Source organism: Perognathus longimembris, unplaced genomic scaffold (assembly GCF_023159225.1).
Source record: "Perognathus longimembris pacificus isolate PPM17 unplaced genomic scaffold, ASM2315922v1 HiC_scaffold_5660, whole genome shotgun sequence".
NCBI classification, from domain to species: domain Eukaryota; kingdom Metazoa; phylum Chordata; class Mammalia; order Rodentia; family Heteromyidae; genus Perognathus; species Perognathus longimembris.
This window is the reverse complement of record NW_025961112.1, coordinates 40910-111504: the sequence shown is the minus strand read 5'-3', so window position 1 is coordinate 111504 and position 70595 is coordinate 40910. Positions and strand designations below refer to the sequence as shown.

At 49.2% G+C, this 70595-nt stretch overlaps 2 protein-coding genes and 1 pseudogene across 2 annotated transcripts; 2 read left to right on the top strand and 1 right to left on the bottom strand.

Annotated features, from left to right (window-relative positions):
- The first annotated feature begins 20240 nt into the window (after positions 1-20240).
- Positions 20241-27249, top strand: LOC125345410 (general vesicular transport factor p115-like). Its single transcript, XM_048337584.1, has 4 exons — positions 20241-20245; positions 26376-26501; positions 26617-26798; positions 27134-27249. Exons 1-4 carry the CDS (start codon positions 20241-20243, stop codon positions 27247-27249), a joined length of 429 nt encoding a protein of 142 aa, XP_048193541.1.
- Positions 27250-34427: 7178 nt separating this feature from the next.
- On the bottom strand, positions 34428-35381 carry LOC125345409 (annotated as a pseudogene).
- A 4120-nt stretch (positions 35382-39501) lies between these two features.
- Positions 39502-60516, top strand: LOC125345407 (cytoplasmic FMR1-interacting protein 2-like). The gene is made up of 16 exons (XM_048337583.1): positions 39502-39510; positions 41654-41782; positions 42630-42734; positions 44351-44442; positions 46003-46120; positions 48099-48218; positions 48785-48910; positions 51252-51415; positions 52069-52216; positions 54058-54132; positions 55134-55287; positions 55932-56088; positions 56733-56880; positions 58165-58241; positions 59675-59783; positions 60451-60516. The coding sequence occupies exons 1-16, from the start codon at positions 39502-39504 to the stop codon at positions 60514-60516; spliced, it is 1797 nt and encodes a 598-aa protein (XP_048193540.1).
- The last annotated feature ends 10079 nt before the right edge of the window (positions 60517-70595 follow it).

The window sequence follows — 70595 nt, the reverse complement described above, 5'->3', positions numbered from 1 at the left end:
TTGAGTCCCACTTGGGGTACCTCCCCGAGACCCTGAAACAGTGATCACATCTGCCCTCCCACCCCTGGGATAAGCCCTGTCCACAGACCCAGCTATCAGGAGGACTTGAACCCAGAACCTGTAGCTCTGGTGCAAGCAATGAAGTAGCCTGAGAATCAATTAAGGGCAGACGAGGAAACTGAGGCTCAAACGGGGCAGAGTGAGGGTGAGCAAAGAGGCCCAGCCTGTCCTCAGGGACTCCCAGCAGGTGTCTGCAGGCCTCCAGGCAATACCCAGTTTCATTGGATTTACTTGAATTTTTTTGTTTGTTTTTTCTTTGGCCAGTCCTGGGCCTTGAACTCAGGGCCTGAGCACTGTCCCTGGCTTCCTTTTGCTCAAGGCTAGCACTGTGCCACTTGAGCCACAGCGCCACTTTTGGCCGTTTTCTGTATATGTGGTGCTGGGGAATCGAACCCTGGGCCTCATGTATACGAGGCAAGCTCTCTTGCCACTAGGCCATATCCCCAGCCCCGATTTACTTGAATTTTATCAGAGTGGCAGCCAGTGGTGTTTGTGATAAGCTGCTCTGAAACCGAGCCGGGGCCTCTGCGGTCGCCTTGAACCAGTGTGTCATGGTCTATCAGGACCTTACTCCCTGAATGGCCTTGGAAAATCTGGTAGCCTGGCATGCTGAGCCACCTCTGACCTGCAGAGATGGGCTCTGCCACCTGGAATGGGGCCAGACGTGAGGAGGGAGAGTGAGGTGTATTTGAATTCTCATTGGAAATCTGTTTCTGTTCAGACCACAAAATATAACTAATAAGCTAAGCACCTGGCTACTCAGGTAGCTAAGATCTAAGGAACATAGTTCAAAGCCAGTCTGGGCAGGAAAATCGGTGAGACTCTTATTTCCAATGAACGACACTCCCCCCCCCCCCCCACTCCAAAACAAACACACACAAACAAAAACCAGAAATAGAAGTGTGGCTCGAGTGGTCGAGCCACAGCTGGGCACTGGTGGCTCATGCCTGTCATCGTAGTGCTCAGTAAGCTGAGATCTGAGGATGCCAGTTCAAAGCCAGCCCAGGCAGGAAAGTCCATGAGACTCATTTTTTGGTTTTTGATCAGTCATGGGAGCTTGAACTCAAGGCCTGGCCACTGTCCCTGAGCTCTTTCTGCTCAAGGCTAGCACTCTACCACTTTGAGCCACAGCGTCACTTCTGTTTTTCTGGTGGTTAATTAGAGAAATGAATCTCATAGACTTTTCTATCTGGGCTGGCTTTGAACTGCCATCCTCAGATCTCAGCCTCCTGAGTATTGAGGATGACAGGCGTGAGCCACTGGTACCTGGCTCCATGAGACTCTTCTCTCCAATTAACTACTAAAAAGTCAGAAATGGAGTTGTGGCTCAAGTGGTAGAGTGCTAGCCATGAGCACAAAAGCTCAGAGTTCAAGCCCCAGGACCTGCACAAATAAACGAACAAAAAGGTTCAGGAACAGAGCTCTCGGGCCCTGAATTTAAGCTTCCAAACAGACAGATAGACAGACAGACAGACACCACACATGCATAGTAGGAGTTAATGCCTGGGCAGAACTTGTCTCCCAGTGGCTTTAAGCAACAGACCTGAACAGGCCTTATACCTGAGTTCATAGGTGAGTCCAGGTGCAGGCTGTCACCAAGGAGCAATGTCATCTCAAGGTCATCTCAGCAGGCTATGGCATCTTAGGCATCTTTGTAACGATTATGGATCCTTCCTCTGCCTAGAGCACAGAGTAGGCACGTCTCAGGTAAAGGAAATATTCCTATCGATAACCATTACAATCCACACTCTGCAAACTGTTATTTAATGACCAGGAGATTTCATTAAGCCAGATCACAGTAATCATTATAATAGCTGAGTACTTCCCACATGCCCTTCCTGGAGCAAAAGCTTTCCTTTCACAAACCTTGCTTGACGGTCTGACACTGAAAGCAGAGCTATTAGCCTGTGGCTAGGAGGAAGAAAGGACAGAGGGCTGGGGAAATGTGAGCTTCAGAAACCGTCTTGGCATTCCTGGGATGAATCCAAGGCCTTGCCAAACATCTTTGGGTCACCTGAGATGTGTTTGTGTACTAGCAGCACTAGATGCTGAGGACTGGGTACTTGGATGAGACAGGCTCAGTGGATTTATTGACCATGTGGTAACAAGATTACCGCTGGTGTGGGGTAGGTAGGTAGAAGGGGAATGCCAATTATACAAAGGAGTCAGGAACCAGTTCCATATCCTGGCTGGCTCATTTTGCCAAATACCTGTCATTGCTCTGGAGTAATGACTGACTACAGGCCAGTCTATTTTCTGGTTTGCTTTTGTTTTTGTTGTCTGTAACTGGTACTCCAACTCAGTATCTGACTCTTTCATTCATTGCCTGATGCTACCACCCAAGCCATGCCTCCAACCCTGAAAGGGTTCCTTCCTTCCTTCCTTCCTTCCTTCCTTCCTTCCTTCCTTCCTTCCTTCCTTCCTTCTTTACTTCGTTCCTTCCTTCCTTCTTTCCTTCTTTCTTTCCTTCTGCTCCCCCTCCTCTTTCTCTCTGACTCTCTCTCTCTCATTCTTTCTTTCCTCTTTTTGTTCAAAACCAGGAATGAAACTCTGGCATCTGACACTTTTGCTCACTGGCTGGTGCCCTAACACCCTAACCATACCACCAGCCCCTCAGTGCACTTTCTGGTTCAACAGTCAATCACCACCAACAATGAGCCCAAGAGGGACTTTTCCAGTTTTGGAGTCGAGTCTAGCCCAGAGACTAACACCTCATTCTAGTTCAGGTCTCATGCACCCACCACACCTCTAATACCATCTTGGAGGCTCTGCAATGACTTTATTAAGGAAACTATACCTCGTTTCCCAAATTCTTAGCAACCTGCACAATGATGCCCGTATCCTCAGACTAATAAGTCATTAAACGTTATCCACAAAAGTGCCTAAGACTGGGGGCTCTGAGCATTGATAATTTGGTCAAACTACCTGGCTTTTTATTCCCTTTGTGTGTGTGTGTGTGTGTGTGTGTGTGTGTGTGTGTGTGTGTGTTATTGCTTTATAATCACTTCTTCTTTATGAAAGAAGTCGCTATGCTTAAATGAATCGCTCGGTGAAAGATCCCTCTGTGTGTCTGTCTATGAATTCTTTCTTTGGTGAGCTGAAGGACTTGGTATCTATCTCCTCAAGACTATACACTTGGCAGCTTGAACTGGCTCACAGGTCAGATCTCAGAGTTTCTGTGGGTCAGGGGTCTGGGCATGGATTCACTGGGTCTTCTCTGAGGCTGCCATCGAGATGTCAGCCAGGGATGAGGTCTCATCTGAAGATTTAACTGAGGAAAGATCTATAGCCATGTGTGTTCTATTGAACCATTCCTTGTTCTCAGAGCAGCATGAAGTGATTAACACAAACCTAGATTGTACAGCTAGACCATGGGGAATATGTATATACATGTATATATATACATATATTTAAATATATTCACATATTACATATAAAAACACATTTCTCTTATATTTTATATATTATATAGATAAACATACTTATATATACCATATACATGTGTGTATATATAATCTATGTATAATATAACACACACGTGCACATACACACACACATATATTGTGTTCGCCTGCCGCTACGAGGATCTTGATGAATTAAATAACATGAGATTAAATCAAGCATAACAGTACACGAGGCAATTTAGAGACACGGTAAATGTGAGATACATGGGCTGTCGTTGGTGTTTCTTGGCATGTGGCTGTTTTTCAATTAGCATCAATTCGCTATGCAAGGGTGTTTCCTTTTAACTGTCTGCTTCCTTGTACAATGGCTCTTGATCAGATTCGGCCACTCCTTCACACACCTGCTCCTCTCCCCCTTCCTAAGGTGTCTCAGCACCCTCAGAGAGCTCTCAGCATGCACATAAAGTCCTTTGGCCATCTTCATCTTCTTCTGTCCTCTCTGTGAGCTGCCTACCTCCTACTAGCACTTAGACCCAGACAGAACGTGTTTCAACTTTCTAATAGTCATGTGTGTTAAAGTACGTGTTAAATGTTCAAAGAGGTTTGCCACGGTATCTCATACAGGCACATACCACGCATTAATCAGATTGTTTAGGTATAGATACACACATACATAGCTATACACATTTGTATGTATATATAACTATGTATACACACACATACATAGATATGATTCTAAATGTGTTTATGTCTATATTTATATTTTTGGTTTAGTATTCACATATGAGAGGAAACATGACCTTTGACCTTCTGAATTCAGCTTACTTCACTTAATAGGATAACTTGCAGATCCATCCATTTCCTTACAAACAAGATAATTCCCTTCTCCTTTGTGGCTTAATACTACCACTAATAAACAATATACAATTATGTACCATATAGCAATATAGTATATAATATTATAATACTTTGCAGTATAATAATTTATAACTGTACACTATATTAATATATTAACATATATATGAATTCTATAAGTACAAATAATATCTAAATATATAATTATATACAATTATAATAAATTATATAATTATATATGATCTATCATATAGTTATTATATGTAAATATTTCTAGAATTATGGATATTATACACATTACTAAATGTAATATACATAATATTTGATAATGTGATAATAGCAGCATTATGTATTGAATATATTATTATACATGCTATTATATATGTAATATAGATATTCCACATTTTTTAATGCATTCATCTGTTGTAGGGCATCTGGGCTATTTTAGTAGCTTGGCTATTATGAACAAACATTGCTACAATGAACATGGACATGTGGACACTTCTACTATGTCCTGATTTACATCCCTTCAGATATAGATCCATGAGTGATATTGCTGGGTCGGATGGTTATCCAATTTTCAGTTTCTTTGAGGAACCTCCATACTGATTTCCACAGTGAGTGCATTAGTTTCTATTTCCACCATGTCTATAACTTCCCTCCTCCTCTCCTGGAAAATCTTTGCTACTTACTGCTTGCATTCATGATTCTAGCCATCCTGACTGGAGTGAGAGGACATCTTAATCCTGCTTTGATTTGCATTTCCTTTATGACCAGGGATTGGAGCATTTCTTTATGTATTTATTGGCCATTTGCACTTCTCTTGACATGTCTCTGTTCCATTCGTTTGCCCATTTATTAATTGGGTTGCTGATTCTTTGAGACTTCAGTTCCTTGAGCTCCCTGTAGATTCTGTTATTAATCTCTTGTCAGATGTCTAACAGGCAAAGATTTTTATCCTATTTTGCAGCCTGTCTTTTCAGCCTCATGAGTATTTCCTTAGCTATGCAGAGTTTTAGCTCAATGTCAGTTAGGTCGGTGTCATATTTACAGAGCTACTGGAGTTGTATTTAGGAAGTTACCACCAATGCAGTTATGTTCTAGTGTTTTCCCTGTTCTTTCCTGTAGTAATCTCAAAGTTCAGACCTGACATAAGATCCTCAATCTCCTTGAATTGCAACATGTTCAAGTGAGGTTTTCCTGAAGAAGCTGTTTTCTCTCCATCACGCACTTTGGGTTCCTTGATCCAAAGTCAAATGACTGTACGTGCATGGTTTCATTTCTGGATCTTCTAATCTGTTCCACTGGTCTTTGAGTCTGGCTCCCGGTAACAATTCACTTTAATAAATAAAAGGAGGACACTGTCAAGTAATAAAAACCATTGTACAGCAAGTAATAAGTCATTATAGCATAGCAACTTATTATCTACTTGCTGTGACTGTAATATCATACCAGAGTCTGTGCAATTTACAATATAAAGATTTGCTTGGCTCCTGATTCCAGGAGTCTAAAGATTTAGACAACATGTGCCAGCACCCTTTAAGCTCCTGACCTCCCCAGCAGCATCACAACCTAGCAGAGAAATAGAAAGGAAATTGTCAAGTGCAGAAGGAGTGAAACACAGGCATTGGTCTACCTTGCTGGCAATCTGCTCTCTCAAGAAGGTGATTCGCTCCTGTGAGACTCAGTCCAACCAATGTGAAGCCATTCACGAAGGTGGAGTGTCTATGATCTTAATAGCCTTACCTCAGAACCAAACTTCTGTTTTGTTTTTGCTGTGCTAGTCCCAGGGCATGAACTCAGGGCCTAGGCGCTGTCCCTGAGCTTTCTGTGATCAAGGCTAGCACTCTACCACTTGAAACAGCTCCACTTCTGGCTTTTTAGATCATTCATTGCAGATAAGAGTCTCATGGACTTTCCTGCCTAGAAGTCTTCAAACCATGATCCGTAGATCTCAGCCTCCTGAGTAGCTAAGATTACAGGCATGAGCCACCAGCACCCAGTTCCACAGTGATTTCTGAGGTGAGGTCAAGGCTGAGAAGTATCGCTGTCCCCTAACTCCTCCAATGTAATAGAGCAGGAATTTGCAGCTTGGAAAGAAGATTTCCAAGGTATGATGGTGACTGCTTAGTCAAGCCAGGCTGATGGGGTGGGAGGCAGGAAGCGGAGAGACGCTGGAGGTGGGAATTCCTCCCACGATTAGCTCTCTGCCTCTCCAGGACTGGATTTCCCCATCGGTCCAATGGCAACTCTCCCATCCCACCTGGGTAAGTACCCACTCTATGTGCCACCCCTGCTGCCTACACTCTGGGCTGTATCTGCCTGGTGGACAGTCTTGAACTTGGCCTTTTCTAGAGCAGGTCACAAGTTCACTCCGCAGGAATTTGCTCAGGTGCCTTTCTTCTGGAAGACTTTCATTGAAATGGATGGAGATTACCCTCCCTGCCTCCCCTACCAGGAAGGCCCCTATTGCCATGGGTGCCCCTCTACAGCAGGAACAATGTACAGCCCTGTCGTTGCTCTGCGGGGGTCCTGAGCACACCCATCCTGTCATCAGGAGAAGTCAGGGCTATGGGAGATAGTGCTGCTCTGGGCTTCTGTGGACCAGGAACCCCCTCCCTCTTCACTCGGGGCTTCTGCACAAATGTATTCCTCCTCCCCCCTCCGGGACTCAGTGTCTTCAAATATAAAACAGACTTTTTTTGTTATCTGCTCTTGTTTTTGTTTTTTCCAATCCTGGGGCTTGAACTCATGGCCTAGGCACTGCCCCTGAACTATTGTGCTCAAGGTTATTGTGCTACCACTTGAGTCACTGCTCCATTTCTGGTGTTGGGATGGTTAATTGGGGAATAAGAGTCTCACAGATTTTCCTTGCTGGGCTGGATTTGAATTGTGATCCTTAAATCTCAGGCTCCTGGGTATCTAGGATTGTAACTTGAATCACTGGCGTCTATTTGTCATCTGAATTTTACTTTATTTTAATTTAATTTTTATTTTATTTCCAGTCGTGGGGCTTGAACTCAGGGCCTGGGTACTGTCGCCGAGCTTCTTTTGATCAAGGCTAGCACTCTGCCACTTGAGCCACGGCGCCCTTCCAGCTTTTCCTGTGTATGTGGAGCTGGGGAATCAAACTCAGGGCTCATGCATGCTAGGCAAGCAATCTACCACTAAGCCACCTTCCCAGCCCCTCATCTGCATTTTAAAGAAGCATTTTTTCCCCATGATTTAATTTCCTCTCCTCAAGAGATTCAGAATTAGTGGAAGGGAGCCAGGACCCAGCAGAGGCCGAAGGCTGTGGGGTCATTTCCCGGCACTTAGGAATAGCTGCCAATAACTAATGTGTGAAATGTGGCAAAGCCCAGAGAAGGAGCTACCGATCACACAAGGAGAAAAAGCCACGCATCAGGAAGTCTGATGTGTGATTGTCCAAATATTTGCTGAAACAAAAGCAGAAGGATAGCAGGAGCCACTGGCCCTTGCTTGTCATCCTAGCTATTCAGGAGGCTGAGATTCTAGGATGGAGGTTCAAAGCCAGCCCAGGAAAGGAAGTCTGTGTGATATCCATCTCTACCTAACCAGCAAAATGGTGAAAGTGTGCCAGGCATCAGTGGCTCATGCCTGTCAACCTAGCTGCTCAAGAGGCTGAGATTTGAGGATCATGGTTCAAAGCCAGCTTGGGCAGGAAGGTGTTTGACTCTTATCTCTGATGCACCACCAAAAAGACAGAAGTGGAGCTGTGGCTCAAGTGGTAGAGCACCAGCATTGAGAGAATAAAGCTAAAGGAGAGGGCCCAGGCGCTGAATTTAAGCCCTAATACCAACACACACGTGCACTCACAAACACATGCACACACATACACACATACACACATACACAGGCATGCAGGAATAGAATGCAGGAATAGAATGCAGTAAAGAATAGAAACAAGTATTTACTGAGCACTAGTTGTATGCTAGGCACTGCATTAGGTGATGGGCAGTGTCCTAAAGACGTCAACCTCATCTTGAAGGGCTGATATCACACTAGGACTGTAATAGTGATGACTCCTCAGCAAAGGCCTTAGTGTGGAGATTACATCCGATTCCCCTTTCATAGCATTACATCACCATTGAGGTGCAGGATTGAGGCTAGCACAACAGGTGGCAAAGTACCCTGCTGTAGGGATGAATGTGTTAAGTGTATATGTGAGTGTGTGGAGAGAGAGAGAGAGAGAGAGAGAGAGAGAGAGAGAGGAGAGAGGAGAGAGAAAGACAGACAGATGGCTGGATGGACTGACTGAGAAAGAAAGCGCACTTCCCTCTTGCACCTGTTGGTGATGCAAACAGACTTTTCTCTAAGACATCTCAAGGGAAAGCTGCTGCCTTCTTTTAATTCAAGGATTATAAAAATTAATGTAGGAAAAAAAATTAATGTAGGGCCTGGGAATGTGACTTAGCAGTGTTGAGCTTTGGGAAACAGCCTGAGCCATTGCAGCTACCTTTATCAGTACTGTCCTTACTTCATTCATTCAACACATAGTTACCAAGTTCTCTCCATGGGCCAGGTATCATGCGAGGGGCTAGACGGAATTCATTAGAGAGAAAAAAACAGAGTGGAATGGAGTGCTCATATTCCAGTGCTCACTTATGGCATCTTCAGAAGCCTGAGGCAAGGTCCTTGTTTTATAATGACTCCCTCCCTGAAAGCCAAACAACTTGCCAGGATGTGTAACTAGCGAGCCACAGAGACAGGGTTTGAACCCAAGTGTGAGTGATGGTTCACCAGATCATCCTATGCTCTCCCACCCCTCGTCTACCAGGCAACACTGTGGCATCCTGCGTGATACATGTGACGCGTGCTCAGCGTGGATGTTCTGGGATTCTCTTCGTTTTGGATGCTGTCAGGCCACCGAGGGGGGTGGGGGTGGGGAGACGTGATTGCTTTGTTTAAAGACAGGGAATGAGGCAGCTGTGTAGCTGTACTGGCAGGGAGGTTTCTGGAGGAAGTTGGAGCCTCAGGCACAGGGAAAGAAAAGGTGAGGTGAAGAATTGGGAGTGGGTTAAACAGGAGTGTGGTGTAGATCAAATGAGGTCTGTGTGTGTGAGAGAGAGAGAGTGTGTGGGTATGTGTAAGCTGAAAGCTATTTATCTCAACAGGACTCATTTTCTCTCAACTTGCTTCCCTGCTTTGCCTTCTATTTTTTTTTTTTTTTTTGGCCAGTCCTGGGCCTTGGACTCAGGGCCTGAGCACTGTCCCTGGCTTCTTCCTGCTCAAGGCTAGCACTCTGACATTTGAGCCACAGCGCCACTTCTGGCCGTTTTCTAGATATGTGGTGCTGGAGATTCGAACCCAGGGCTTCATGTATACAAATCGAGCTCTCTTGCCACTAGGCCATATTCCCAGCCCCGCCTTCTATTTTCTTTACCTTTTTTTTTTTAGGTCTGAGACTGGAACTCCATACCTGACACTTTCTCTCATTGGCTAGCAAGCTACCAACTGAGCCAAGCCTCCAACCCCAGCCTTCTAATCCCATTCACTTGACTTGGGCTCCTTCCTGCCCACCAGAGGGGAAGGCACAGATTCCTGGCAGCAATGCTGGATGCTTGGCTGGGGAAGGAGCAGTGCCCAGCATGGAAAAGGAGCTGAGACTATGTGTGTGGCCTCTGCTCTCAGCCCCATGTTTGCATTGGATGCAGCTTGTGGCTCTTTTATCTCTGAACTCAGAGCTAACTAGCAATGCTAATGCAATCTTCTGGGGCCACACCAATCAGCCTGCACTTCAAGGGCTCTGGCTCTTTTCTGATGACCAAGCTACTTACATAACCTCTTTCCCCCCAGCCTGCTTGGAGAGGGAAGGCACTGGCATTAGCAAGGCCCAAGGGAGGCCTTCCCTGCTGTGATCTGGCTGAGATGGCTTTGGGTCTTGCCAAATGGAAAGGAGTTCGGGCAAGGGAGACCTGCCAAGGATTCCAGGTGCCTGCTTTGTCCTGATCTAAATTAAATTAGCTTCTTCTAGCATTTAGGGATGTCTACTCAACCACCAGTCTCCCCAACTTGGCCTCAGTTTCTCCATTTGGAACACAGGCAAGCTGAAGCAGACCATCTCAAAGGTCTCTCTCTCTCTCTCTTTCTCTTTACCTCTCTCTCTGCCCCGTGATTCTGATTGATCTAGGAATACCAGAAAATTCAACTCATTATCTCAGAATGCAACAGTCATGATTCGCATTGTGGAGAATGCATGGGCATTGGATGTGCATTTGAATTTTCCCAAGACATACAGAATGGACACAGATGGTTTCAGTTACACACACACGCATTAGGATATGCATAAGCACTTACACACGCATGTATGTATGCACCTGCATAGGGCAGCTATATATCCCAGAAGGTTACCGGAGAAGCTGGTAATCATGGACAAAGAGAATTGAATGTCCAGGAAGGAGGTTTAAACTTTGTTGCACCTTTTATGTTTTCTATTGATATTTTTGAAATCATGCCTATTGCTACTTGGGATATTCATAAGCAATCTTAAAAAAAGAATGTATGGATATTGTTATCAATTTATTTATACATTGAACAAATATTTGTGTGTGTGTGTAATTGGTAGGGCTTAAACTCAAGGCCTCTACATCACAATTGGCTAATTTGCTCAAGGCTGGTGCTCTACTACTTGAGCCACACCTCCATTTCTGGCTTTTAGCTGGTGCATTGGAGATAAGAATTTCATGGACTTTCCTGTCCAGGATGGCTTTGAACTGTGATCCTCAGATCTCTGCCTCCTGACTAGCTAGGAATACAAAGCCACCAGCACTGGGGTCCTTACTTAAGTACTTAGTTCAGCACATACTGGGCTATAGGAAGTGTCGAAGAAGACAATCCTGGCCATTAGAAAATGTAGAGGATAATAACTAAATGAATCAACAGATCATAATGCTGGGTAAGTATAAAGGGACATGGGCATGAATTCTGACTTTGTGCCATTTGCAAATTGTTGAAGCCTGAGTTGGTGGCTTTACTTTTTGGATCCCTGGTTTGCCCATTTTACAAGTCCTACTTCCTGGGTGATTGTTAAAACTAAATGAAGTAAACACCCGTCATCACTGGGGCATAGTAGGTGCTTAGTGAAGTGTTGGTTCTTTCTTGTGTGGTTTACCTTGATTGCTTGGGGAGGAGGGGTCATGGCCTTGAGCTGCTTGAGGAGGAGAGGAAGGGGGCTGAGCAGGCAGACACTGGGGAGACAGGGCAGGTGGGGGAGCTGGGGAGGGAGGAACAGCCTGGGCTGGAGGTAGGGAAGGCTGACCACAGAGAGGAGCCCTTCCTGCTTCCCCCCACCTGCCTGCTCCAGCAAGGAGATGGACAAGATGGGTTAGTGAGGCTGGAAGCCCCTCCCCCTTCTTTGTGCCCAAAGGCAGAGCCAGCCAGGTGTCTTTGCAGAAACAAAGCCTCTGATTCAAATGACCAGAGTCAAAGTTGTTGGTTTATTTGTTTGTTTTTTTTAAGATCCTAACATTTGCTCAGTGTGGACAGAACCCATCACTGGTGGCTCACACCTGGAATCCCAGCTACTCAGAAGGCTGACATAGGAGGGTCTTGGTTTGAAACCAGCCAGGACAGCAAAGCCTTGAGTAAAAAAAAACAAAAGAGCTAAAAGATAGGTCCTGAGTTTAAGTCCTACTACTGGCACAAAAACAAATGATCAAACAAGACATGGGCAGAAAGATCTGCCCAGAGAGGTTTCTACAAGGGGCATGTGTGTGTGCGTGTGGGGTGCTGATTTGGGGGCTTAAACTCGGGGCGTGGGTGCTGTCCCTGAGCTTCTTTTGCTCAAGGCTAATGCTCACTCTACCATTTGAGCCACAGCTCCACTTCCAGCTTTTTTTTTTGTTTTTGGTGGTTCATTGGAAATAAGAGTATCACTGGACTTTCCCACCTGGGCTGGATTCAAATCAGATCGCAGCCTCTTGAGTAGCTAGGATGACAGGCGTGAGCCACCAGTGCTTGATGTGGATAGTGATTGCACTGTTTATTGGTGGCACCCAACAAGCCGGGCAGTGACAGTGTCTAGGTGATGTTGTGTTGGGTGCTACCATGCCCTGCTGGAAAATCAACTCTTAATGTAAAAGCAGTCATGTTATAGACCTTGGAAAGGAATTCTTTTTTGAAGCAAGGTATAGGGCTGTCAGCCGGGTATCAATCAGTGGCTCCTGGTAGAGGCTCTGAGTTCCAAGGCCTCCCTATCCCCTACCCCACCCCCCCAGTTCCCACCTGCTCAGCTCTCCTGCATCCTATGTGAAGATAGCATCTCCTGTCTTCTGAGATCTTTGCCAGCATCCCTGCTGAGCCTGTCCCTAGGTTGTGCAGGGAGGGCCTGCTTCCCCCATGATGCCTTGCGTCCCCTGATACTTGTCAGGGGGTTGTCAGGGTGGACTGACAGCCATCTGCAGGTGCAGGACACCGCTGTGAGGAGGGAGGGGAGCTCACAACTCCATGGCACCCTCTCTGTCTGTGACAGGGAAGTGCAAGGCCAGCCTCTCCACAATGGAGGATCCTTGCTCTGGGCCTGAGCTGTGGGGCCTCTCCAGGGTGCTCTCCAGGGTGCTGAATGCTTAGCCACCAAATATTGGAGTGGGTCCTGCTGCCTAATTCCTCCTGCTGGGGTGGAAGGAGGGTGGAATGGGAGGCAAGGGAGGGGGAGGGGCACAAATGGACTCTCCCTCCCTCCTTCCCTCCTTCTGTCCCTCTCTTCTCTCTGCCCTCTTTCTTTCCCTCCTTCCCTTCTCTCCTCCCTCCTTTCCCTCCTTCCCATCCTCCCTCCCTCCTTCCCTTCCTTCCCTCCCTCTCTCTGCCTTCCTCCCCTCTCCTTACCCCTCCTCTACTCTGCCATCCCTTTTTCCTCTCCCATCCCCCTTCCTCTCCTCTCTTCCCCTCCTGCCCTCCTCTCCTCCCCCCTTTTCCTTTCCCCTCCCCTCCTCCTTCTCTTTTTCTTCTCCCACCTCTCCCTCTCTCTTTCTCACCTTCTCTCTTCCTTTCCCTCCTCTCCCTCCTCTTTCTGCTCTCTCTCTTTCTATGTCTCTGTCTGTCTGTCTAGCTGGGAATTTCATTCACAGCTGGTCCTCCACCCCTTGGACTAAGCCGCCACTTCTGGCTTTTTGCTGCTTCATTGGAACTACAAATCCTAAGATTCTGATTGCCTAGGCTGGTTCCAAACCAAGTGCCTCCAACCTCAGCCTTCTGAAGTAGCCTTTGCATTCTCTCTGTGATGTTTTTGATGAACACACATCTGTTTTAAATTTTCATTTGAGAAAGATACATTTATTAATGTCTATTTTATGGCCAGTGCATTCTGTGTTGTATCCAGGAAATCCTCACCAGTTCTAGACTTTTGAAGCTTGTCATCGGTATAGTGTGTGCTTTCACATCTGTTTGCTTTTGGTCTTATCAGGGATTTTATATTTACAGAGCATTTCCTGATGATTGCATGTCTGAACGTGGATTTTGTCATGGATTTTTGCAATGTAAAGTTATGGAATTATTGATATGCTTAGCATTGAGTGTATCATCTTACTGTTCTCTTTCTATTTGTTCATTGGTTGTTCTTTTCTTTAAATATTCCTTTCCTTTCTGCATTCATTTGCATTATTTTTAATATTCTACTTTATCTGCTCTGTGGGGCTTCTTGCCATTATTTCTCCTTGTTTCATATTTAATGGTTGATTTGTGGTTGATTTATCTACCACAGTAGAACTAGAATGAATATTGTATCAACTCATTAAATACAAGAAATTTCTCATTGTATATTTTACTTTGACAGAAGCACTAAACTCCATATAACATTATTGCTTTTAGTTTTAAGCCACAAATTATATTTTTTAAGTTAAAAAAAACCACAAGATGGGTGCTAGTGGTTCATGCATGTAATTTTAGATACTCAGAAGGCTGAAATAAAAAAATCAAGGTTCAAAGCCAGACCAAGCAGGAAAGCATGAGACACCAGCAAAATGCTGGAAGTAGAGCTATAGCTCAAATGGTAGAGTGTTCATCTTGAGCTGAGGGACAGCATCCAGGCCCAAAGTATAATCTCCAGAACCTGCTAATAGTACTATAGAAACTTGGTATGCCTCATAAACCACATTACTAATACATGCTAAGCTAAGACAGATGCTCCCGTCTGGACTCTTCATATGATGTGTCTCACAGTCTTTCCCAGTAATTATCAGCTTGCTTGTACCAACATAACCCACCCCAAATTTACTTGGTCTGCCACAGAAACGTAAGCGCTGTTAAATGAGTTGTTAGCATTTAAAAATGAAAAGATTTACCCTCACAATAGAGATTTTTTTTTTCAGATTATTTAAAAGTACTCTTAGCTGGGTGCCAGTGGCTTACATGTGTCATCCTAGCTATTCAGGAACCTGAGATCACAGCCAAGGGGAGGAGGAAGAGGTCAAGGGAGAAACAATCACTAAAAGAAGACATCAGGGGGGCTGGGAATATGGCCTAGTGGCATGAATGCTTGCCTCCTATACATAAAGCCCTGGGTTCGATCCCTCGGCACCACATATCTGGAAAATGGCCAGAAGAGGAGCTGTGACTCAACTGGCAGAGTACTAGCCTTGAGCAAAAAGAAGCCAGGGACAGTGCTCAGGCCCTGAGTCCAAGCCCCAGGACTGGCAAAAAAAAAAAAAAAAAAGACATCAGGTTTTGGAAACTCCTTAAGAATTTAGGTACCTGGTGGGTGCTTGTGGCTCATACCTATAATCTTAGCTACTTGGGAGGCTGAGATCTGAAGATCAGGGTTCAACGCCAGCCCAGGCAGGAATGTCTATAAGACTCTTATCTCCAATGAACCACCAAAAAGCAGGAAGTGGAGCTGTGGCTCAAGTGGTAGAGCACTAATCCTTGAGCAAAAACGCTCAGTAACAGCTCCAGGATACATACACACACACACACACACACACACACACACACACACAGTGAGAGAGAGAAAGAGAAAATATGAATTCACATTCATATATCTTAATCCACATTAAGGTATTCCGAATTTGACCAGATAACAAAGATGATCAGGACTCAGAGTTGCTGGGCAGACGGATGATGAGTTGAAGGCCAAGCAGGAGGTCTCGTAGAGAAGAGGGCCCGGAGGATCCTAACTAGAAAAATTTGGTCCAGGAGAGTTTTTGCCAGCAGGAATATTATACTGAGCAATCTCAGGGATTTGTCCGCCCCATGTTGTCCTGGGGCCTTCTATTGAGGATGTCAGCAGTTGTTACATGCTGTTGCAGGAGTCCATGTACTTGTCCACTCGGCTCAGCTGTGAGCAGATAAAGGAGACAAGCAAGTGTTGAATCTCCAGTGCCTAGCACCCAAGTTGGGGATAGGCAAAAGCATGAGACCCTACCAAGAGACTGAATAAGTATGCATTGTGGAGCATGACTTTCACACTTTCTTCTCTGAAGTAGTTATGACGCTCCCATGTCTTCATTAGAGTCTAAATCTGAATGCTCAGACTCATCAGGAGGCCTTGCTAAACAAAGATGGCTGGTGCCCACCTCAAGTTTCTGGACTGAGGCCACCCCCCAAAAACTTGCCAAACAACAGGTGAGCTAGAAGTCACTAGTCTTATTTTTCACCTTGATAATCACTTCTGCTTATCATCCACATGTGATTACACAGGACTGTTTTTAAACTCCAAAGATGATGAGATTTCATGGGCAACTTTCAGGCGAGATAGGGAGCCAGTTAGGATCTAATCACCAAGGTGACCTTCTTCCCTTCTCTCTGCTCTGCAGGCTGGAGTGAAAGGTCAATCTCTCATTTCCTTTTCCTTTGCGTCATTTGCCCTGGATGAACTGCCTCTCCGTCCTCTCTGGTCCCAGTCCATGCTCAGTTGCTAGTACAAGGCAAGAGATGGCTGGATAGAACTCATGGGTTCGAACAAGAGAGGCAAGACAAAGCTCCCTAAATAATTCTGCCTAACCTGAAAGGGACCAAGGAGACTTGCAGGGTTTGTGGGCAGAATTTCAAGGGCTTTCAACTCAAAAGCGTCAAGATGGGCGGGGAATATGGCCTAGTGGTAGAGTGCTTGCCTCACATACATGAAGCCTTGGGTTTGATTTCTCAGCACCACATATATAGAAAACAGCCAGAAGTGGTGTTGTGGCTCAAGTGGCAGAGTGCTAGCCTTGAGCAAAAAAAGCCAGGGACAGTGCTCAGGCCCTAAGTCCAAGCCCCAGGACTGCCCCCCCCCCGCAAAAAAATATAAGATGTGGGGCCAAGCTGGGACTGAAAAGAGGGCACACCAGGAGCCAGGCATTGCCAAATTCCAGAGAGAAGCTCCTTCAAATTTTAAACTTTCTTTTATTGTGCTATTCCTTTTGTGCTCAAGGCTAGCACTCTACCACTTGAGCCACAACCCCAATTCTGGCTACTTGGGTATTTAATTGAGAATAAGAGTCTCACTGACTTTCCCACCTGGGCTGCGTTTGAACTGTGAACCTCAGATCTCAGCCTCCCAAATAGCTAGCATGACAGGCAAGAGCCACTGGCACTCAGCTTCTCCACTTGTTTTGTCCTGAGGTTGCTAATTGGTCCTTGGATACATCATGGAGTTTCTGGAACTGGGAAAACTATGCAATGTATTGAAGCCTCCAGGAACCATCCCCTGAGCCCAAGGTCTCCTCCTGGCCAAATTTCCTGTGGAAATGTTCTCCCAAACATGTCTTCCATCTTTCTGCTTCAGAGATTAAAAAAAAAAATCCCACAGTCAGCTGTGCAGACAAAGTGGGGGAAAAAAAACCCAAAAACAAAAGGCAGGAAGGCTGAGCACATTCTCTACAAGAACATAAATAAGAGCAGGCTGTGTTTCCTCCATTAGGAAACAGACTCCAGGAGCAATGTGTCTGTTCCAGTGTAATTATCATGAAAGTGGTCGACAATTTACTCAGCACCAAGGCTCATAACCAGACTTCAAAGAGAGGAGTCCTCTGGGGACTGTTTACAAAAGGCATTTAACAAGAGGTAATGTTTCTAGATCAGATTCAGATCCTAATTGAAGCTTCCAAAAATGGGAGAAGAAAAATAAACAAATAAAACTAACCAGAAATCTTAAGAGACTCTTGGGTTACAGCAGAGAAATAGCTTGAGTATGCGGATGGAAAGAAAGAAAAGTTTTCCAGAAAAGTGGGGGGGCAGGGTATCTCCATGCTGTTGGCTGGTGGGGGGCAGGGGAGGGTGAGAAAAGAAAGTTATTTGGGCCATAAATTCCTAGTTTGGAAAAACATGGGTTCCATCTGTTCCTCTTTGTTTGTTTGTTTGTTTTCTTAATCCATCATGAGGCTTGAACTCAGGGTGGGCATTGTCCCTGAGCTCTTTGGCTCAATGCAAGCCATTTTGAGCCACAGCCCTACTTCTGGGTTTTGGATGGTGAACTAGAGATGAGCCTTAACAGATTTTCCTTCCCTGGCTGGCTTCAAACTGCAGTCCTCAGACCTCAACCTCCTGAGTAGCTAGGATGACAGGCGTGAGCTACCAGCACCTGGCTTCGTTTATTTGCCATCATTTCCACGACATTTGACTTGGCCATTCTTTAACAATTGTCCATTCATTCCACGTCAGGCACAGTGTTAACAGTGGAAGAGCCATAGGGAACACAACGTGGCCTTTTTGAGTTGTTGTTTTGTTTTGTGCCAGTTCTGGGGCTTAAACTCAGGGCCTGGGTGCTGTTCATGAGCTTTTTTCCTCATAGGTAGCACTATACAACTTGACTCACAGTTCTACTTAGGAACTTTTTTTTTTTTTTTTTTTTTTTGTAGTTTAGTGAAGATAAAGAGTCAGAAAGAATTTCCTGCTGGGGCTGGCTTTGAACTGTGATCCTCAGAACTAAGCTTGCTGATTAGTTAGGATACAGGCACAAGCCACCAGTATCAGGTAACATAACATGACTATTCTTCCTTTCCTAGATCACCAGTTCGTGTAAGCAGGAGACACGTTTTCCTGCCTCCTGTCACCTTGCATGCACTTTACTTTTCTATCAAATCCCATGTTGCTTAGGAGTTTGAGTCACAGGGCCTTTAGACACACATTCATTTGTGATTCAGGACATTGGATACTAGTGCTTTTGCTACCACTATGAGCTGTGTGCTTGTGAGCAAGTTGCTTACCCACTCTGTTCTTCAGTGTCACCATCTGTAAGATAGGATCGTGGAAATCTTGGTTAAGGAAAAGAAGGAAGAAAGAAAAGAAAGGGAGCTGGCCAAAGATGCTCACTCTGGTCATCTTGATCCTCAGGAAGTTGAGGTCTTAGGAGCTAGGTTCAAAACAAGCCCAGGCAGAAAAATCCCTGAGACTTAATCTCCAATTAACCAGCAAAATCCTGGAAGTAAAACTGTGGCTTATGTGGTAGAGTACTAGCCATGAACAAAAATGATAAATGAGAAGGTAAGGCTCTGAGTTCAAGCCCCAGTACTGATATTTTCCACCCCACCCCCAAGAAAGAAAGAAAAAATGATGTGAAATGCTTAGCACAGTGCCAAGTATCTAACAAATGTTGATATTAGAGCCCTGGGCTCTGTTGCTCGGAGCACTGGTCACCATTTGTGACTTGAATGATTCGTTATTATGGAGAGTGGAGAAGCTAGTAGATGAATATCTACTTCTGCCTGTTAGATTACACATTCCACGAGAACTGTGTTACTTATTGTTCTCTTCACAGCACCTACTTCAGTGACTGGCATATAACCTGATTGCCTAATGAGTTAATGAATGGATGCATTTCTTCCCAGACTCCTCTTGTATTGCAGAGGAAAGAAGAATTGAAGGAATGCCAGCACAACACTTGTCTGAGAGTTCCTGCCCCCCCCCCAGCCCCCAAACAAGCCCCAACATCTGTTTGTGCTGGAAGCCACCATAAAAGCATTCTTAAAGCAAGAGGGAGAGAAGAACTATAAAGGGAGAGATTGATAGCCTGCCTGGGATCCTAGATCTATGGCTGCAGCTACTCATGGAGGCAGAGAGAGGATGGGAAGAGAGAGGCATCATCTTGAATGAGAGGCAGGGGAATACTTGGGGAGGCAGGGACAGACAGAGAGGGGCAACTGGATGACCAGATGAGGTAGGAGGAGGAAAGTGGGAGACAAATGTTGGAACTGGCAGCCAACTCCCCTAGTTGAAAGATAGACAGTTTTAAGAGGCAGAGAGTGGACGCAGGCTTTGGCTTTGGTTGGGTGATTTCTGACCAGGCCTAGTTGAACAGGTACATTTGGGGCTGTGTGGCTGGGAGCTTCTCCAACAGCCCCTCAAAAATTGGTACGGAGGACTTACAGCTTTACTATTGCCTTCTGTTTAAGTTGGAAGCCTTACACTCGCCCTTACTGTTTTTGTTTTTTTTTGCTCAAGGATGGTGCTATAACCACTTGAGTCACACCTCCACTCTAGCTTTTTGCTGGTTAATTGGAGATAAGAGTCTGACAGCTTTCCCTGCCCCAGACAGCTTTAAACCTCTATCCTCAGTTCTCAGCCTCCAGAGTAGCTAGGTTTAAAGGTGTGAGTCACCAGTACCTGGCTACAAGATTTGACTTAAGATTGGTCTTGTTGCTTGGGTTTCCTTTTGGTAAGCCCTGATTTCAGGGGTCCCCAAAGACCACCAAGGAGCCGATTCCATTGCAAGTACACGAGAGTCTTTATTGCAAGCTCAAGCCTGGACTCACAGTCTTCACCCATGCAGCGGATCTGGATTGAGAGCCCCGCCCATTCCTAGCAGGGTTTTTATAGGGTTGTCAGGGGCATTTCATGCACCATAGTGTCATACAGCAAATTACATTATGCCACGGGAAAATAATAAAACAATTTTAAAAGCTGGTTGGTGCAACTGGTGGGAACAGGTCTGGAAAAGGTGGTTGGCTGGCTCATGGGGGCTGTCACTTAAGCTGGATGGTCCAGGCCCTCATGACGTACGTGCCATCCTGCAGGGCTGTCTAGCCCTATGTTGCTGCCTGAAGCAGCAGCTAGACCTTGAGGCCTCCTCCGCCACCTGCTGATTGACTGAAACTGGGGAGTTTACCACAAAAAGTGGGGTTGAGATCTGTGTCCTAGAGTCTAAGTCCTTGGCATTTTCTTAGAATAGCTGCTAGGGAGTAACATTGTTAATAGTTGGCTGTGGCTGAGAGGGACTGATTTGAACTGCCTGGGTGTGGGGAAGTAAAACAGTTTTATTCAAGCTCAATTATTTAGGCAGGGCCATTGGTACATTTTGAATAGTGACTCAAAGTATCCTAGCCCCACTGACTTCAGGCTACCTAAATTATTTAGATTGTATTGATAGTTTGTCTCGGCCTTACACTTTCTTTCTTCCTTCCCTTCTTTTCCATCTTTAGCTTCCTTCCTTCCTGCTCTGTCTAGCTCTTGCTCTAGCTCTCTGTTAATGAAATGTGTCAAGGATTTGACTAGGCTGAAAGAAACTGAGGGGGGTGGATTTTGGAGGGAGTAGAGCTGACTCCATCTTGATTAGGGAAACATGGTAGCAAATGTTGCGGGGGAGTAGAGCTGACTCCATCTTGATTAGGGAAACATGGTAGCAAATGTTGGGGGGAGTAGAGCTGACTCCATCTTGGTTAGGAAAAATATGGTAGCCATTGTTCAAATGAAGTTAAATATTAGGTCAACCCGACTGCAAAATTCTGCTTCTGTAAATGGCTTGCTTGCTGTACCCCTATGTCAACTCCTACATCTGTGCCATGCTTTCACCTTTATAAACCCCAGTCGAGGACTGTTAGGGGTCGCAGTTTCAGCTCCAGAGCCTGTGCTGCATCCCTGGCCCATCAGTTCGCTTTTTACTTCCCCAGTAAATCCATCTTTGCTTGAGACAGTCTCTGCGAGGTGGACTGTGGAGGGACATGGGTTTGAGTCCCACTTGGGGTACCTCCCCGAGACCCTGAAACAGTGATCACATCTGCCCCCCCCCCACCCCTGGGATAAGCCCTGTCCACAGACCCAGCTATCAGGAGGACTTGAACCCAGAACCTGTAGCTCTGGTGCAAGCAATGAAGTAGCCTGAGAATCAATTAAGGGCAGACGAGGAAACTGAGGCTCAAACGGGGCAGAGTGAGGGTGAGCAAAGAGGCCCAGCCTGTCCACAGGGACTCCCAGCAGGTGTCCGCAGGCCTCCAGGCAATACCCAGTTTCATTGGATTTACTTGAATTTTTTTTTGTTTGTTTTTTCTTTGGCCAGTCCTGGGCCTTGAACTCAGGGCCTGAGCACTGTCCCTGGCTTCCTTTTGCTCAAGGCTAGCACTCTGCCACTTGAGCCACAGCGCCACTTTTGGCCGTTTTCTGTATATGTGGTGCTGGGGAATTGAACCCTGGGCCTCATGTATACGAGGCAAGCTCTCTTGCCACTAGGCCATATCCCCAGCCCCGATTTACTTGAATTTTATCAGAGTGGCAGCCAGTGGTGTTTGTGATAAGCTGCTCTGAAACCGAGCCGGGACCTCTGCGGTCGCCTTGAACCAGTGTGTCATGGCCTATCAGGACCTTACTCCCTGAATGGCCTTGGAAAATCTGGTAGCCTGGCATGCTGAGCCGCCTCTGACCTGCAGAGATGGGCTCTGCCACCTGGAATGGGGCCAGACGGAGAGTGAGGTGTATTTGAATTCTCATTGGTGGAAATCTGTTCTTGTTCAGACCACAAAATATAACTAATAAGCTAAGCACCTGGCTACTCATGTAGCTAAGATCTAAGGAACATAGTTCAAAGCCAGTCTGGGCAGGAAAATCGGTGAGACTCTTATTTCCAATGAACGACACTCCCCCCCCCCCCCCCAAACAAACACACACAAACAAAAACCAGAAACAGAAGTGTGGCTCAAGTGGTCGAGCCACAGCTGGGCACTGGTGGCTCATGCCTGTCATCCTAGTGCTCAGTAAGCTGAGATCTGAGGATCTCAGTTCAAAGCCAGCCCAGGCAGGAAAGTCCATGAGACTCATTTTTTGGTTTTTGATCAGTCATGGGAGCTTGAACTCAAGGCCTGGCCACTGTCCCTGAGCTCTTTCTGCTCAAGGCTAGCACTCTACCACTTTGAGCCACAGCGTCACTTCTGTTTTTCTGGTGGTTATAATTAGAGAAATGAATCTCATAGACTTTTCTATCTGGGCTGGCTTTGTACTGCCATCCTCAGATCTCAGCCTCCTGAGTATTGAGGATGACAGGCGTGAGCCACTGGTACCTGGCTCCATGAGACTCTTCTCTCTAATTAACTACTAAAAAGTCAGAAGTGGAGTTGTGGCTCAAGTGGTAGAGTGCTAGCCATGAGCATAAAAGCTTAGAGTTCAAGCCCCAGGACCTGCACAAATAAACGAACAAAAAGGCTAAGGAACAGAGCTCTCGGGCCCTGAATTTAAGCCTCCAAACAGACAGACAGACAGACAGACACCACACATGCATAGTAGGAGTTAATGCCTGGGAAGAACTTGTCTCCCAGTGGCTTTAAGCAACAGACCTGAACAGGCCTTATAGCTGAGTTCATAGGTGAGTCCAGATGCAGGCTGTCACCAAGGAGCAATGTCATCTCAAGGTCATCTCAGCAGGCTATGGCATCTTAGGCATCTTTGTAACGATTATGGATCCTTCCTCTGCCTAGAGCACAGAGCAGGCACGTCTCAGGTAAAGGAAATATTCCTATCGATAACCATTACAATCCACACTCTGCAAACTGTTATTTAATGACCAGGAGATTTCATTAAGCCAGATCACAGTAATCATTATAATAGCTGAGTACTTTCCACGTGCCCTTCCTGGAGCAAAAGCTTTCCTTTCACAAACCTTGCTTGACGGTCTGACACTGAAAGCAGAGCTATTAGCCTGTGGCTAGGAGGAAGAAAGGACAGAGGGCTGGGGAAATGTGAGCTTCAGAAACCGTCTTGGCATTCCTGGGATGAATCCAAGGCCTTGCCAAACATCTTTGGGTCACCTGAGATGTGTTTGTGTACTAGCAGCACTAGATGCTGAGGACTGGGTACTTGGATGAGACAGGCTCAGTGGATTTATCGACCATGTGGTAACAAGATTACCGCTGGTGTGGGGTAGGTAGGTAGAAGGGGAATGCCAATTATACAAAGGAGTCAGGAACCAGCTCCATATCCTGGCTGGCTCATTTTGCCAAATACCTGTCATTGCTCTGGAGTAATGACTGACTACAGGCCAGTCCATTTTCTGGTTTGCTTTTGTTTTTGTTGTCTGTGACTGGTGCTCCAACTCAGTATCTGATTCTCTCATTCATTGTCTGATGCTACCACCCAAGTCATGCCTCCAACCCTGAAAGGGCTCTACCTTCCTTCCTTCCTTCCTTCCTTCTTTCTTCCTTCTTTCCTTCCTTCCTCCCTTCCTTCCTTCCTTCTTTCCTCCTCCTCCCCCTCCTCCTTCTCTCTGACTCTCTCTCTCATTCTTTCTTTCCTCTTTTTGTTCAAAACCAGGAATGAAACTCTGGAATCTGTCACTTTTGCTCACTGGCTGGTCCCCTAACACCCTAACCATACCACCAGCCCCTCAGTGCACTTTCTGGTTCAACAGTCAATCTCCACCAACAATGAGCCCAACAGGGACTTTTCCAGTTTTGGAGTGTAGCCCAGAGATTAACATCACATTCTAGTTCAGGTCTCATGCACCCACCACACCTCTAATACGATCTTGGAGACTATGCCGTGACTTTATTAAGGAAACTGTACCTCGTTTCCCAAATTCTTAGCAACCTGCACAATGATGCCCGTATCCTTAGACTAATCAGTCATTAAACCTTATCCACAAAAGTGCCTAAGACTGGGGGCTCTGAGCATTGACAATTTGGTCAAGCTACCTGGCTTTTTATTCCGTGTGTGTGTGTGTGTGTGTGTGTGTGTGTGTGTGTGTGTGTGTGATGCTTTATAATCACTTCTTTATGAAAGAAGTCGCTATGCTTAAATGAATCTGCTCGGTGAAAGATCCCTCTGTGTGTCTGTCTATGAATTCTTTCTTCGGTGAGATGAAGAACTTGGTATCTATCTCCTCAAGACTATACACTTGGCAGCTTGAACTGGCTCACAGGTCAGATCTAAGAGTTTCTGTGGGTCAGGGGTCTGGGCCTGGATTCACTGGGTCTTCTCTGAGGCTGCCATCGAGATGTCAGCCAGGGATGAGGTCTCATCTGAAGATTTAACTGAGGAAAGATCTATAGCCATGTGTGTTCTATTGGACCATTCCTTGTTCTCAGAGCAGCATGAAGTGATTAACACAAACCTAGATTGTACAGCAAGACCAAGGGGAATATCTATAAACATGTATATATATATACATATATTTAAATATCTTCACAAAATACATATAAGAACACATTTCTCTTATATTTTATATATTATATAGATAAACATACTTATATATACCATATACATGTGTGTATATATAATCTATGTATAATATAACACACACGTGCACATACACACACACATATATTGTGTTCACCTGCCGCTGCGAGGATCTTGATGAATTAAATAACATGAGATTAAATCAAGCATAACAGTACATGAGGCAATTAAGAGACACGGTAAATGTGAGATACATGGGCTGTCGTTGGTGTTTCTTGGCAGGCGGCTGTTTTTCAATTAGCATCAATTCGCTATGCAAGGGTGTTTCCTTTTAACTGTCCACTTCCTCGTACAATGGCTCTTGATCAGAGTCGGCCACTCCTTCACACACCTGCTCCTCTCCCCCTTCCTAAGGTGTCTCAGCACCCTCAGAGAGCTCTCAGCATGCGCATAACGTCGTTTGGCCATCTTCACCTTCTTCTGTCCACAGCACCCACTTTCAGCTTTTTCTATGTATGTGGTGCTGAGAATCGACACATGGATGTTTCCAAAGATGGTACCCAGACTGAACCTTGTGCTGTCACTCTACCTAGAGTTGGTATGTGAACGCATCAGATCATGATAAATACAATTAAATAACACTGTCATTACTAAACACTAGGAGCAAGTTCTAACAAAGGGTCACCAGCACTGGCACATGTTCATCTGCCCTGTTCTCCATGCATCTTATTGCTCTTATATCAGAAAGGTGATCCCAATCCTATGGCTTAGGAATTTCACATTAACCACAAGAAAGTCTGCTGCTGAGTGTCAGGTGTAGTATGTGAAGACTGTGGAACTTCAAATGACAGATAGCACTCAGCCAAGTTTTAATAATGACCGTATAGGTTTAGAAGCAGGAACTCCCTAAGATGGGGACTAGGGATACCAGGACAAAAGGATAGATGCAATCTATATATAGCTCAGACGACCAACAATGTGCTCTTGGCTGGCTTCAAATATTACTTATCCATTTACAGTAGGAAACACCTTGAGAATTTTTTTCTGTCTCCTAACCAAGTAGAGTGTGGATATTAATCTTCAGCTGTGCTGAGAAAAGTGCGAATTAATCGTGTACATGTGTCTTACAGAATCCTCCCAGCCCTCAGGATCACAAATTGCACACCACCACAATGACATAGCTGCTTCCATGAAAAGAATGAGTTTGCCGGGCACCAGTGGCTCACACCTGTAATCCTAGCTACTCAGGAGGCTGAGATCTGAGATCATGGTTCAAAGCAAGCCCAGGCAGAAAAGTCCATGAGACTCTGATCTCCAATTAACCACCAGAAAACTGGAAGTGGTGATGTGGCTCAAGTAGTAGAGCTCTAGCCTTGAGCTGAGGAGCTTAGGGACAGTGCCCAGGCCTACAGTTCAAGCCCCAGGACCCATAACAACAACAACAACAAAAAAAAGTAGTTGAATCCCACATGTAAGAACTAACTTACATCTTTCAAACTTCTTGATTAGAAGTAGCCCTACACCCAAAGTAGTTGAATCCCTTACCATTTTATTTGAGCTACTTTTTTGGAAACTATTATGGCTGTAATTATACACTTGTAAGTTGTCTCTGTGTGTGTGTATACCACTGTTTAATGGTGGCTTGAAATACATACAGAATTTCTTGTAGGAAATCTTACATGACATATATGTTCAAGTTATAAAGTGAAGTATTCTAGCTACTGGAAATCACTAAACTCCTTAACAAAGATTTCAGCTTACAGGACAGATTGCAGAAAACCTTGGGGAAGAAGAGCAGTTGGTCCAAGGCTTATGTGCCCTTCTGTTGGGTATTTCAATTTACTTCAATGATAACTCACTTGAGAACTACGTGAAGTAAGTAAGGACAAAATCACCTTCTAATGGCACTGAGAGATAAAGATATATTTATATCTAAAGTATAATGAGGCCCTTTTTTTTTCAAGCAATCTCAATACGTTTATCTCTTCAGTGAGAAACTAAAACAACTAATAGAGAAGAGGATTGGCACAGAGAATTTCATAGAGAAACTAGGATTTATTAGCAAACATGAACTGTACTCCAGAGCATCACAGAAACCCCAGCCAAACTTTCCCAGTCCAGAATACATGATATTCGATCATGAATTCACAAAGCTGGTACAAGAACTTGAAGGTAAGGCTTGTACTGATATTCAGTAGAAGGTAATTTTGATTGTATGTGTATTTTATAGATACATGCAGATTATATGATAAACCCCAAAGTTGAGCTGTAGCCCACTGAAAGACTTGGGTTTCTGCAATATTGGAAGGATACTGCATATCTGTCATGAGTTAGGTAAAACAACCTAAATGCAATGAAAACATTGATGAGGTTGTAATAAAGTAGTACTTTGGGTGTTTAAACAGGACGCAGACCATGTGTTTGACGTGTGTAAAGCCCCAAGTTTGATACAACCACAAAAGCGAACAGAACTTTGTAACAGTCATTAAATAATCTTTCTTTTACAGGTGTTATAACTAAGGCTATTTATAAGTCCAGTGAAGAAGACAAAAAGGAAGAGGAGGTAAAGAAAACATTAGAGCAGCATGACAACATCGTGACTCACTATAAAAATATGATTTGAGAACAAGTAAGTACACGTGAATTGTCCGCTCATTATTGATCAGTACTTTCTGCTTTAGGGAACAATTTTCCTGCATTTCAAATGAAAGAGGATGCAGAAAATGAAACTCATTCTTTTCAAAAGCATCTGAGTATTAAACAACTTGAGCCTTTTAATGTATGCTAAGCACACAATGTTGTGGATTAAAAACATGAATCAAACATATTCTCATATCAGACCCAGAGGGACTTGTTAATAAATTACTATATTAAATCTAGTAATAAAGCTAATCTTAGATAAGAAAGCAACAAGACATGCCTAATTTAGTGAAATAAGAGCAGAGGCTTACAGCAAATAGAAGTACAGTCCTAAAAGGATGCTCAGGGATAAAATACACAAGAAAAACGAGAAGGAAGAAAGGCAGAGTAGGACAAATAGTGTTAAGTTTGACAGTAGTGTTGTTGGCATGTACATAAACATTGTGCTAGTTGTGTGAAGGAGAAATTCAAGGACCAGGGTCTGGGAATGTGGCTTAGCGGTAGAGTGCTTGGCCTAGCCTGCATGCAACCCTGGGTTCCATCCCTCAGCACCACATAAACTACAAAAGCCAGAAGTGGCGCTGTGGCTCAAGTGGTAGAGTGCTAGCCTTGAGCAAAAAGAAGCCAGGGACAGTGCTCAGGCCCTGTGTCCATGCCCCAGGACTCCCTCTGCCCCCCTCCCCCACCCAAAAGAAGTTTACTGTGGGAGTAGGTTGCCCTTTTTGTTAACTGTGTTCTGCCAACTCATTGAGCATGGTGTTGAGATGTTTGTCTCAGTAGTAGCGGTTGAGCTCAGGGCCTCCTGCCTCCAGTGAGGCAGATGTATCCCCTTCCCTGTCATTTTCTTTCCTACAGTAATGCGGAAATTGAAATTTTAAGGAAGTAATCATACTGTGGTACAGTTAACATTCAATCTAAGCTTGGTTGTCAGTTCAAAGCAAACCAGAAACGAGAATTATCTGATCAAAATTTAAATCACCAAACGACTTCAGTGTTAGTAGGATTTTTCATTTATGTGTTGGTACAAATACAGAGTCATTTCCAGTTGGGAAAGTAAGATTTTTGGCATAATGGAAGCTACTTGAAATGTGATGTATAGCCTACATTTCGAGCTGAAAAATTTAGTTTATTTGGAAGAAAAGAATGATTTGACACAATAACCGTAGTGACTCATTTTTTTTTTTTTTTGGCCAGTCCTGGGCCTTGAACTAAGGGCCCTGGCTTCCTTTTGCTCAAGGCTAGCACTCTGCCACTTGAGCCACAGCGCCACTTCTGGCCATTTTCTGTATATGTGGTGCTGGGGAATTGAACCCAGGGCCTCATATATACGAGGCAAGCTCTCTTGCCACTAGGCCATATCCCCAGCCCCCCCCTTTTTTTTTTTTGGCCAGTCCTGGGCCTTGAACTCAGGGCCTGAGCACTGTCCCTGGCTTCTTCCCGCTCAAGGCTAGCACTCTGCCACTTGAGCCACATCGCCGCTTCTGGCCGTTTTCTGTATATGTGGTGCTGGGGAATCGAACCTAGGGCATCGTGTATCCGAGGCAGGCACTCTTGCCACTAGGCTATATCCCCAGCCCATAGTAGTGACTCATTTTTAAATTCATTTATTTATTTATTTGCCAGTCCTGGTGCTTGGGACTCGGGGCCTGAGCACTGTTCCTGGCTTCTTTTTGCTCAAGGCTAGCACTCTACCACTTGAGCCACAGCACCACTTCTGACTTTTTTCTATATATGTGGTGCTGAGGAATTGAACCCAGGACTTCCTGTATACGAGGCAAGCACTCTACCACTAGGCCATGTTCCCACCCTCCATGACACTCTTACCTCCAGTTCATCACCAAAAGCTGGGCTGAGGTTCAGGTGGAAGAGCTCTAGCATTGAGCAAAAAGGCTCAGGGCCCTTGAGATTAAGCTGCAATACCAACACAAAAAATTATGATTGTGAAAACTATGTGGCAATATGATACAATTGTAAGACAAATAGTAATTAAACTAAGCATTACAAACTTATGTGTGGACCGATTATAAGAAGTTTAGAAAACATACACTGGAAAACAAAAGAAAATAAAGAAATGATCAACTTCCCACTGTAGTAGTATTAGGATGGCGAAAGTTGAAAGCTTTTTCCACCTTTAAACATTCTGATTGTGGGCTGGGAATGTGGCCGAGTGGTAGAGTGCTCACCTAGCATGCACAAAGCCCTGGGTTTGATTCCTCAGTACCACATAAACAGAAAAAGCCAGAAGTGGCCCTGTGGCTCAAGTGGCAGAGTGCTAGAGTGCTAGCCTTGAGCAAAAAGAAGCCAGGGACAGTGCTCAGGCCCTGAGTCCAAGCCCCAGGTCTGGCCAAAAAAAAAAAGTTTCTGAAACAAATGCTAGGAAATGAAACATGTTTGTGGTGGTGGTGGTTTGTGTTTTTGCTTTGTTTTGTTGGTTCTTTTTCTGTTGGAGGAGTGAAGGGGAACACAGAATTGGAGTGAGGAAGAATGAACGGTGGCAGTTCACAGTAGATACCATGGAAGATGAACTGTGCAACTTGTAGGCAGGGACAGAGGAGGAAACTGGGGGAAGGCAAAGGAGGGACTGACAGCATCCACAATATAAATGTACACATCGCCCAACTTACAAATGGCAACCTCAATGTACAACATCTTAGTAATAACATTAAAATTTTATTTGATAAAATACCCATGCTGTGAGACCCCACTGGAATTTAAGATTTATTTAATCTGGTATAATGTTTAGGTATTAAAAAATATTTTTTTTGCGGGGGGGTTGCCAGTCCTGGGGCTTGAAGTCAGGGCCTGAGCACTGTCCCTGGCTTCTTTTTGCTCAAGGGTAACACTCTACCACTTGATCCACAGCGCCACTTCTGGCTTTTTCTGTTTATGTGGTGCTGAGGAATGGAACCCAGGGCTTCATACATGCTACGCAAGCACTCTACCACTAAGCCACATTCCCAGCCCCTAAAACTGCTGTAGTTTTTAATCATAGGTCACCAAACCATGCAGTTAGTAAGATTAGGCTTGTTTTCTTCCTACGAACCCTGAAAATACCAATTCAGTATTTGTATCAATATACTTTTATGCAGATACAAAATTTTCATTTTGTATGCTGCTGAATTGGATGATCTAAGAAAGTTGTATATTTGAGTCTTACATCTATACTAATCTAATATTTTAGCCTTCTAGATAAAAAAGGGAAAAACCTAAGTTCCAATCTGGCTTTTCCAATTTTGTTCCTGTTTAATAGGAAAAGACAATCATCACCAAGGTTCTTAAAATGATGGAGCTCAGATGAATGGCATTCAGCCAGAAGAAATTAGTAGGTTGCGAGAAGAAATAGAAGAATTAAAAAGTAACCAGGAACTTTTGCAAAGCCAGTTGGCTGAAAAGGACTCTTTGATTGAAAATTTGGTAAGTAGATGTTAAATTTAAATAAAAGATCAAGAATGATTCTTATTATCTTGTTTGATTGTATTGCTAGCTCCCATAAACTACAGGATCATATATTAAAGTTTTATGATACAAGCTTTGGAATTAGTCTAAGCTTTAGTGCTTCCTAGATAATTGAATTTTTTTTTTCAGTTATAGGGCTTGAACTCAGGGCCTTTGATGCTGCCCCTGAGCTTGTTTTGCTCAAGGATAGCTCTCTACCACTTTGAGCCACAGCTCCACTTCTGGTTTTTCTGGTGGTCAATTGGAGATATGAGTCTCACTGACTTTCTGCCAGGGATGGCTTGGAACCTTGGTTCTTAGATCTCAGTCTCCTGAGTAGCTAGGATTAGAGGAATGAGCTACCGGTGCCTGGCTGATAATTGAATTTTTATTTTTGCCATTCCTGGGACTTGAACTCAAGCCTGGGTATTATCTTTTTTTTTTTCCAGTCCTGGGCCTTGGACTCAGGGCCTGAGCACTGTCCCCTGGCTTCTTTTTGCTCAAGGCTAGCACGCTGCCACTTGAGCCACAGCACCACTTCTGGCCGTTTTCTGTATATGTGGTGCTGGGGAATCGAACCCAGGGCTTTGTGTATACGAGGCAAGCACCTTGCCACTAGGCCATATCCCCAGCCCCCTGGGTGTTATCTTTTACTATCATTGTTTTCTCTGTGTGTGTGCGCGCACACATGTGCACACGCCCACACATGCCAACAATGGGCTTACCTTTTTATATGTGAGCTCTAAACTCGGTGCCTTGGGCTGACTAAGAAAGTACTCTATCACGTCAGCCAGGCTCTTTCCCGAATTCTAGCCTTGCCTTTTACTATCAATAAGTTATGAGAATATCATTGTCAAATCTAACAAATGCAAAACATTTGGACAGCATTTTCACCCATATTAGGAAATGAAGCCAGTATGTGTGATTAAACAGGATGACAATTTTGGAAACAGTTTTCAGCTCTTTTTGGTCATTTCTTCATTCCTTACCCTGTGATTTTCTGCAATTTGAAGGCCAAGAGTAAACTCTGTTCATCCAATAAACGACCAGTTAAAAGGCCATCATAATGCACTAGCATTCCCAAAGCAGAAATAAGAGTATATTGGAAAAGATAGTCATATTGTTTTTCCAAATAAAAATCAAGAAGAGAAGCCTAAAAGATCTCCTTGTTGCAATATGAGGAATAAAAAACGAGATGAAATTCACCTCACAAAGCACAAGGTCAATCATAGTTCCCCTGCCTTGTGTTTTAGAACGTAAGTGGAAAGTAAGAAAACTGAAATAGAAAACTATAGATTATTAACAAAATTAAATATAGTGTGCTGATAACACAATCATTTATTTGAAATATGACAGAGATGAGCTAAAAAAGTATTTCAGATCACAGACTTTGAAATAGAACAAATCACCATCCTATGATTGATTTTTGTTAACCAAACAGAGAATAATTAGTAAAGAAATATATGGAATCACATTATTGGAGAATTTTTTTTCTGAGGCAGAGGCAAATTATATATCTAGCATGAATATGACCTTTCTGTCTCACTGGAAAAATTCTAAGAAAAATCAATGCCAAGAAAATCTGTAACAAAATTGGTAGGGGAAAAAATTAGATGAAGAAAAAAAAAAGACTAAGCCAAGAATATTGAGTGCAGAAACAGTTTTGTTTATTCATTATTTTTTTTCAGAAGACAAAACAATACCCTTTTTATTTCGTTTAAAACTCTGGTGAAATAGGTTTCCATGACATTCCTTTTTATTTTTTGCCTGTCCTGGGGCTTGAACTCTGGGCCTAGGCACTGTCCCTGAGCTTCATTTGCTCGAGGCTAGCGCTCTACCACTTAAGCCACAGAGCCACTTTGGCTTTTTTTTTTCTGAGTAGTTTGTTGGAGTCTCATGTACTTTGCTGCCCGCTGGCTTCAAATTGAGATCCTCAGATCTCAGCCTCCTGAGTAAGCTAAGATTACAGGCATGAGCTACTGGCGCCCAGCTAATAACCCTTAAAACATTTGTGTAAACCAACCTATGGTGAGTCACACTATACAGACTTCATCAGAGTGTGTACAGACGCCTAGAGTATTTACAAATGCTATTTGTTAGGTAGTAAAGTTTCTGTTGCAATTTTTCCAGCACATATCCACAGTCAAAGAAAGGGGGTGTATTTGGTATTCTTGTATAAAAAATTCTTAACAAATAGAGAAAGGCAATTTTTCCTGAGAGAGGGATTTGTTCGGACATGAGTTTTCTTCAGACAGTTAGGAAGATAGAAATGGGATGCAGTTGTAAAATCCTAAGAAGGTCTAAGTTAACATTTTTCTTCTTTTAAATTATTTTAAGTACCATTAAGTTAAAATGTTTACATTCATTATAAAAAATGCTGTTAAATCGTATGCAAATGATTTAGCACTGATTGCTGCAATGCAAATTGCACTTTAAAAAAAAATTATTGTGTACATGGAAGAAAAAAAATATCTTGGTTGCTACCCTGTGTACAAATTCTGAGTGAGCTCAGATCCGTCATCCAAGCTGAGCTTGCAGAAGCATCAGTCACAGCTTGGCAGTCTTGAAAACTGACAATTGCGCTTGACAATACACCTCAGAAAGCAATCCTCGCTGCCTTGAGTACCAAACGGCCTCCAGTGATCTCCACGAACCGTGAGCTTGGCATGTGGCACAGATATGAAGAACTTCTAGAAAAACCATAATCGATCCAAAGAAGCATATGATTTGGGGCAATACACATTAAACTTAAAAAAAAAAAAATCTCAATTGTCCTGGTCTCAGTTTCTGCCAGCAGTGCAGGGGCCAATGCCGAGGCAGGCTGGCTGGAGACGGCCCAGCTGCGAGGAGCGGGGGCCATGCGCTGCTGTCCTTGGCCCTTCCCCAGAAGCAAGCCTCTTGGGAAACACATCGCTTTCAAAACAAAGGCACAGAAATCACGCATGGGAGGAATGTTCAGTCTGTCTGGCTGTCACCATAAGGATTGCTGGTTCGAGGCCCTCGGAGGAGGGGGGATCCTCCTTGTCCCCCAGCAGCACTGACTCAGGCCAAGGCCAGAGCGCACCAGGAATCCTGTCCCAGGGAGGATGTGACTTCCACCGGGGAGGACAGACTGAGGCCGATGTAGAGCCCATCCTGAGCTGAGTACTTGAGCTCGCCGTTCTCAGGGGCTGTAGTGACAGAGTGTATACCCAGCACAGAAAGGCTGGGAGTGGCTGGCAGCCAGGGTAGAATTCCTTTCCTCTTGAGGAGACACTTATCTCTTGGGTCAAGTTCATGGTTCACCTGATTGCCAGCAACCTCCCCTCTCTGTAGCCAGAACTTCTACTTGTGCTTGACCTTCTGTTAACAGTCCTTTATGCTATTCTAAAAACTAGTTTCCAGGGAGAAGATGAATAAAAAACCACAACAGAAACCAGTCATCCTGGTTCCCAGGGACACCCCGCACCCCAGAACATCCAGACCCTGTTGTCCAGAAGCCATGACTCATCAAAACTTCCTCCTAAATGCTTTGTATCTCTGACACATGAGGAAATGGTGGGGAGTCAGGGGGGCCAGGGACCCTAGACCAAGAAGAATGCTCTTCCTATGGAGGCAGTGACAGCAAGAAAAGGCAGTGACAGCACTTGGAGCATGTGCTCTGTGGCACTCCAAGCAGGGCAGTAGGTCCTGGGAGGGGGGGCAGGGGGAGAGGCAGGCTGGTGATAGAAGCCCAAAGATGACCCCTCAGGCTGTGTGGAGTTCCACTGTTGAACCTACTATCAGTCTGTAGCCACTAGGAGCCTCTGCAGTGCCAACTGCAGGACACTGGGCCTCACAAGGGGTGGTGACAAAACCTCTGGGTGGGCCCACAGCTTTTTGCCATTGGGGCCACCCAGTGGACAGCATTAGGACATGCAGCCATTGGCTGAAGCAGGGGAGGCCCCTGGAGAAATCCAAAATGTCCGTCTCGAAGGGGACCAGGTGGTCATAGGACAGGTTGTTGACATAGGCCTCAGGGTCATCACCATCTTCCATCTCTGAGGTGAACTCGCTGCTGTTTTCAAACAAATGCTCTGTGGGATCGTCGCCCAAGTGCTGGTCAATAACTATCGTTTCTGTGTTTGCTAATCAAAATAAATTGGACCTCATGGTTTCTGATATTTTGACAGGACTTTGGAAGCTGGGTTGAATTTTATGTACATTATCATTTTTTAACACCTGATGCAGAGGAGATCTTTCAAAGAAGGTGAGCACAACTTCTGACCTAGAATACTTGCAGGGCATGCTGATGATTGTCTTAAGCAGCTTCTCCACCTCATTGAGCCTAGTCTCTATGTCGTGAGCATCCTTGATGGCTACCAGCCCTGACAACTTAGAAATAGGATCTGTGGCAGCAGGGTGACCAGGCCAGCTCAGACGTCACAGGCCTCAAATAGGTGATACTTGTCGCAGTGGCACGCGAGCCAGTTCGGGCCGGTCCTCGGGGAAGGCGTCACGGAGCCGCTTGCACAGGCGGTTCAGATAGGCGAGGCTCCGGTGCAGGTAGAGCACGCTGCAGTCTGACCACTCGGTGCGGATCTCAAAGAACTCCTCGTCGTCGCCGAGCCGGCTGACGCTAAGCCTGCGGATGCCATTCACCCAGCAGCCGCGCACGAACATGTTCACCAGCGAAGTGCCCTCAAACACCGCCGAGGCCATTGAACTTAAGATTCTTATACTTGACATTCGTCAGCCAGGAACTTTTATTACAGCTGTGAGCCACTGTACCCAGAACGAACCTGGTATTTATTAGAATATGGTTTAAAGGTTTTATGACCAATAAATAAAGAATATGAGTCCTAAAGAGAGAATTCAAGAATAAGTGCCAAAAGAGTATTTTTCAGGTCTAGCTTCCAATCATGTTTAGGCTTTGTTGCAATGATTTTAAAGGTGATTACATTGTTAACTTTAAAAGCAAATGCCCTCCTTTTACTTTATGTCAGAGCTCTAGTTGAATTTCAAATAACCCCATGTATTTTAAAGTCTAGCTAAATGAATAAAATCATCAAGATCATAGTGTGGAGAAAATTGATTATTTGTCATTTTAAAAGACATGATGTTTTGCTTCTATGTTTTGCTTCTGATTATAAAATCCTGGGACTTGAACTTGTGTTCAAACACAGCTTTCTTGATACCAGTTGTAGCCCTGCGTTCTACTATAAAACCTGTCATGGGACACCATGTTTCTGTAGCAATTTTTATTACCATAACAAGCAAACAGACTTTTCCATAATTTTGGCAAATAACGTGATTTGGGATTTGGAAAATGACACTAAAATGGTATTTATAAATGAAGACATTCGAAATACTTGACGATTTTGACACAAGGAAGCAAGTCAACTTATTCCTTTATTCAGCAGATGCTAATTAGCTTGAGTTTTTAACAAATACAGTGGTCAGGTGATGCTGTTTTCTATACAGAGCCCGAGCCAGTGTCCCTCTGATGAAAGCTCTGCACAGAAACCCTTGACAAAATGCATCCCAATGCATTACAGAGCACCAACATCTTGGGCTTTCTGCCAGGCTGGCTTTGAACTGACATCCTCTTACCTCAGCGCCCTGAGCCGCTGGGATTGCATGTGTGCAGGCATGTGCCCAGGCTTTTAGAGAAGTCTTTATGGTGTCTGATCTCTGAGCACTTTGCTTTGCTTTGCTTCCTCTCTCTTGTTTTTCAGTCATGGGCAGCAGCTAGGCCTTGGTGCTGTCTCTGAGCTCCTTTTTGCTCAAGGCTAGCACTTGAGCCACAGCTCCACCTCCAGCTTTGTCTGTGATTAGTTCACATGGAGTTTGCTGCCCGGGCTGACTTCAAACCTTGATCCTCAGAACTCAGCCTCCTGAGCAGTTAGGATTGAGGGCGTGAGCCGCCAGTGCCTGATGACTGAGCTCCTTTCCTTTCTTGTTTAATTTTTGCCAGTCTCAAGTTTCTCGTACCTTTTTTGGCCTTCACGTATACCTATAATATTAAATAATTGCCGATATTGTTTTCTACAGAAGGGTTTGGAGGGCCAAATCTCTTTGTTTGTGGAGGACCTCCGGAGCCGTCAGGACCGTCACAGCTCTTGTGATACAGTAAGGGTACAGTGGTGCTGGATCTTCTAGCACAGGGCAGGAGCGTGGGGTCTGGAACGGGGCTCTGTGATCAGAAAGATCCAGCCAGCCACTCGGCTTCTTTCTCTAGTCTTATACTTGTCAAACGAAGTTAAAGCTAATTTTCCTTGTTGCTCAAGTTTTGGGCAAAAACAGCAACCACAATATCAAAGGAAGCACCAGAGGCTCTCCAAACCGGGGCGCGGGTGCTGGCCTGTCCCTCTGGCGCAGCGGGGGCCTCCCTGGAGCTGGGAAAGGGCTGGAGGTCCCCATGGACCCATGGAGACACAGATGAGGGCGGAACGCAGGCCGGCCGGGCCCGAAGCCCAGGTGGACCGGGGAGGGCGGAGGCATGCGGGGCAGAGGCGCACGGCCCGTGGCGGGGCCTTGGCTCCAGGTGCCAGGGGCCTTGACAGGACCAGCCTGGCTCAGGCTCTCGGTCAGGAGAACCAAAGGGATTCGGGCCATTCTAGGCCACACTGCGTTGCACGTGGCACGTCGCCTCCTGCACCCCTTCGGGAAAGCCTCCCTGCCTCCCCTCCCCCCTCCCCCCCCCCCGCGTGCTTCACCCATCCGAGGCGAGGAGGCCGCGCCTCAGGGAAGCAGCTGCAGGTGCTCCGGGCTATCCGAGCTATCCTGTGTGACCAACAATTTCAGGACTGATCTGCCTTCCCCACGGTCCTTCAGCACTCCTTTGAAACGCTGTCTGAGCTTCCAATGGTTGCACAGAGGGATGGCAAGGTAACCAGGCCCAGCTGAGGTGCTGCCGGTTCAGAACCAGCATTCCCCTCCGTTGCCCTCCTCTCTGCCCTCTGCCTGGTTCTCCCCGGACTCGGGTCTTACTGCCCGCTTCCCATGAGGGAAATTCATACCTGTGTCACGTTGTGAATGGAGGAACTCCATCCTGAGCAAGGAGGTTTGAATGAAAAAGCTACAAAAATCACACACGTGCATATCCATAAAACCAAGGATGTGAAAAATACATTTATTCAGCATTTATATAAAAAAATATAGTGACCAGGTAGGCATGGCACAGTGGTAAAGCTCTTGTTTAACACAGAGAAGGCCCTAAATTCAACCCCAAACATGAAAAAAGTATTATAAATGATCTACCAGATTCTTTTTTTTAGAACTATCAAAGTAGGAGGGGATTAAGTGATATAAACAGATTCTTGTTTTATGGGAAAATATCTGCTGTTTTGAAGGTTTACACGTGTAATCAAATTTTAAGAATCTTTAAAGATGTCTAGATCAAATTGATTTCATCAGAGTCCTGATTATTTTTCAGCTATTTCTTACTTGTTGTATTTGTTCAAATGAAGATAATTTACATAAAGCAAAAGAAATATAGTTCAAGTGTACAATTTGGTCATTTTTCAATATGTGTGGTCCCATAATTAACTGTCAGCTCAAATCAGGCATCCCAACTAGGCCTGGCATCGGGGAGACCTATGCCCAGCCTGTCCTGTCCTTTCCATTGCCAGAAGTGACTGTATTCCTGCTCTCTCTGCTCAAGTGAACAGAAGATTTCAAATAAAGCAATGAATTCCATTGTTTACGGCTTTGTGCATCCTTAAGTGTAATGCGCGATCCGTCGACATTGTTGTGAGTATGGGTCCTTGATTATATTGGGAAGCGGATCAAATCTGCTCAGTGCGGATCTCGAAGAACTCCTCTTCGTTGCCGCGCCGGCTGACTATAAGCCTGCGGATGCCGTTCACCCAGCAGCCGCGCACGAACATGTTCACCAGCAACGTGCCCTCAAACACCGCCGAGTTCATGTATTTTACTGTTGCTGAGAAGTCGATTGCTTTGCTTGAGCCAGCTGTTGTTTGTGTGTATGTGTGTGTGTGAGAGACACAGAGAGAGAAACAAAGTACAAATTCAATGCCTCTAGCTCTCACTTGACTTGTCTTATATTTTTCGGCCAGTCCTGGGCCTTGGACTCAGGGCCTGAGCACCATCCCTGGCTTCTTCCTGCTCAAGGGTAGCTTACTCTGCCACCTGAGCCACAGCACCCCTTCTGGCCGTTTTCCACATATGTGGTGCTGGGGAATCGAACCAAGAGCTTCATGTGTAGGAGGCAAGCACTCTTGCCACTAGGCCATATTCCCAGCCCCTCACTTGGCTTTTCTGCCCACAGTGGTTCTCTACCACTTGAGCCACAGCTCTACTTATGGCATTTTGGTGGTTTGGGGGGAATAAGGGTTTCTCAGACTTTCCTGCCCAGGCTAGCTTTGAACAATGGTGACTCTCAGATCTCAGCCACTTGAGTTACGAGGATTATAGGAATGAATCACCAGCATGTGGGTAGTCTCGCATCAAGAAAGAGCAAAACCTTTTATATAAGTCTTTCTATTTGAATCATTTTTCATTTCTTTTGAGATATTTAGGATTAGAAGTAAAATAAATAAGCATTTAGCTGCTATAAAATAAAAAATGATAGCTCTCTGGTGGGATCTTACAAGAGTATAGGCCCCCCAAAGGGTGAGCATTTCATTGGAACTTTGGCATCACAAAATTTGTTTGTGTTTAGTGGCATCTTATATTATATAATAATGAAAAATTGAGAAAGTATATGAGATCACACAAAAGATCACACAAATCCACACAAACAACCGTGCCCAGGATTCACACAGGACAAAGAATAAATGGCACCACTTCCCAGTGCGTGGATGGAATTGAAAGAACTATGGCCCATGTAAATATCCAGAGAAGTCTCATTTGGAGAAAAAAAAAACTAGTAATAAAATTAACACAGTTCTTCTGCATCCTCACTAAATTAGCAGGAATATCACTGTATCACTTCATTCAACAGATTTACAAGAATAAAACATCTTATACTTGGGAGAGGTTGCAATTTGTAATGTCAAATAGAAAATTACTAAGCATAACAGACTGGAGAAAATGCAACTTACGATGAAAATAAATATAAATTACTTAACCTCGAGACATAAATGAATGGGAAGTTAGAAGATTCATTAAAGATATGTGATTTAATATTGATTTTGCAAGGCAAATATATATGTATATGTTTATATATATTATTTTATTCTTTTCTTGCCTTCAAAGATATTTTCTTTAGTCAAACTCAAAAGATCTGTCAGATAGCAAAAATAACAAGAAGTTCCATGTCATAAGTAAATTGTTACATTAAAATAAAGACTGAATTTAGTTCACTAAAATTATTGAATTGTAGAATTATTAACTTACACTTAGTATTAATCAGCAAACTTTAAAAATATTTTTATTATCTGTAAGTAGTTGTACAAAGAAGTTGTCGTTTGCTAAAGTAGTTATGAATTTAGTGTATTTTGATCAATGTCACCTAGGTCTTAGAATGAGTGCATCAAATGTCACCTCTTAGAATGAGTGTACTGAATATGTGCCATGTATCCAAGAAGCTATGGATCTTGTTCTGTGTCTGCAACAGTACTTCCACCTCTCCACTCAGATTTTGCTAATGTTTCTCCTATTGTTCATTCAAGTGATTTAATTTTGATTATTGATTTCCTTGACAACTGATGCCGTGTTGATATATTTGTTTTTCCTATGAGACCTAGTGATTTATCTCAAGCCTAACAACCATTTCTTTTTTTGTTTTTAGCTTTTATATTCTTGGATCTGCCTAAGCAATCTTTTCTTAATAAGTATTATGAATGCTTTCATGTCCTCGCACAGTTGATCCTGGTGTCAGGCCGTCTCCTGGGGAAGGGCTCCAGGCAGTGCTCCCCTTGCCCCGAGCCGCCCTGACCTTCCTCACGCACCGCCGCCGGGGCGCAGGGGTCACCTAGGCCGGGTTCAGACCGACGCCCAGTGTTGGGTGTTGGGCTCTGAGTTCCCTGCCCTCTCCCCCCGCCCCCCCCCCCCCCGCATTTCAGGGCAGCCCAGTTCCTGAGGAAGATGGCCGACCCCCAGTCCATCCAGGAATCGCAGAACCTCTCCATGTTCCTGGCCAACCACAACCGCATCACCTAGGTGAGGACACACGGGCCCTGGCCAGCTCCTCCGCCCTCCCTCCCTCCCTCCCGCCCTCCCGCCCTCCCGGCCCCAGGCCCCCTGCCCTGGCCCTGTAGAGCGTGAGTCCAAGCAGGACAACCTCGTGGCCCACCGTGACGCCACAGGCAACCTCGGGGCCTCGCCCCCCCCCCCCCATCTGGCTCTGCGGGTCTGAGAATCGGCCTCGTATCCGGCAGGCTGCATGAGGCTGACCAGCCCCGCGGTTCAGGAAACCGGGGTGTGCTCCGGCACCCCTTTCCCGGGCCCCGCCCGCACGGCCGCCCCTGGCCTGTTTTGCCCCGCCCAGCTCGATCCGCCCTGTGTCACCTCACCTTAGGCAGGCACCCTCAGGTCTACCTGCGCACCCCCAAGCCAACGGGCGGGGAGGGGGCGTCCTGCAAGTTCTGGGGCTCTGAGGGCCCGGACCCCTGACCCAAAGGGCTCGGGAAGGGCGGCGGGGGCACCTCAGACCCTGCCCCCCCCCAGGAGCTGTGTCTGCCCTGTGGGGCTGTGGCAGGGTGGAGACCCCAGCCGCCTCTGCTCCCCACACGGCCCGGCCTGAGGAGACCTAGAGGAGATGGGGAGCACGTGTGCATCCTCCCAGCGGGGCGAGTGCCGCCCTGCGTCCTCCATCGCAACCAGGGCTGGGTGTGCAAAGGCCCAGGGGGGACCGACCAGGGGCCTGACGGGCGGGTGGGTGGCGCGGGCTGGCGTGCGGGCTCCGGTTCCCCCGGGGGGACACAGCCGTGGGTACCCTGGGCTGGCTGGCTGTGCCCAGCCCTGGGCGTGGGTGCGAGGGGGGGGATGCCGGGCCCGTCTCACCGGAGGGTGGCGCTGTGGTCCAGTGTCTCCACCAGCAGCTGGAGGTGATCCCGGGCTACGAGGAGCTGCTGGCCGACATCGTGAACATCTGCGTGGATTACTACGAGAACAAGATGTACCTGACGCCCAGCGAGAAGCACATGCTGCTCAAGGTGGGCCGGGGGGGGGTCCCTGCCACGTCCTCCTCACCCCTCCCCCCTCCTCCCCCCTCCTCCTCCTCCTCCCCCTCCCTCCTCCTCCTCCCTCCTCCCCTTCCTTCTGGTCTCCTTCACCTCTACGGCTCCTGGTAGTGAGTTCCTATGCCAGCAGGGGGCGCCAAGCCCTAAACAAAAAGGTCCCCATGCTGGTCCTGCAGAGCAAGATGCTCCCGGGCCAAACAGGAAGTGATCCTTACAGCTTCCTGTCCGCGCCCCTCAAGTGTCCCCCGAGAAACAGAGGCACGTGGGGACGTGACATTCCCACGTCCCCATAGTGGGCCGGACCCTCCACACTTGAGCTCTGCGTTTAAAAAAAAAAATGTTTTAGAAAAACGAGTTCTCTTTCAGTGGATAACTAAAGGGACTGAAGTGTTAAGAATTGTCACACACACACACACACTCACACTTCTCAGGCATCTTGGGGCTTCCTCTCAAGGACCTAGATGGGCACATTTGGCGCACAGACCCTGCGCTGGGTCTGTCGAGTGACCGTCGCTGAGGCTCAGCTGTGTGACTTGGCCAGGCTCTGGAACCTCTGTGTGTCTCGGCTTCCCGTCTGTAGAATGGGGCTCTTGCTTTGAACTTGACTCACAAGAGACGATGCTTGTTCTAAAGTCATTGGCCCAGTGATTAGGGCTCTGGAAATGGGCACCATAGTGATGTGCTAAACTTCCAGTTGGAAGGAGCCTGGCATTTCCTGTCCTTATTTGAGGATGCATAGAATGTGTCGGGGGGGGGGAGGGAGGGGGTTCACAGCCCCATGGCGATGACGGCATCTGCTCTCTGCCCCGTCCTGCCCTAGGTGATGGGCTTCGGCCTCTATCTGATGGATGGGAACGTCAGCAACATTTACAAGCTGGATGCCAAGAAGAGAATCAACCTTAGCAAAATCGACAAGTTCTTCAAGGTCAGCCACTAGCCGGGGCCATGGACAGGCCGGCCCGGTCACACCCAGGACCCCTTTGGGGAAATTGTGGGCTTTGTCAGGTGGACAGGCACTCTCAAGACAGGAAGGGGAGGGGAGAGGAGAGGAGGGGAGGGGAAAGAAGAGGAAAAGAGAGGAGGGGAGAGCTGAGATGAGAGAAGGGGGGAGGGGAGAGGAAGGAAGAGGAGAGGGGAAGGAAGGGGGAGGGCAGGAGAGGAAAGGAAAAAGGAGGGGAGGAGAGGAAGAGAGGGGAGGGGAAGAGAGGAAGAGGAAAGAGAGAAGGAGAGGGGGTGGAGGGGAAGGATAGGAAGGGGAGGGGAGAGGAGGGGTGTATCGGAGCTGCCCTAGGCAGAGGGGGTATCACCGGCCCACGAAGGCCTCGGCACGCAGCTGGATTCTGCTGGGCGTCTAACTGCCGCTCCCGCCTTTCCCGCTCTCCCTGGCCGGAAGTCCTTGCCCACCTCCAGGGAACCGTGCGCTAGTGCCCGGTAGAAACCAGAGCTCTTGGGAGGAGGGCCAAGGACTGGATTAGAACTCAAATCCCAGGTGGCAAAAGCCCCTCACGGGCACACACACACACACCATCAGCTTCGGCGCCCCCAGATCTGGCCTCCTCACCCCAGATCGTTAGAGAAGAAGAAGAAGAAGAAGAAGAAGCTCAAGCAAACCTTGGAGGGTTGTACACGGTGCGGGCTTGTTTGGCACGGAGATCTGGGGTGCAAAGGCACTGGAGGCCAGGAGGCCGAGCCTGGGCCTCGCTACAGCTCTGAGTCACCGGGCGAGCAGCCGTGGGGCGCGGCGTGGCGTGGCCGGGCTGTTCTTCAAGACAGAACATTGCCATTTCTCCAGCCTGCACTGGGGGGGGGGGGGACTCCCCACAGACAGGGCCAGGCTTCCCGGGGGCCCAGTGGTCCGGGGCTTTGGGCAAAGCTCTAGATCTCCCTGGAGCTCAGTTTCCCCAGTACTCCCCAGATTTAGCAGGATTCTGCGGTGTGAGCCCAGGGATCTAATCCTGCTTCTGGCCAGAAAGCGTGTGTAAGGATCCGCGGCTGATGCGAGGGGGTTCGCAGCATCACCGCAAAGTCCCAGGGCTCCTGAGCGGGTGTGGATAGCGGGTGTTGGGGGGGGGGGGTCAGGTTCTAGTGCTGGAGAGGCCGGGGGTGAACACCGGCGCCTCCCTCCTCACCTCGGCTTGCTCCGCCCTGTCTTTCCTTTGTCAGTCTTGGGGCTTGAACTCCGGGCCTGGGGGCCCTGTCCCTGAGCTCCTTTTGCTCATGGCTAGCCATCTGCCACTTGAGCCACAGCTCCACTTCCGGCTCTTTCTGAGACGTGTGGTAGCGATGAGCGTCTCCCAGGCTTTCCTGCCCCAGCTGGCTCTGAACCGGGATCCTCCGATCTCAGCCTCCTGGGTCGCTAGGATGTCGGGTGCGAGCCGCCCGCTGCCCAGCGAGGGGCTTCGGGGTTCAGGCTCGGGCTGCTTAGAAGAGCGAGGCGGGCTGGAGCCGGGGGAAGGACTTGGCCGGGGGTCCTGTGGGGGTCCCCCCCACCCCCCCCCGGCCTGCGGGCGCGTCTCACCGCCGCCTTCGCTTCTCTTGCAGCAGCTGCAGGTGGTGCCTCTGTTCGGGGACATGCAGATCGAGCTGGCCAGATACATTAAGACCAGCGCTCACTACGAGGAGAACAAATCCAAGTGAGTGCGTGCCGTAATGTCTCTCGGCGTCCTCGACAGTGCCCAGCCCTGGGCCGGGGGCCGGGGGGCCGCTTCAGCCCCCCCCTCCTCCCCAGAGCCCCGGCACCGCCACCGGCTCGGCGGCGACCAGCCCCAGGCGCTCCGACTCCTTTGCCCGCTGCCGTCCACCCGGCTCTAAAGGGCTCGGAGCACTGGCCACGCCCCTCGGCCCGCTCAGCGCCCGGGGGCGCCCTGGAGGGGGGCATCGGAGAGAGAGACGCCCTCCCCCGGCTCAGGTTGCGTGGCCACGCAGTAAGTAGGGGGTAGCGCGTGGGTGGGGGCGTCGCCGGGCACCGGGGCCCCAGTGCCCGCCGGCCGGGGCGGCTCCATCGGGCCTCGGGTGGAGGAAGCCCGGCCCCGCCCCGCCCCCCGACACGAGCGGCCGTGGCTCACGCCCGTCATCCCAGCCACTCGGGGCGCTGCGATCTGAGGAGGGCGGTTCAAAGCCAGCCCAGGCAGGAACGCGCGTGAGACTCGTTATCTCCAGTTCGTCTCAGGAAAACCCACAAGCGGCGCCGTGGCTCCGCTGGTGGAACACCAGCTCCGAGCACAAAAGCGCGGGGACGGTGCCCAGGCCCCGAGTTCAAGCCCCAGAACCAGCACAAGCGAAGGAACTAAAGACACTCGCAGGGGGTCTCGGCCCCCCCCCCCAGCCCGGAGCCCTGCCGCTGGGACCCCAGGACAGGGGGGGCTGGCGGCCTGTGGAGGAGCCGGGACCCCCTCCCGCCCTCTCCCTGCCTGGCTACCGGGCCACCTGCAGCCAGGCCCGGAGACGCGGGTTCGAGTGTGCCCATCCCTACAGAAGTAGCGTGCAAGTGCAAAGAAGTCCCTGGCCGCTCTGCCCCTCGGTGCCGAGCGCTGGGCTCTCCCCCGCTCCCTGTCGGGGCCCGGACCCCAGCACTGGGCGGAGGAAGGGGAGCGAGGGGCCCCTTGTCCCCCCACCCCCACCCCGTCCTTCTGCTGCTCAGCCTGGCTTTCCTAGTGGCATCTTCCCGCGGGGAAGGGGGAGGACGGGGGAGGGGGGCGGGCAGGAGGCGCCCACCTGGGCTCCTTGCTCCAGTGCCAGCTCTTCCCACCTCTAGGAAGTACGACGCGGGCACACGCGCACGCACGCACGCACACGCGCACCCCTCGGCTCTGTGTGGAACGGGCGCGTGTAGCTGGGCGTCCATCTGACGGAGCGGGGGCGGGGCGGACGCCAGGCGGCCCCACGAGGGCCAGGCAGGAGGAGCGGGGAGGGAAACTGAGGCACAGCCTCTTCGTTAGTGGCGGGAAGAGAAGGGGAGGAGGGAGAGGGCACGGGCTGTGGTGTGTGCGTGTGTGTGTGTGTCTCGCAGACGCTGGTGCCCGGGCTGGCCTTCAGCTGCCATCCTCACTCTCGGCCCCCGAGCAGCCGGGTTACAGGTGCGAGCCGAGCCCTCCTTGGAAGTCTTTTGGGCAAGCGCTTGCTGGGGTGGCCGCCCACCTCCCCCCTCGGAGAGGGGTTCCCCCCCCCCCCAACGCTGCGGTCTCCCCCCCCAGGTGGACCTGCACCCAAAGCAGCATCAGCCCCCAGTACAACATCTGCGAGCAGATGGTGCAGATCCGGGACGACCACATCCGCTTCATCTCCGAGCTGGCCCGCTACAGCAACAGCGAGGTGAGCAGGGCGCTGGGGGGGGGGGGGGGGGGGGGGGGGGGGGGGGGGGGGGGCCGGGGCCTGGTCACTGGCACACGGTGAGCCGGGGGACACCGTCCTGTCCCCACCCGCGTGTCCAGGGAAACCGCTTTGAATGCGCACGGTCTGCACGCGTGCGTGCGTGCATGTGTGTGTGTGTGTGTGTGTATCCTGGGGCTTGAACTCAGTGCCTGGGACGTTTCACTGATTAATGGGAGATAAGAGTCTCATAGCCCCCCCCCCTTTTTTTATTGGTCTGGGCTGGCTTTGAACCAGGATCCTCAGATTCTCATCTATCCATCCATCCATCCATCTATCTATGGAAACAAGATCAGTCCGCAAACCTAAGAGATAAGGTAGCTCTGCAAAAGGAGAAGCTGGCCCTGCCCAGCCGCCTGGAGTTTGGGCGCTCAGGCCTGCTGGGCTTCTGGCTCTTCTCTTGATCTGTTGATGGATAAACAGGCCCCTCCTCAGCCCCCTGACTGCGGAGGCCCCCCCTCCCCCCCCCCCCCGCGCTCACTGCTGCCACCCTGTGGCCAGCGGCGGGCATTTCTGTCTGATCATAGAGCAAGCAAGGTACAGACCTTGAAATGGGGTCGGCCCGACAGATGCGGCAGGGTGGAGGTCAAACCAGGGGCCCACACCTACTGCTAGCCTGCCTGCGTGCTTCCCTGCCCGCCTCCTTCCCTTTCCTTTATCCTCTTCCCCCCCTCCCTCCCTCCTCTCTCTCTTCTTTCCTCCTCTCTTCCTCCCTTCCTTTCCAGGGATCAAGCCCAGGTCCCCCCCCTCACTCGAGTGAAGCCCCCAGACCCAAGCCTTCAGCTTTCTTAGCAAGTGTGTCCATCCGCCATACGGCCCTGATCGCTTTGACCTCGCAAGCCGGGGCCGGCTGCTTCCTAGTGAGGGCTAGCGGATGTAGGGAGCGCCTTCAGAAGCCCGGTCCTCCCGTCCCGGCGGGAGTTCTGATCCTGCAACGGTTCCCAACTGGACACGGGCGAGCCCCCGAGCATTCGGCAGGGAGGAAGCGGGCTGAGCTCCCACGAGCCCCAGGTGGCTGTGCTCACCCCCGTGGATACTAGCCTTGCCTCCGTGTGCACTTAGACCCTTGACTGTAAACGAAATAACACATACAATACACATCGTAGTGTGTTTAATAAGCAGCACGAGCAATAATGTGTCACCATGCATATTTAAATGTATGCCACATGTTGCTTATATAGAATTCTGTGCTGCAATGTGCGTTGTATAGGATGTGTAACAAATCACGCACGTATTTGACTTACTGCACGCGCAGAGCTGCTGTGACTACCGCGTGGGAGAAGTTCAGCTAACATGCAGTGTAACCCCGTCCCTGCGCGTGGGCGCCATTGTGTATGGTGAACTCACCACTCAGCAGCACAAACACGGGCCCGGTGTGCCAGCCCATGGGCGCGGGGCGTTTGCGCGGGGAGGAGGGCTGAGAGTCTCACCCGGTCTGTAAAGACTGACAGATCCCAGCGAGCATCGCGAGGGACGACCGCCTGCCACGTGGGGGCCACGTACGTGGCCGTGTTTCATTGCGGCATATTCCACAAGCCAAAAGAGGTTTGTGTGACATCCACCGTCGTGGCTTGCGATGGGCATTTGCTAGGAAGGAGAACCAAGACACGGGATTCGCTGGATCGCCACATTTGCCGCCGGTGCACCGGTGGCTCACGCCCCAATCCTAGCGACCAGGAGGCTGAGACCGGAGGATCTCAGTTCGAAGCCAGCCCAGGCAGGAAAGTCTGCCAGCCTCTCATCTGCGGTGCACCACCAAAAAAAAAAAAAAGCCAGAAGTGAAGCTGTGGGTCCAGGGGTAGAGCACGAGCCTTGAGCACCACATAAAGAATAAAGCCCGGACACGGTGCCCGGGCCCTGCTGAGGTCAGGCGTCGCGCGTGCGGTTGGCGAAGGCTGAGGGTCTCTGCCCTGCTTCCCAGGTGGTGACCGGCTCGGGGCTGGACAGCCAGAAGTCGGACGAGGAGTACCGGGAGCTCTTCGACCTGGCGCTGCGGGGCCTGCAGCTCCTATCCAAGTGGAGTGCCCACGTCATGGAGGTGGTAGGTGGAGGCCCGGGTCATGGAGGTAGAGGTTGGGGTCCTTTTCCCTTTTGCCCATGGCTGGTGCTCTACCCCCGGGGGCCACGCCTCCAGCCCAGGTTTTTGCTGGCTCATTGGTGCTTCTGCTCTCGACGTCCAGCGTTCCTTACAAATAAGATTGTGTGGTGTGTGGTCTTTCGTACCTGGCTTCTTCCTTTTCTCTTTCTGTCAGTCGTGGGGCTTGAACTCAGGGACTAGGCATTGTCCCTGCGCTCTTTTGCTCATGGCGCTCTACCACTTGGAACCACCGCACCACTTCTGGTTTTCTGGTGGTTCACCGGAGATAAGAGGCTCACGGACTTTCTTGCCCGGGCTGGCTTTGAACCACCATCCTCAGGTCTCAGCCTCCTGAGTCACCAGGATGACAGGTGTGAGCCACCGGTGCCTGGCTACCTGGCTTCTTGTAGTTCCCTCAGTCAAGGTTCAGGACCTTTTCCTTTTGGGGGGCTGGTAATATTCCACGGTACGGGGTTTGTCTCGCGCCTGGCACCGACAGGCTCCCTTGGTGGTTCCCCCCTCTCCTCTAGTACTCTTGGAAGCTGGTTCACCCCACAGACAAGTTCTGCAACAAGGACTGCCCGGGCACGGCGGAGGAATACGAGAGAGCCACGTGCTACAACTACACCAGTGAGGAGAAGTTCGCCTTCGTGGAGGTAGGCGCCGACCCGGTCCCGAACCCTGGCCACAGGCCACGGCCCTCGGTGCTCCGCCCACCGCGACGGCATTGTCCCCTGTCCATCAAGCGTCATCTCTTTTGGTCAAAAGCCGTCACTCAAGCCGGGCGCCGGTGGCTCCCGCCTGTCCTCTAAGCTACTGAGGATGCTGAGATCTGAGGATCACAGTTCAAAACCAGTCCTGCCCAGGAAAGTCCCTGAGACTCCTACCTCCAATGAAACACCAGTAAAGCCAGAAGTGGAGCTGTGGCTCAAGTAGTAGAGTAAAAAACAAAACAAAAAGCTCAGGGACAGTGCCCAGGATCTGAGTTCAAACCTCAGGACACACACACACACACGCACACACAGAGTTGTTATTCAGAAACAATTAGAGATTCATCTGGTCCTCAAAAACCCAATAGATGTTATTTACTCTACTGGAAAAATGGGCTGAAAGAAAACCAGCAGCAAAAAGAAACACCGAGTAGCTGAAGCAGATCTGAACTCCTCAGGCAAAGACACATTTGCCACCCCTTCTCCTCTGGCTTTGTGCTGGTTCGCTGGGAGATTCGTGGCTCGGTGAGAGGTTCGTGGACTTCCCTGCCCGGCTGGACATTGAACTGTGATCCTCCAGACTTCCGCTTTCTGAGTCTCTGGGATTACAGGCATGAGCCACCGGCGCCTGGCACCCAATCTTCCTATTCCTTGACACAAGCAGTTGCACGTATTTATGGGGTCCACCCAGTGCATAATAATAAGATAGTGATAAGATGCTAAGACGGGGCGCATGGAACAATTGTGGCCTCTTGGGTGTATTGGAGTCCTCTCAAGTAGTGCTTTTTTTTTTTTGCCAGTCCTGGGCCTTGAACTCAGGGCCTGAGCACTGTCCCTGGCTTCTTTTTGCTCAAGGCTAGCACTCTGCCACTTGAGCCACAGCGCCATTTCTGGCCGTTTTCTGTATATGTGGTGCTGGGGAATCGAACCCAGGGCTTCAAGTATACGAGGCAAGCACTCTTGCCACTAGGCCATATCCCCAGCCCCCAAGTAGCGCTTTTGAAGTGATGCAGTGTTGTTGTTGGTGGAGGTGTTGGTGGTGATGGTGGTGGTGATAGTGGTAGTGGTGGTGGTGGTGATGATGGTTGTGGTGGTGTTGATGGTGGTGGTGGTGATGGTATTGATTGTGATGGTGGTGATGATGATGGTGAGGGTGGTGGTGGTGATGATGGTGTTGATGTTGATGGTGGTGAATGTGGTAGTGGTGGTGATGGTGATGATGATGGTGATGGTGATGTTGGTGATGATGGTGGTGGTGGTGGTGATGATGGTGTTGATGGTGGTGTTGGGGGTGGTGGTGATGGTGGAAATGGTGGTGGTGGTGATGGTGGTGATGATGATGGTGGTGGTGATAGTGGTAGTGGTGGTGATGATGGTGGTGGTGATAGTGCTGTGATGATGGTGGTGATGATGGTGATGGTGGTGATGGTGGTAGTGATGGTGATGGTGGTGGTGGTGATGGTGATGGTGGTGGTGATGGTGGTAATGGTGATGGTGGTAGTGATGGTGATAGTGGTGGTGGTGATGATGGTGTTGCTGGTGATGGTGGTGATGGTGGTGGTGTGGTGGTGATAGTGATAGTGGTGGTGATGTTGGTGATGGTATTGATTGTGATGTTGGTAATGGTATTGATTGTGATGGTGGTGATGGTGATGATGGTGATGGTGGTGGTGGTGATAATGGTGTTGATGGTGATGGTGGTGATGATGATGGTGGTGATGGTGGTGGTGATGGTGATGGTGGTGGTGATGGTGGTGGTGGTGGTGATGGTGGTGGTGGTGATGGTGGTGGTGGTGATGGTGGTGGTGGTGATGGAGATGGTGGTGATGGTGGTGGTGTAGTGGTGGTGGTGGTGGTGATAGTGATAGTGGTGGTTATGGTGGTGATGGTATTGATTGTGATGGTGGTGATGGTATTGATTGTGATGGTGGTGATGGTGATGATGGTGATGGTGATGATGGTGATGGTCGTGGTGGTGATGGTGTTGATGGTGATTGGGGTGATGGTAGTGGTGATAGTGGTAGTGGTGTTGATGGTGGTGGTGATGGTGATGGTGGTGGTGATGGTGGTGGTGGTGGTGGTGATGATGGTGATGGTGGTGGTGGTGGTATTGATGGAGATGGTGGTGATGGTGATGGTGGTGGTGATGGTGGTGGAGATGGAGGTGGAGAGAAGGGAGCAGAACGCCAATTCTCCTTTTGTCCCCTCCTGGGGGCGTGGTGGTGGGCGGCGGCTGGCCAGGGTGCCGGGGACCCGGCGGGCCTCACCCCGCTCCGTGCCCATGCAGGTGATCGCCATGATCAAAGGCCTGCAGGTGCTCATGGGCCGCATGGAGAGCGTGTTCAACCAGGCGATCCGGAACACCATCTACGCCGCCCTGCAGGACTTCGCGCAGGTGACCCTGCGGGAGCCGCTCAGGCAAGCCGTGCGCAAGAAGAACGTCCTCATCAGGTGCGTCTCGGGGACCCCTCCACCGAGGGGGGCGCGCCAGACTCAGCCAGTGTCCCGGCCGGCCTGCGCCCCCACACAGCCCCGCTCCCAGCGCCGGCTTGCATGCGCGTGAGTCAGGTGCCCCCCGCCACCAGGCCTCGGTTTCCCTCATCTGTAAAATGGGTACGATGAAGCCGGGCGCTGGTGGCTCAGGCCTGGAATCCTCGCCGCACAGGAGGCGGGGATCCGAAGATCGCGGTTCCAAGGCGGCCTGCATAGGGGACCCCACGAGACTCTGATCCCCAATTAACTACCCCCCCAAAAAAAAGCCATCAGTGGAGCTGTGGCTCAAGTAACAGCATTATTAGCCTTGAGGGACAGAGCCCAGGTCCTGAGTTCGAGCCCCCCCACTAATAAAAAAAATGGATATGATGGCACCACTGCCCCCACCCTCCCTCCCCACGGCCCCCCGTCACCCCGGGGCTCAATGGAGGGGTCATGGGCGCCATTGAAACACCAGTGCCACACATTTTACCGGGCTCCCCGCAGTGCCTTCCGCCCCCGACGCCCAGGGGCCCCTGGGGGGGGCAGCATCTCTGGAGAGAGGGGACAGGAAGTTGCCCCACCCGCCCAGCCTCCTTCGGGTGCTGAGCCCCCCTCCCCCCGCCCCCCAGCGTCCTGCAGGCCATCCGCAAGACCATCTGCGATTGGGAGGGTGGGCGTGAACCCCCCAACGACCCCTGCCTGCGAGGAGAGAAGGACCCCAAAGGGGGCTTCGACATCAAGGTGCCCCGCCAAGCCGTCGGGCCCTCCAGCCCCCAGGTGAGCAGCTCCGGCCGGCCCGCCCCACCAGTTCCCTTCCACCAATGCTGGATTCGATAGAGGAAAGGACGCCGCTGCTCTGAGACTCAGGAGACCTGGGTTCTAGTCCCCGACCTCCTGTGTGACCTTGGCCATGTTGCACAACCTCTCCGGGCCTCAGTTGTCCGGTCTGACCCATGGGGTTTACACCGCTTCCAGTGTTACATCTGACAGGCCCACCCCATCCCCGCCCCCCCCCCCAGCCCCGGGGAATCTCCACGTGCCCCTCTCCTGTGTGGCCCCGGAGGCGCTGTGTGGTCTCGGGCCAACGCCCGGGCCTCTCTGGGCTCTGTCTTCGTTGGTTACCAGCTTGCTGCTGCCTTCCCCCCCCCCAACTTCCCCTCAGCCACAGGGACACGCACCCCTTCACCCCACCAAGAAAGTCACATGATCAGCCAGGTGTAGCCCTGCATACTCAGGAGGCCGAGATCTGCAGCAGATCAGGGTTCAAAGCCACCCCCTCCGCAGGAAAGCCTCATGAGACTCTATCTCCAATGCAACCACCACAAAGCCGGAAGCAGAGCTGTGGCTCGGATTGGTAGGGCGCTAGCCCTGGACGAAAACAGCGGCGGGGCAGCGCCCAGGCCCTGAGTTCAAGCCCCAGGACTGTCACACACACACACACGTGCGCACACACACACACACACACGTCCACTGAAGTCTCTCATCCTCCAAGGAGGAAAGCTGAATTCCTTCCTCGTCTGGGGGTCCAGGGTCCCTGCGCTCTCTGTGGGGCTTGGGGAAGCAGGGACTTCCGGCTGTGCAGGCCCCGGGTCGTGTGCGGGGGGGCCCCCACTTGATGACACCTCTAAGCCTCTCTCTGTGAGCCTGTCTGGTGCTCCCCCCCCCCGCGTGTGTGTGTGTGTGCACGTGTCAGACAGGGCGGGTGCGGTGGGCAGGTTTGGCGTAGCTTTCCTTGGCGTCCAGCCTCCAGCCAGTGTGAACCAGTATAGCCTGAACCCCAAGTCCTGTGGGGATCCTAGAATCAGAGCATCTTGGGAGGGAGAGGAGGAGGAGGAGGAGGAGGAGGAGGAGGAGGAGGAGGAGGAGGAGGAGGAGGAGGAGTGGGAGGAAGGAGGAGAGGATGGCAAGGGAGAGAAAAGGTGGGGGAGATCTGTAAGGACGCTGCCAGTGGGGAAGGTCCATTTGGGGAGCGCCCCCCCCACAGGTTAGGAAGGCACAGATGTGCTCCATGAGCTCTGCCACACCGGGAGTTGCCCCGAGAGAGAGAGAGAGAGAGCGTACAGTCACCCCATTTCCCAGATGGGAAAACCGAGGCCCAGATAGGGCAGGTGACTTGTCCGAGTCACAGGTGAATCTGGACGGAGTGGGACAAGAACCCAGGTCTCCTGACTCCCGCCCGGGGCTCCGCCCTCTCCCCCCCCACTCCCCGGGGGCCCCCTGCCTTCTGCCCTGGTGCACAGGTGGAGGGGGAGAGGCCGACCCCGCCCTGGTCCCCGTCGGTCAGTGCTCGCAGCAGGTTAGAGCCAGCGTTTCCGTCGTTAGCACAGGGGTTCGCTCCTCAGGCCCAGTGGGCGGGCTCTCCCCGCGGTGAGGAGCCCCCCCACCCGGGAGGCGTGTCCCCCCCGGGTGTCGTGGAGACATGGCAGGCAGGACGGTGTGGTGCAGGAGTGCTGGTCGGCTGGAGAGTCTCGGGCCACCCCAGCATGGCGACGTCTTCCCGTTGTATACAATGCCTCTTGCTTTTCTCTCTCTCTCTCTCTCTTTCTCTCTCTCCCTCGTCCCTGTCTCTCCTGCCCTCCCTCCCACCCCCCCTTTCCTCCTCTCCCGTTGTGTCTTAGGCCTGCCAGTGGTCCCCGAGGGCTTTGTTTCACCCCACTGGTGGCACACAGGGCCGAAGAGGCTGCCGATCCCTGGTATTACGGCCTGCTGGCGGGGTTGGGTCGGGTCCCCACTGGGGGGGGCAGCAGAATGGAGCCCCCTCCCGCCCCCCTCCGGCCCTCAGATTCAATGGTGTGTGGAAAGGTGTAGATCATAGCAGAGAGAACAGTCTCCCGCTGCGCCCGTGCCCCGAGCACGCTGGGCGCGCTGTATGAAAGCGGGAGTTCCCTGTCTGTCTAGTAGTGTCCTGTGTAAGTACTGGTGTTAAGTACTGGTGTCAATTGAACACCGGGGAGGCAGGCCGTGCCCTGCGGCTCCGGGCCACCGGGGGGCGCTGTCACTCACGTGCCCATTCAGGAAGCAGGATTGGCAACCGGCGGTGGTTGGTCGGTTGTGGAGGGGAGGGAGGCTGAAGGGGGGAGGGGTGCCACTCTTGCTGTGATCTTACCCCATCGGGGCAAATCTGAGATGGCGTCTGGTCCACCTCCTCGCTCGTTAGCTGACACAACTGGAGCCCCGAGAGAGGCCTGTACTCCTCTAAGGTCACACAGCAAGTCGGGAAGACCACCTGGCCTTGAACCCAGGTCTTCTGATTCCCAGCACAGTGTTCCACCCCATGGGGTCACCCCGGGGAAGGAAGGGGTGACCACAGTGACAGACCACGGGGGGTCTCCCCTGATTCCACCACGGGGGCCAAGCCGGGCAGTGTTGCCTCGAGCTGCGTGGGCATCAAGAAGAACTTCCTTCCCAGCTGGCCAGTGGCCCTCCTGGAGGTTTTCACAAGGGCTGCGGTGTGGCGCCCATCCCCCATGGCGCCAGGCCCCGGACGGCGCCCGTGGACACACACACACACACACACACACACACACTTCCAGATCACTTCTCCACCTAGACAGTTCTTAGGAAGGAAGGAAAGACAGGACGTCAGATCATACAAATAACCTTGAAAAAAAAAAAAAACCTTTCCCCAGGGTGGAGGCCCAGCCTTGGGCCTCGACCTTGACGTTGACCTTGTCCTCTCTCTCTCTCTTTCAAGCTGTACATGGTGCGCACCATGCTCGAGTCGCTCATCGCGGACAAGAGCGGCTCCAAGAAGACCCTGCGGAGCAGCCTGGACGGCCCCATTGTGCTGGCCATCGAGGATTTCCACAAGCAGTCCTTCTTCTTCACCCATCTGCTCAACATCAGCGGTGAGTCCCAGAAAACACGCCCGCACACCCCCGAGGTCCTAGGTGGAATCTGGACCGTGGGGCTGGATCTGTCCGGGAGTCATTTATGGCGAACGGATCCGGAAGTCCTCAGGGAGGAGGGATGGGACGGGGGACCAAGCTAGAGGTCAAGCAGGGCAGAGTGGGCTGACTAACCACCCAGGCGCCTCGCCGTTTTTCCCCAGGCCGGCTCCCACCGCCGTCCTCTATGCCTCGTGCTTGGGTGGAAGCCAGCACCCCCGGCTTCCTGGTTGAGATGAGGTCTTGCTCACCTGTGCCTGGGCCTTGGCCTTGAATCCTGATCTGGCCCCATCTCGGCCTCCGTGAGGAGCTGAGATTACAGCCGTGGCCTACCACGCCTGGCTCTAGATGCATTTTATACACAAGGGAGGGGGGGAATGATCCCACAAGCCCCCCCTCCTCGCCCCCCTCCCCCCCAGGCCCTGTTGCCACCTCGGAAGTGCAGGGTGCCCCCTGAGGGTGCTAGGCTTGCCCTGTGCCTTCAAGCACCAGTGACCGGGATCTGAGAAGAGCCTGCGGACCCAGCACCCCATGGCGGGCGGGAGCCATGGCTCCAGCGCCCTCCCCGAGGTGACCCCGCACCCCACCCCTCCCTGTGTTCGCAGAAGCGCTGCAGCAGTGCTGTGACCTCTCCCAGCTCTGGTTCCGAGAGTTCTTCCTGGAGCTCACCATGGGCCGGCGCATCCAGTTCCCCATCGAGATGTCCATGCCTTGGATTCTGACAGACCACATCCTGGAGACCAAGGAGCCTTCCATGATGGAGTGAGAGGCGGGACCTGGGCTGCGGGGGCGGGGGCCTGGGCTGCGGGGGCGGGGCCTGGGATGCGGGGGCGTGGGCCTGGGTGGCAGGGGCGGGTCTGAAAAGCAGGAGGCGGGGCCTAGGCCTCAGGGGGCGGGGCCTGGGCTGCAAGGGCAGGTCTGAAATGCAGGAGGCGGGGCCTGGCCCTTGGGGGCGGGGCCTGTCTCTTGGGGGCGGGACCTAAGATGCAGGAGCTGGGCCTGGCACACAGGGGCGTGGCCTGGTCTGCAGGGGCGTGGCCTGGTCCACGGGGGCGGGGCCCAGGCCGCTGGGGCGGGGCCTGGGCTGCAGAGGAAGAACGGGCTCCTTTGCCTCCGCCTTGGCCGGCGAGGCTCCGGGACTGGGGTCTGCCCGCCGGTCGGGTGCCCGTCTGCAGCTCTGCGGGCAGCCACTCCGGCAGCCACGCGGGGGACATAGTCAGCCCCCGGGGGAGGAAGGCAGGACCCCGACCTGAGCCTTCCATCCCAGGCCCATTTTTGCAGGCTGTGGTTTGGCTGGGCGCCTTGGGTCTCTGGAGTCATTCCTCACGACCCGGAGGCGGGGCCCAGGGGGGCCGTGGGGGGCGGGGGGTCCCGTGGGGTCACCGCCGCCCCCCTCTCCCCCTCAGGTACGTCCTCTACCCGCTGGACCTGTACAACGACAGCGCCTACTACGCGCTGACCAAGTTCAAGAAGCAGTTCCTGTACGACGAGATCGAGGCCGAGGCGAGTGACGAGCCACGCCCCCTTGTCATCGCTGTCATCATCATCATCACTGTTATCATTATCATCATCATTATGATTATCACAGACAGACAAACACACACACATACACACACACACACACACACCAGGGCCTCGTGCTGTTTGCATAAGGCGATCACTCTGGGGCTGAGGGCCTGACAGGGAAAGAATCAGGGGTGAACCCTCCCCCTACCCTCCCCCTCTCACCCCCCGCCCCCCCAAGTGTGCCTTTGCATCCCCCCTGCAGCCGCGGCCCCGTCTGTGGAAAGCTTACCACTGTCTCTCTCTGGCTTTGGTCACTGCGTCGGAGGCGGCACAGTCCACGGCGGCGATCGCCACGCAAACCTCCGGTGTTAACAAGCCAGAGCGGTTTATTTAATCCAAGGTGGTTTTTTTTCTGATGGGGAGGGCGGCCAAAGGAGCCTTTATATTTCTAACTATGTCATTATAATCAGATTTGCAAAGCAAAGTAAAAAAAAAAAAAAGCAAATATCAAAGAACAGGGTTAGAAAAAAAAAAACCAAGATGGTCTATGGGCAGTGATGGAGGCGGGTAGCTGGAGGGGACGAGCCCAGTGAGTGAGTACACAGCCCGGGAAGCTTCCCATCCCTTCCCGCACAGGCTGCGAGTCAGGGGTCAGCTGAAGAGCAGAACCCTGGGGGGGGGGGGGGGGGGGGACGGGGGAGGGGGAGGGGCTGGTTCCTTATTGAGCTCTGCGTGACTTGGTGTGTGCACACCAGTCCTGGGGCTTGAACTCAGGGACTCCATCACGCTCTCATTATTTGCCTTTTCACTCAAGGCTGGTGTGCTGCCACTTGAATCCTAACTTACTTTCCTTCTGGCTTTTGAGTGGTTTGTTGGACATAAGAGTCTCACAGACTTAGTCCTGCCTGGGCTGGCTTTGAACCACAATCCTCAGATCTCAGCCTCCTGAGTAGCTAGGGTGACAGGCGTGAACTTTGCTCTGTTAACTGAGCACCGTGATTACAAGGGGTAAACGGACTTGCCTGGACACAGACTCCCTCCCTCTTTCCTTTCCTTCCTCCCTCCCTTCCTTCCCCCTTCCCTCCTTCTTTCCTCTCCTTCCCTTCCTTCCCTCCCTCCTTCCTTCTTTCCTCCCTTCCTCCCTCCCTCTCTTCTCCTCCCCTCTCCTTTCTCTCTTTCTTTTCTTTTTTCCCCTTTTCTCTATCAAAGCTGTCATGCAGCCCAGAACACTCTTGGGGTAAGCCGGCCCGAGCTGCCCAATCCCCGGCCCTCGAGTGAGTGTGACAGCAGGCCGGGCGCTGCCGTGTTGACATTCCCTGCTTCCCTCCGCAGGTGAACCTCTGTTTTGATCAGTTTGTCTACAAGCTGGCGGACCAGATCTTTGCCTACTACGAGGCCATGGCGGGCAGGTAGGAGAGCCAGGCTGAAGGCAGCCATCTTTCCCAACACCGTGTCTAGAAGGCATGGCTCCCTGCTCCCCCCTTGGCGAGGAAAAAGGGGGCAGAAATGGTGCTCACTTCATGGGGCAGAGAGAAGCGGACAAGAGCAAAGATACGCAGAGGCAAGGAAGTTTCTGTAGTGTCTCATGAAGAAAGGCTTATGGGAAACGGTAAATAGGTGATTACGGGGAGCGGAGCTGGAAAGGCAGTGTGAAAAGAAAGCAGTATGTTCCAGGAAACTGCAGGCAGAAGCGATTTCCTGTGCAAAGTCACTGGCAGAAATAACAAAAATTGTAGAGCCTGCCTGCCTGCCTGGTTTGGGGGGGTTCGGGTCGGTTGTTGTCCCGCCCGCAGCCACAAGAGGGCACTGCGAGGAGATGGGAGGGGAAGAGATCAGCACTGATGATGCATTTAGCTATTTAGCCTGGGAGGAAGGAAAGGAAGGGAGAAAGGGAGGAAGGAAAGGAGGGAGGGAGAGGAGGAGGGAGGAAGGAAGGGTTTCAAGGTAACTGCAAGGTAATTTGCTGACCTTTTTTTTTCTTTGTCATTGTTGTGGGGCTTGAACTCAGGGCCTGGGCGCTGTCCCTGAGCTCTTCAGCTCAAGGCCGTTGCTCTTCCACTTTGAGCCACAGCACGGTGGTTCGTTGGAGATTAAGAGTCTCACGAGGACTTTTCTGCCCAGGCTGGCTTCAAACCACGATCCTCCGATCACAGCCTCCTGAGTAACTAGGATGACAGGCGTGAGCCACCGCCGCCCGGTGAATTCCCGGGATTTAAGAACCCTGAGGACAAATTCACAATTTTTCCGTCAGCACCGAAGTGCGGGTGAATGCCACCAGCCGTGCGTGCGCACACAGACGATGTGAATGGGAAATGCCGTGCCGTGCGTGTGTGCACATGTGTGTGTGTGTTTGAACGTTGTGTGTATGTACACCCTCGGAGCCTCACACTCTGGCTCAGCTCTTTCGCTCAGGACTGGCGCTCCACCACATGAGCCACACCTCCACCCCCGGCTTTTTGCTGAGGAGCTGTAAATGCAAGTCTCCTGGAGCTGTGTCCCCCAGGGTGGCTTCAAGCCACCATGCTCCAATCTCGGCCCTGTGAGTCGCTAGGATGACAGGTGTAAGCCACCGGCGCCCGCCCCTCTGCATCTAGAATGTTCCCCGGGTGATACTAAGCATAGACTCCATCATGTTACGATATATGAATAAATAAAAGAGGCAAGTGGCCCATCTGTAACCTGGACTTTTTTTTTTTTTTTTTTTTTCTGTTCTGAGCTCCTGGCGGGATCTAAGGGTCTGCGGAGAGAGAAGGCAGTGGATAGAACCCCGTGTGGGGCCAGGCAAGGGGGGTGCTATCTACCAGGGTGTTCAGTGGGTCTGTTTCACCCTGGTCCTTTCCAGCGTCCTCTTGGACAAACGCTTCCAGGCCGAGTGTAAGAATTATGGCGTCATCATCCCGTACCCGCCCTCCAACCGCTACGAGACGCTGCTGAAGCAGAGACACGTGCAGGTATTGGGGGGGGGGGGCTCTAGAGAAGATGGCGCAGAGCTGCAACGTCGGGGGGTGTGCCAGGGAATTGCCCAGTGGCAGGGGGGGGGGGGGAGTCCCAGGCCCAGGTAAATCCTAGTGCAAACCTTACAGGCTTGGCTACGTGATAGGGTTCCCCTGCCATCCCCGCTTGCCCCGGGAGATCAGGAACCCCCAAACCTAAGCTGCAGAGCCCCACTTTCTGCCCATTGCCATAGCCCAAGTGAAATAACAAGAAAATAAAACTCTTCATTTAATGGAAAGTTTTTGTTTGCATGACATCCATCACCCACGATGCATTATTGATGTCCATGTTGGTTAGCTAAGGTTCAGCTCTCTGACATAAAAATTTTTAGCGAAGAGAAAATGCACAGGATGGGTGGTGACAGGCTGGGAGAAGAAGACGGTTTAGCAGTCTTGATCTTCTATTACCTTTTCGTGGTGTTGTTGCAGGAGCTTGATCTCAAGGCTTCAGCAGTTCTCTGGAGGACTCCCCCCCCCCCCCAGTACAAAGCTTAGCACAAAACCTGAGCAAATTCCTTTAAGATTGGAGGCCTGGGTAGCCGCTAGGCGAGTGTCATAAAATGTGATCTTTCGTTTTCACGCAGTTTGCACGCTGGGCTCACCTCACGCCGGCTTCTCCATGCAGAATGCCTTGGGATCGAACCAAGTAACTCAGAGCATGGAGGAGAGCGATGGCCTTCACCGGGAATGAGGTGGTAGCTGAGATTTGTGGAGCTCCTGTTCAAACCCGGGAGGACGGGCGGGCGGGTGGGCGGGCGGCCCGGGCCGTGCTGGGGTTGGGGGGGGGGGGGGACACGGAATTCTCCTTTACATTCTGAGGGGCAGGGACGCGAGTGTGGACCTCTGGGCAAAGCCACGCGCGGGGCCGCCCATGAGATGGCATGGACAGGGAGGCGGAGATCAGAGGGTCTTGGTTCGAAGCCAACCCGGGCAGGAAGGTCCAGGAGAGCCTCAGCCCGCGGCGCACCCGGCTCAGCAGGAGCTCGGGGCCAGAGTTCAAGCCCAGCCAAGGTGCCCAGGGACAGGAGCGCTGCTGGATCCTCCCCAGAGGCCAGGAAGGAGCAGCGGCTGGGTCTTCCCCAGAGGCCACGACGGGGCAGCTGCTGGATCCTCCCCAGAGGCCAAGAAGGAGCAGCTGCTGGATCCTCCCCAGAGGCCAGGACGGAGCAGCTGCTGGATCCTCCCCAGAGGCCAGGAAGGAGCAGCTGCTGGATCCTCCCCAGAGGCCAGGAAGGAGCAGCGGCTGGGTCTTCCCCAGAGGCCAGGAAGGAGCAGCGGCTGGGTCTTCCCCAGAGGCCACGACGGAGCAGCTGCTGGATCCTCCCCAGAGGCCAGGAAGGAGCAGCTGCTGGATCCTCCCCAGAGGCCAGGATGGAGCAGGGGCTGAGTCTTCCCCAGACGCCAGGGTGGAGCCTGGAAGGAGGGAGGGACGAGTGCTTCCTCTCCTGTGTTCCCAGGCAAGCATGCGTGCGTGGGGCGCGTGCGCACGGGGCTTTGCGCAGGGAAGGAAGGAACGCACCCCACGGTCATGCCGGCCGGCGCTGGGTTTGCACGACCGCCGTTGGATACCGGCCTTTGGAGACACCATGGCCGCGCGCAGGTGCCACGCGTGCTGACTCCGGCGCTGTCCACGCTGCCGGTCCACCCCCCCCCCCACCGCGCTGTCCACGCCCCCCCCCCCCCCCCCGCGCCGCGCTGTCCACGCCGCCCCACTACAGTGGTAGTTGTTTCCTTAAAGAGATGCCTGATGTAAAGGAGCAAATATCAGGGCAGAAGGACAAGATATGAGAAAAAGGTAAAATGATATGTACAAGATACAAGTTCTGATGAGAGAGATGTTTTAGTAAACAGTGGGATACGTTCACAGACAAAACTGCAGGAAAAAAAGTGGAATCATTGCACAGAAAGAAAAGAAGCTGCACAAGTTCTCATTATGAAAAGCTCTGATGGATTTCATGTCAAAAATGGAACAGAAAACTATAAGTATAGAGCAATGCCACTGAAATCATGAGAGCTCTTGAGATTTGATGTGAGGTATATTTCTAGAAAATACGCTTTTTCTCAAATAAGGAAAACACCCTACAGAAAATGAGCCAAGGCATGGAAGGACTTCATCAAGTAAAATATGACAACAGGAGATGGCAAGCAGATATTTTACAAATACAGTAATGAAAGAATTGGTGAAGGGTTGTCCACTGAAAGAGAAGGTAGTATGTCCAAACAAAAGATTTGAGTTGTTAGGTTTTTTTATTTCAATTATACTTTTAGGTTTTTTTTATAATAGTATATGCATACGTGGTTATAAGAAATAATGCAAATAGATCTTAGGTAAATTTTACACTCATCCTTGTGATGAAAGTAAATCTTATGAAACTATGGTACAAATCTCAATTATACTTTAATAGTGTCAAGACACTTATCTCCATTTCTACAGTTGTTCCAGTGGTTGAAGTTTTTTAAATATATTTTTTAATCTTTGGGATATTTCTGTTATCTTCAAATATAATTCTAATGAATAACAAATGAATAACAAATTCTTAAGAATAACACATCCTATCTACTAAGTTAGATACTAGAAAGTCATATACTCTTAAAAAAAACCTGTAGTGTCAGAACACAAGAGCAAATGACTAGAAGATGGAAAGTGATTGCTCGCATTCAGAAAAAACAGCTAGGTGGTGAAGGGACTTAGGAGACACCCCCTGCCCCCCCCCAACAAAGACAAAGTGATCAGGATTTGATATCAGCTGAGCTGGCGTCAGATACTAAGGTCATGAAATACACGGCACCAAGACCTTTGGGAATATTAATCCTAAGAAGGCTTCCACTGGAAAACAGATTTCAGTTAACAAGACACCTAGAAAAGTGCTGACTTGGGGAGAGATGATAGTACCAGCTACACAGTTACTATGTTCAATGAAGACAAAGAATGAGTGGAAGAACCTGGGTGGCATTGGGCACCACTCGGGTGATGAACTAAGTTCTATTTAAGATTTGTCCTATGATCCACTGTATATTATAAAATAGATCTTAATAGGAAAATATACAAAGTGAATACTACTTAATATAATAATGTATGAACAGATGTATAAGATTAAAAAGAATGGCTAAGCTGGATGCTGGTGGCTCATGCCAAGATACTCAGGAGGCTGAGATCTTGAGGATTTTAGTTTGAAGCTGGTCTGGGCAGAAAAGTCCCCATGAGACTCATCTTCAAATAACCATTCAAAAATGTGGAAGTGGAGATGTGGCTGAGTTAGTAATTTGCTAGTCTTGAGCAGAAAGAGGCTCAGAGACAACACCCAGACCCTGAGTTCAAGGCTCCTGACTGACCCAGAAAAAGACTATTACATTATTTATTATTTTAATATATATTTATATATACTTATATATAAAATATATATTTATATTATTAAATTATATTTCAACTATATCTAATATTACTCTTAATTCAGTATTAGCAAAGTTGTAATATTTTAATAGCATCATTTATACTTGGTCATTTAATTATATTAAGTTATATTTATGTTATATTTAACTTATTTAATCATGTAGGTTAATACAATTTTAGTATTGGCATTTTAATCTAACATTGTTTAATTCTATTTAATATATCAATTGCATGTTACTAAATGACTATATCAAATCTTATTTAAATTTTGTCAAATTACTTTTTTTTGGTTTGTTTTGTTTTTTTGGCCAGTCCTAGGCTGTGAACTCAGGGCCTGAGCACTGTCCCTGGCTTCTTTTTTGCTCAAGGCTAGCACTCTGCCACTTGAGCCACAGCGCCACTTCTGGCCATTTTCTGTATATGTGGTGCTGAGGAATCGAACCCAGGGCCTCATATATACGACACAAGCACTCTTGCCACTAGGCCATAGTTGGGTTATATGGCAGTAAGGAAATTGTCTAGCATCTTCTGGTTCTTTTCCAGTGTAAGACTCTGCCACCAGAGTAGGAAGTGTGCAAGTTTTTCTTTTGCTTGAAGAAGCAGACACTCTATGGACTTATCTTGATGTGACTCACTTCCGTCCATCACTCCCCAAGGATACTTATCTCTTTTCTCCTCCTTCCTAATGAATTTCCTTCTACAATCCTGAACCTTCCTAGGTTTCACTTACACAGTGAAAAATGAAGGATATAATGCCTCCTTTTGTAATTATTCAGATTCTTTATGCCCCAGGGTAACTGCCATTGACTTGGGTTCACTTTGTTCTCTTGGGGGGAATTACATTCACCACAGGTAGCATGAGTTTTCTCAGGTGTGAGATGAGGCTAGTGACTGGGGAGACATTAGATCATCACAATTCCCTACCTGTCCTTGGGGTTACACCTGGTCCCAGGAGATGGGGTTTGGCTCAAGAGTGGAAGTAAATGGAGAACACATGTGTCACCATTCCCCTCCCAAGGGGCCCTCAAAGTGGCCAGGTGCCCCTTAGGAGTGGTCTCTATCTCATTTCACCTGGGTACTGTCTTTTCAATAAGAGAATGTGGAAGCAAAATGGATGCTCTAAGCAGCATGCCGATGACTCACACTAGTAATCCTACCTACTCGGGAGCCTGAGATCTGAGGGTTATGGTTCAACCAGCCTGGGTAGAAAAGTACCCAGGAGATTCTTACCTCTGATTGACCACCAGAAAATGAAGTGGTGCTGAGGCTCAAAGTGGTAGAGTCCTAGCCTTGAGTGAAAAAACTTAGGAACAGCACCCAGGCCCTGGGTTCAACCCCCACAATTGACCCCCACCCAAAAAAAATGAACAGGAAGTGATGCTCTGAGGCCTGAAAATGCAGAGAACAAAAATGGACTTGTTACTCAATTTTCTGACCGAACTGAAGAAAACTTCTGGTGGCCCTGAATCTTAGAGCTAAGCCTGCTCCACTAGACTCATCCCATCATGGGAAGAATATCCCAAGCTATGTCGATCCAAATGCTGTCATGTTTGCCAGAGGCAGAGGAGGCAGGAAGAGGAAAGCTGTGGAGAACATGATTGTGTAGAGAGAAGCATTGAGAAAGAATGTTGGATACCTTTAATCATCTGGTAGTTATTACTATGTCACTAATTATGAAGGGGGTACACACTTCTTGTTTTCATTCCATTCTACCTGCTTTGGTCTTCAGAGCAGTTGCAAACCATATACTTCCTAGGAACTTTTACCATTGGGTCTTTTGTTAAGGAGTTTCCCTACCTGAATAGTCTTCCTCGTCACTAGTCCAGTCATATTCCTGCATATCCCAGGCTTTGGAGACCCAAACGGTTGGGAGAAATTTATTAGAGACACTAAGTCAATCACTGATTCTACATTAGACCACCTTATAGTATATGTGCCCTATGTTGTTTGCATGTGGTTTGGGCCCAGACTGGCACATTTTGGGGTCTTGTTCCTGAGAGTTAACAATGTTGGGAGTTGGAGAGACCTTTCACGAGTAAGGCCTCACACAGTTCTTAGTGCCATGTGGGATTGCCACCTGGGTGATTTATGTCCTTTGACCAGGTGTTTATTCATTCTCCAGAGTATGATGCACACTAATTACAAGAAAGCCTCTAAATCCATAGCACATACTCCGAGTTCATGTCACCTCTCTCTCCCTAATATGCAAGAATATATGGCTAAAGATATATGGGATCAGAATGGCTAGGCGCACCAAGAGACCAGACACTTCTACGTCTCTCACCATCCATGTCCTCCTCTTGAACATGACTCAGCCCATCCTCACTGTCACTTCCACTTCCTCCTGCGTCGTCCTGCAATGGCAAGAAAGCCGTGCCTGTGAGCACAAGACTGCGCTGTCTCCTGTGCACAGGTGTGTGCATTTGGTGACATCAGAGAGCAGATGAGAAAGAGATCAAGGCAGGACAACCCAAAATTTCACAGTAAAACAACTGCTGCAAAGAAGCACAAGATATCCTTGACCTAGGCAAAGTGAGAGTATTAGGAGGCTTGAGCTCAGGACCTGAGCACTGACCCTGAGCTTCTTTTATTGAAGACTAGCACTCTACCATGAGCCACAGCACCACTTACGGCCTTGTCTGTATATGTGGTGCTGAGGAATCAAACCTAGGACTTCATGCCTGCTAGGCAAGCTCTCTACCACTAAGCCACCTTCCCAGCCCATGGATAACACTTTCTTTGTTTGGAAGAAAAATGCTTCTCTAATTAAAGTTCATAGTGACATACATTGTAAATGATGGAGGCCAATTTTGAATGCTGTCTCCAATCAGATCTCAGTTGGAAATTACCTCTCCATTGCTATTCCATTGTGTGTGTGTGTGTGTGTGTGTGTGTGTGTGTGTGTGTAAGGAAAATGTCATCCATAATTCACCTACTCTTCCATAAGATACCTATTCAACTCTCCCTATTTGGCTAAAGTGGCAGAGTGTTAGCCTTGAGCAAAACGAAGCCAGGGACTGCTCAGGCCCTGAGTCCAAGGCCCAGGACTGGCAAAAAACAAACAAACAATTTTACCACAGAAAAAGAAAAATCAGGAAGCAATGCTTTTATTCCCCACAAAGACACGACACGACACTGCAGATTTTGTCTGCTCATCCTCGTTTGTCCCGAGTCGAGGAAGAGAATTCTGAATGGTTTCAGAGGCTACTAGGAAGACACAGGTGGATGGTCAGTACAATGACAGCGTTGCTTGAAATTATTCAATTATCATTAGTTGGGTTAACTTGAGTCAAGAATAGAAAGATGGTTGAGGAGAAGAGCAAAGAAACCTCATCGGTGAAAAATGGGTTCGAGTTTGAGAACACACTAGCTGGGCACTAGTGGCTCATGCCTCTAGTCCTAGATATTGAGGAGGCTGAGATCTTAGGGATTCCAGTTCAAAGCCAGCCAGGGCAGGAAAGTCCTTGAGATTATTTCCTTGAATTAACCACCACAAAACTGGAAGTAGAGCTGTGTAACTCAAAGTGGTAGATTGATAGCCTCGAGCAGAAAAAAAAGAGCTCAGCAACAGTGTCCAGACCTGGGGTTCAAATACAAAAATGGACAAAACAAAAGGTATGGGGCAGGGAAAGAATGCATGCTCTGCTTCAATGAACACCTTCCCTTTCAGAAGCTGAAACCAATTTCTACTAGCTTGGTACTGTCATACCTGTCTACTCATTTGGAATTCTTTGTATTGAAGACAACAGTTATTAGGAGACCTGTTTTAAACCTCAATAGTCTTTCTCTTCCCTATACCTCCTAATCCATTCTCAGTGGGTAAACGGCAAATAAAAAAAACAATGAACTGATGCCATTAGAAAAATTTACTACCATGTCATTTGGTTACTGATGTGGAAAATGTGTGTGCGTGTGTGTGTGTGTGTGTGTGTGTGTGTGTACATGTACTTCAAGCAAGTAGCCTCCAAACTCACAAGTCTTCCTGGGATTGGGCAGGAGGTAGATAGGAATGCCATCTAACCCAGGTGTCCTAGAGACTGGAAGTTTGGGGGCTATACACAGAAATTGCATTCAAGATGAACCTTGTGGGGCTGGGAATATGGCCTACTGGCAAGAGTGCTTGCCTCATATACATGAAGCCCTGGGTTCGATTCCCCAACACCACATATATAGGAAACGGCCAGAAGCGGTGCTGTGGCTCAAATGGTAGAGTGCTATCCTTGAGCAAAAAGAAGCCAGGGACAGTGCTCAGGCCCTGAGCTCAAGCCCCAGGACTGGCAAAAAAAAAAAAAAAAGATGAACCTTGTGTTACTTGTCACTGTAACACGTGTCAGTGTGTGCTGGGAATGTGGCTCCATGGTAGAGTGCTTGCCTAGCATGCATGAAGCCCTGGATTCAATTCCTCAGCACCACATACACAGGAAAAGCCAGAAGTGGTGCTGTGACTCCAGTGGTAGAGTGCTAGTCTTGAACTGAAGAGCTCAGGAACAGTGACTAGGCCCTGAGTTCAAGCCCTATGACCGACCAAAAACCAACCAACCAAACAAACAAAGAATGCATTGGTAACGGATTACTTTGTAAAACTTTACATTGGTATTGCCTGTGGATGTGGATTTTATAGTGAAATGAACCCTCAAAAATATATTGACAAGCTTTCCATTTACAACCAACCATACACCAAAATGACCTAGCTGCTTTGAGGGAAAAAATGGAGATGGCCAGAAGTTTTGTTTTTTTCTTTACCACAGTCCTGCTCATACTCGCCTCGTATACATGGAGCCCTGGGTTCGATTCCTCAGCACCACGCAAATAGCAAACAGCCAGAAGTGGTGCTATGGCTCAAGTGGCAGAGTGCTAGCCTTGAGCAAAAAGAAGCCAGGGACAGTACTCAGGCCCTGAGTTCAAGCCCCAGGACTGGCCAAAGAAAAAAATCATTAGAGAAATTGGTATTGGGGAGGATGAAAACACACTAGGACAATGTGGTAAGGAAATTGGAACTAGACCATTCAATGGGCAGCATTGAGAAATTCAGCATGTACATACTTTTGCAGCAACAGTTCAAGTTTCCCATCTCGCAGTAGTGTAGGTATCACTCTGAGAGCACCTCAACTGCCTCTGCTAGGATGCTCAATGTGGAGTGACAGTTAGGTTGGAAGGCATCCCCACATCCCCAGGGTGACAGGCCCTCTTAGAATGCTCACCATCAGCCTCTGACACATGGCCATAGGACAGTACAGTTTTGATTCAAAATTGAATTAATCAGATACATAGATTACCATACTGGGAATATGAAATTGTTTTCTAAAAAGTGAAATATATAATCTACACAATGAAAATGTGTTCAGATATGCCATTAAGAGTAGATGTTGCGGGCTGGGAATATGGCCTAGTGGCAAGAGTGCTTGCCTCCTACACATGAAGCTCTCGGTTTGATTCCCCAGCACCACATGTATGGAAAACGGCCAGAAGGGGTGCTGTGGCTCAGGTGGCAGAGTGCTAGCCATGAGTGGGAAGATGCCAGGGACGGTGCTCAGGCTCTGAGTCCAAGGCCCAGGACTGGCCAAAACAAAAAAACCAAAAAAACAAAAGAGTAGATGTTGCGCTGGGCCCTGGTGGGTCACACCTGTAATCCCAGCTACTCAGGACCTTGAGATCTGAGGATCAGGGTTCCAAGCCAGCCCGGACAGGAAAGTCTGAGAGACTATGTCCAAGGAACCTCAAGAAAACCAGAAGTGGTGCTATGGTTCAAGAGGTAGATCACTAGACTTGAGCTGAAGAGCTCAGGGACAGTACCCAGGCTCAGAGTTCAAGCCTGTGACTGACAAAAATAAAAAATTAAAATAAAGGGCTGGGAATATGGCCTAGTGGCAAGAGCACTTGCCTCCTATACATGAAGCCCTGGGTCTGATTCCCCAGCACCACATACATAGAAAATGGCCAGAAGTGGTGCTGTGGCTCAAGTGGCAGAGTGCTAGCCTTGAGCAAAAAGAAGCCAGGGACAGTGCTCAGGTCCTGAGTTCAAGCCCCAGGACTGGCAAAAAAAAATAATAATAAATAAATTAAAATTAAAAAGAATTGTGAAAAGTAACTGCTGATGCTTATTCATTTTAAACTCAGTGGCCCAGGTTTGTGAATCAGGTTATCTACCAGGCTTGATTATTTTTAAGAGAGGGCCTCTCTTGTACATGAGCTGGCCTAGATCCTCCTGTTTGTCCTTGCTTCTGTTACTGAGAACACAGCATGTCCCTCTGGATTGAAGCAGTTTCCAGACAGACTCTAGGATGTGAGCCGGTCTTGAAACACAATCTCCCAAATCTACTTCCCATGTGGTTAATGTGACAGTCTTGATTCACTAAACCTTGCTAGATTTGGGTTTTGACCTTGGCATTCAGAAGAGTTTGGCCAGTGATTCTCCTCTCGTGGATTATCTATTTCTACATTTATTGTCAACCTTCTCTTGAGTTGATGAAAGCAGTATGGTTGTGCACCTTTGTGTTTATTCTCCAAAAGAAAATCTGCAATATCGATATTAGAAAATGTTCATTTTTCTAAATGTACATCATTTTAGGACAGCTGCCATCAAAGAGGAATCAACATAAAAATTGAGCGATATTATAAATGTAAGAAATATACTTAAAAATCATTAGAGAGGGGGCTGGGGATATAGCCTAGTGGCAAGAGTTCCTGCCTCAGATACACGAGGCCCTAGGTTCGATTCCCCAGCACCACATATACAGAAAACGGCCAGAAGCGGCGCTGTGGCTCAAGTGGCAGAGTGCTAGCCTTGAGCGGGAAGAAGCCAGGGACAGTGCTCAGGCCCTGAGTCCAAGGCCCACGACTGGCCAAAAAAAAAAAAAAATCATTAGAGAGGACTGGGAATGTGGCTTAACGGTAGAGTGCTTGCCTAGCATGCATGAAGTCCTGGGTTCAATTCCTCAGTACCACATACACAGAAAAAGCTGGAAATGGCACTGTGACTCAAGTGGTAGAGTGCTAGTCTTGAGCAAAAAGCCAGGGTCAGTACTCAAGCCCTGAGTTCAAGCCCCAGGACTGGCCAAAGAAAAAAAAATCATTAGAGAAATTGGTATTGGGGAGGATGAAAACACACTAAGACTATGTGGTAAGTAAATTGGAACTAGACCATTCAAAGGGCAGCATTGAGAAAGTCAACATGGACATACTTCTGCAGCAACAGTTCAGGTTTCCCATCTCGCAGTAGTGTAGGTATCCCTCTGAGAGCACCTCAACTCTGCCTCTGCTAGGAAGCTCAAAGCAGACTGACAGTTGGCTTGGAAGGCATCCCCACATCCCTACGGTGACAGGCCCTCGTAGAATGCTCACCATCAGCCGCTGACACACGGCAGCTGGCCATAGGACAG

What these genes read in the sequence shown, in the direction of transcription:
- LOC125345410 (XM_048337584.1), top strand. An exon ending in TCACTTGAGAACTACGTGAA is followed by an intron (nt 26,502 to 26,616) that starts GTAAGTAAGGAC and finishes TTATCTCTTCAG; the next exon opens with TGAGAAACTAAAACAACTAA. An exon ending in GCTGGTACAAGAACTTGAAG is followed by an intron (nt 26,799 to 27,133) that starts GTAAGGCTTGTA and finishes TTTCTTTTACAG; the next exon opens with GTGTTATAACTAAGGCTATT.
- LOC125345407 (XM_048337583.1), top strand. An exon ending in TACGAGGAGAACAAATCCAA is followed by an intron (nt 44,443 to 46,002) that starts GTGAGTGCGTGC and finishes CTCCCCCCCCAG; the next exon opens with GTGGACCTGCACCCAAAGCA. An exon ending in TGAAGCAGAGACACGTGCAG is followed by an intron (nt 59,784 to 60,450) that starts GTATTGGGGGGG and finishes TTCTCCATGCAG; the next exon opens with AATGCCTTGGGATCGAACCA.